Source organism: Cryptomeria japonica, chromosome 10 (genome assembly GCF_030272615.1).
Source record: "Cryptomeria japonica chromosome 10, Sugi_1.0, whole genome shotgun sequence".
NCBI classification, from domain to species: Eukaryota; Viridiplantae; Streptophyta; class Pinopsida; order Cupressales; family Cupressaceae; genus Cryptomeria; species Cryptomeria japonica.
Window position 1 is genome coordinate 359,928,138 of NC_081414.1, and position 72,089 is coordinate 360,000,226.

At 35.9% G+C, this 72,089-nt stretch overlaps 1 long non-coding RNA gene across 1 annotated transcript; it reads left to right on the forward strand.

Moving 5' to 3' along the window:
- Window positions 1-26,376: 26,376 nt before the first annotated feature.
- On the forward strand, window positions 26,377-42,648 carry LOC131042812 (uncharacterized). The gene is made up of 2 exons (XR_009105317.2): window positions 26,377-28,385; window positions 42,149-42,648. It is a non-coding gene; the product is annotated as an uncharacterized LOC131042812 (long non-coding RNA).
- The last annotated feature ends 29,441 nt before the right edge of the window (window positions 42,649-72,089 follow it).

Genomic DNA, 72,089 nt, shown 5'->3' on the forward strand with positions numbered 1-72,089 from the left:
ATGCATTTTTCTCACATTTGGGATTATAAATTTGTGGCAATTATGATGTAGCATGCAAGGAAATAGAAATAAAATTTGAATCCAATATGCAATAGGTAGAATATTAATGTATAATGTATAAGCTATCATGGAAGTATTCACCTATGCACTCATTTTTTGTAAGTTAAATGACAACATATAAAGATACATCACTAGATCCATCAAATTTTTCAATCATAATTCTTTGAGTTAAGTGCACAAATATAATCATGTAGTGTAGAACAAAGTAATGATTTATCACGCATATTGAGGTAAGAAATATGAGATACCCATTTGAATTAACTTTTCTTCATCTTGGATTTGGAGATTTTCAAATTACTCAAATCCAGGATCGACATATGATGCTCCCATAGAAATTCTATGTGTATGAAAGCTAGAAACAAGCATTGAATACTTAGACCAAGATTGAATAACACTTTAAGAATAATTTATAAATCCACATTAATAATATTTCAATATTGTAGTTGTGTTCTTAGTTACTTAATCTTGGAGATGTAGTCTTGGATGTGGTTAAAATCTTTTGAATCAAGACTCGTCAAATCATTGTTAAAATGATATCCCCTAATTTTATCATAAATTTATCATATAATTTTTCAAAAGTCTCCCAATCATCCTTAGGTGTTTTATATAATTTGATATGATATTGTAAATCAAAAGAGACTAATGAACATATATATCCAAGTTTTTTCTCACAGTTAATCTCGCATCTTGGCTTTTAATTAGGATCAATAAGTTGAGAAATGGTTTCCTTTACATATCCTAGATAACCCTTTACCATAAGATAATCATGTTTTGATTTTCTCCATGAAGCATAATATAAGTTAGGAGTTCAATTTGAAATTTCCCTTTTGCATGAACACACAACAAGAAAAAGAATGCAATCAACCACCGCAAGATTACCCTTCCCTAAATTACTGAACCAAGAAACCCCCTAGTAATGTATGATTTGGCACTTTATCCTTAGTGTGATTATAGGTGCAACTTGTTGAAAACAACAAAGCGGGTATGATCTTGGTACTTATAGATTCCAAATTAGACCATTAAATAAGAGTAAAATTTTAACATATAATGAGAACAATATGATCACCACCACTATAAATTATAAAAATAATTATGTACTTTAACAAAAAAATATAGCACCAAAAACTGTTATCATAGGAGCGAGAACAAATTCGTAGAAGTTTCCAAAACAAGAAACTACTTAGTAACACCTATGTGAATCAGTATTTTTTGGAAAAAAAAGGTATCAAAATAAAAAACCGATTGCACCACTTAGAAAAGGATGAAATTTTAGCTCACGTGAAAAAATAATTTCTTGAGAAATGGAGATTTGGGGCCTCAATTCTGAGCCTTTGAAGGTCAAGTGCAAAAATAAAACTACTATTGGAGAAGGGGAAATTACAAGGACCTACTAATATCACCAATAAAACAATGCTAATGTTGAAAGTTGACCTAGTAGAATATTTTCTTATTACCAAAATATTATGTACGGTGTCAATATATTCCTTTTGTAAGCCAAATCTTTTGAGACGCCTCATAATATTCTTGTCACCAGTTGTTAGTGGTACCTTGGAGGAACATTCATAATGGTGATTAATATGCATTTGTATATTCATTGAAAATATTAGTGGGAGTGATAGTGGTGGGCCCTTAGTCCAAGCCTATGGTGATGCACCACATGTCATTGCCAAATTGCAAGGTATCTAACTTGTTGTACCCTCTACTGTCACATGGGTCTTTAGTACCCTACATTAGTAGGTTACACAAACTTATTTATTATTATTTTAAAATCTAAAAATAATATTTAAGAATATATTTATTTATTTTTATTTTTTAATTAGTTTTATTGTGCCCGATTGCTTATGCAAGCACAATTGTGATGATGTAGAGGCTATATAATCATATAGATGATGGTATAGTGAGGGGGGCCAAAAATATTTTGAGGGTTTGGGCTACAGTGCTCTAAATTTGATGAATTTATGGTTGATCATAAGGTTCTTAAACATTTGAGATGTGATGGAAGGGTAAAATTTGACCTAAAATGCTCCAAACTTGCAACTACCTTTTAGATCTAGCAACCACCTCCGAGCTTCAAGCCCTTATAGATCTGGAACTATATGTTCAAATTGGATGAAACAAAAATAAAAAAATAACTTTCTTGGACCTTTGAACTTAATGATAAGATCAAATCTACACCAATTAGCTTTAAAGTGAGCTTGCAATACAAACCCACAAAGAGGAAACCCCCCATAATTGTATTTATATCAAGTGAATTTGATTCTTCAAGATCATCATTATATGCAAGAGAATAATTTACTCAAATTTCAAGATCCACCAAGATTTTTAACCTATATCTCTCAATAAAGGCTAACAAGAAGCAATCCCACAAGATTTGATACCATGTAAGGGTATAGAATGCTCTATACCATGCAAGATTCTACTAAATATTATAGCCACCCAAGGAATCTAATAACTTCTATGAAAGCATAAGAGAGATGAACTATGAAAGTTTTATGAAATTCTATCAAAAGAAGCAAACAAATAATGATACATAACTTGAGATTACAAAGGTAACCCCTTGCTTATATAGGCCAAGATGAACATATGATTGCATTATGTCTTGACATGTGTCTTAACCTTATGACTTAGACATAAAGTGATAACAATATTATGTTTAACCTAATTAAACTTAAGTAACAAGTATGAATAGGACCTAGGTGATAAACTAGCTAGGAAAACACCCTTTCACACCAACATGTTGTTGGCAAGAGATACTGTACCGGTAGAGATAGGTGCTTAAAATGTTTTGGGGTTGTCATTGATGGCAACTCAGATCAGAAATCACATCTGATATATGAATAATTGTTCTATCAGAAGTTTGATATCCATTTTGCTTAAGTCTAGAAGGTGGAATACAGTATGCAGCAGAGTATGAGTACATTGAGTAGAAATCAATTTTGGTTGTATAGTTTTGGTTGTGGTGGAAGAGGTAGGTGATTGGATGTTTGAGACAAATTAATTTACAATCCTAGCCTCCAATATTGATTCTCGGGCAAGATTGAAGATTCGGTATCTGGTATTTCAAGAACACGGTTATTTTGGTGATTAGTGATGAAGCATGTTATGCGGAATATTTTGGATGATTTCGGTGATTGTTTTGAGTTCAAGGTGGTTGAGTCGACATGTGTGAAGCATTTAATCAATTTGTTTAGGTTTGCATATGGATTTGTAATCGGATTGAGCCGACTTATTGTTACAAGTTTCATGTTTTGCAAATATTTCGAAGTCGACATATTGGTGACCTGATCAAGTGGTGCGGATACATAAGACTGATTTGTATGAGCATTTTGTAGATAAATATGTTTTTGCGAAGATTGTATGAGCGTTGGTGCGCAATTTCACGTGCACTATCCTTGGATTGGTGCTTCGGTATTTGACAGAGCCGTAGAATAGAGCAGGTTGTCAAAACATTGAAGACAATCACTTTGCGCTTAACCGGAACTACATTTTGGAATTTTTAGATGCTACTCATCAGTTCAAACATTCTTGTTATCATTTGTAATCAATTGTAGGATAGTGAGTCCTTCGGGGTTGTAGCCCTCTTTTGTAATTGAGCAGTGAGCTCTAGGCAGTGTGCCTGAATGCATGTGCATTCCCCTCTAGTAATATTATTATACTCATGATCACGGTATTATAATATTGTGGGTCTCAATCCCACCACGGTTTTTACCTTTCCGGGTTTCCTCGTAAAAATTATGGTGTTATGGTTTTGTGCTTGTTTGCATTTAGTTTATGCACTTTGCTTTTATACATTTGCATCCAGTGGTTTAAGAATCAGTTTAAGAAAGTTGTTAATTGCATAACACTAATTCACCCCCCCCCCCCCCTCAATGTTCATTGATTCCAACACATGTGTGACAATCATAGCATCATATGTCTATAAAAGAACTAAACCCTTCATATGAGGATAAAAAATATTGATGTCTAGTACCATTTTATTCATAACATTATAGACAATGGGAGGGTTATGTTGAAGAAGTTTGACACTTTATAGAATGATGTAGATATATTGATAAAGCTAGTGAGAACATAATAGTTCAAATAGTGCCTTCAGTCTATGGATGTCGTGGCCCATAGCAACTATTTGATAGTTCAATAGTGTTGACAATGATTTATCTGCAAAATTTTCAAAAACATTAATCCTAGCTCCTAGTAACGAACAAAGTGACTCATCATTAGAGCATAGTCCTTGTTTGGAACTTGTGATAGCTCCATCTACTGTGCTCGATGTGGCTCCTCTTGCATGTTTTCCTCCTTCCTAAAATAATGATCAACAAGATTGGGGGGAAGATGACGTGCTTGATTAGCTTCGTTAGCATCGTAGATTCTCTCTCTCTCATCTCTTGCTTATTTGTGACATTCTTCTATTTGTTTCCTAATCTTCTATTTTTTATCTCTAAATGTGTTCAAAAAGTGGGATAATGGTAAGAAATTTGTCTCAACCTTTCTCCTAATATTTATAATGTAAAACATGTAATATTTTAGTTTACGAGGTTAAAAAACTCAATTTCTAGGATATAGATGTTGTTTCAAGCCCCAAAAATAATTCTAGGTTGTTCAATATCACTTCCAAGGATGCCTAGTATATAGATATATTTTATCTCTATAATTTAGAAAAAGTAGGTCCAAATTACTTCCAAGTTCAAATTTATGGCTTTCAAAAGATGGGCCTTCCACATTGGAAATTTACAAGCATATATGAAATAGAGAAAAGTTGTAAGAGGGAGTTACACTTGTTGAATAGATTATGACATGTTATGACACACCATAAGCCAGATTTGATGGAGATAATAGAGAAAAAATAGAGTGCCCAAGTTCGTGACTAGATTATGATAAGATTATACTAGGCGAAAGAAATATTCTATTTTTAGCTTGTGGACTCATTTTTGGATTTGGGTATTGGACTTATAACTAATAATTTTACCACCATATTTTTGGTAGTTTTAGGTTATGGTTTCCCAATTATCATTTGATAGTTTCATATATTGCATCACCTATTTGTTGGGTGCTTGAGATGGTGGTTTTCATAGTGTATTTTGCAGGTATTGTTATTTTGCCAAGATTACTCCAAATATCTAGTTAGTGATACTCTTGTAAAGGATTAGAATTTCCAAGTGTTCTATAATATTTGATTACTAAATACCACATTTAGTTTCTTTGGAGTGTGGAGATTTCTCTCGATTTTTTTTTCCCATGTGATTCATTGTGTTATGGTATATATCTCTTATGCTTATTTCCTTATAACTATGTGATTAATTTTTTTTTTTGCACATATCTCCTCTCATAGATTAGTGAATGAAGTATATTTTTCACCTACCCCCTTTCAATAGGAAGACAACAACTAAAGTAAAAATAAATAGTAAAATTCATAAAACACACATAAGCTAAAATGGGGATAAAATACAAGAGAATTGCTTTGAAGTTTGCAATTTTGATCTTTCAAACATATTTGATGTTTCCTAGTTTCTTGTACTCTTTTCTTATAAGTTTGATCTAGCTTTGAGTTGAATATTTATGATATGTGTATGATTTATAACTAGTTAGTGCTTTCGAAAGAAAGAAATATCTTTCACACTTGTCTAAAGAATATGAGTAATTTTATTTTATTTTAATATCAAGGATTATAAGGTGTTTTCACACCTTTATTGATTATTACCCTTTGATCCGTGATGATATTACATCCTTCTTGCATATTGATCATTTATTGCAATGATTTGATTTATCTTGTAGATTTTATCATTCATTTATAGTATTTCCACACGATTTTATTGAGTATTTTTCATACCCAAATGTGTTTGAAGATAGTTTGGAATTATTGATGGCTTCTCATTTTCCATCTTCAGATGCTTGTCCATTCACTTCACCTAATGTTTATATGAAAATTTTAGTCCTCCATCTAGACCTTATTTTGTTGTTCATTCCATATTCAATTCACCTTTGCTTAGGTCTAGTATTTTACTTCACGAGACACTTACTTCACAAGCTTATCATGTAATAAGTCATACAAGTATCAACAAATAGTTAGATGACAAAAAAGCTATAATTGATTAGATATTTGTGTCTAGTATACTAATTTAATCCTTATTTCTCCACCTTAGATAAATAATAATATTAATTATAAAATCTAGATTACATAGGCTAGGATATCTCTTTAGGATTTATTACATACATCGATTTCATACACATTGGTTAGAAACCCTCCTTTTGTGCATCATGACCATTTTATAAGATATTGAAAGAAAGAAAGAAATAAATAAAAGGTGTAAACTATTATTCTTACACTAATATACAAGAGTAGGTATGCATGCAAGTTAAATTGGTCATATAGTTTCAAGGAAATAAACACAAAAAATATACCATAACACAATGGCTTATGTGGGGAAAACCATTTTAAGGATAAAAGGCCCCACATTCCAAAGAAACTTAATGTATTACTAAGTAATTGATTGTTACATTACACTTGCAAAGTCAAATCCTTTATAGGAGTATCACTCATAACATATTTGTATAGGCACATCAAATAGTGTAGGTTTTTATTACCTAGTTGGTTATTTATTTTCCTATTCATAGGTTTTTCTTATACTTTTAATTAAGCTTGCATAGGATTGATTAAGTGAGTATTAGTTTGATTGGTGCAAGGTCTCAACACCTTCCATGGGAGTTACAATTGCCTTTTTTTGGCTATTGTGGTGGTCTCTTCCCATTGGTCATATTTGCCACCTCTCCCCTCTCTCATTTCTTATATATACTCACTCCTAGCTAGTCTCGGTATTCCATTCTATTCCATTACATCAATTGCATTGTAATTTCATTCTACAATTTTTTGCTCTTGCATTCTCCTGATTCTATTTTTCTTTTGCAACATTTGCATTTCTCTCTTGGAGACTAACATTGTGTTGTTATTTTGATTTTGTATCATTTACATTCACAATTTTATTTTTATTCATTTTCACTAGGTATTCCGGGTTATTCATCTTTTCATATTCTAACATAGTATCAGAGCCATTCTAGTGTAATAAAAAAAAATAGTTTTCTTATTTGAGAGATTTTTATTTTTATTTTTGGCGGGGGGGGGGGGGTTGGGGGGGGGTTAACAAGTTTTTTCCAAATTTCCTAAAAACCTAGTATGCACTTTTCTTGCATTTCCATATGAACTTGAGAATCAGAAAATTTTGATGGAAAATTTTAATCTCTTAGTTTTTTTGTAAAATATAGGTATTTGCAACATTTTGGTAATCTTGGTAGCCTTTTCAATTGTTCCATACCATCCAAAAGGCTCAAGAAAGTCAAATTTGGCTTTTGTTTCACCAAAATCAGAGAAATATTGGAGGTATTTTTATTTTTTCATAAGATTTGTGTCTTCTGCTTGTCAAATTGAAAAAGGGTTTCTAGGCTTTATTCTTAGCCATAATAAACCATCTAGGTATATGTTATATTTTGTAGATATTGAGTAGATCTTGCAAAAGTTGCTCTCCAAAGAGCATTATGTGACTATTATTTTGGTTGGTTGAAGATTGAGTTTAATTCATTTTTTTATTTTTTTCAAATATTGCTGGTTGATTTTGGTGCTGAGTGTAGACACTAAAAATCTGTATCACCCGTGTTCTCCATTTTTAACCTAATCGCGCATATGATCTTCATTATTCACACGATCTTTCCATGTTTCCCTTGCTCCATTTTTGACCCACATCTTTCCTTGTTCTTTCCATTTTAGGTGTTGAGGTTGCATTTTGACCTCTCCTTCAAGCCCCTTGTGTTGGATTGTTCCCCTCTCACTTCGGTGATGTCCACTTTTAACCAAGATCCTTGTCTTGATTTTTAGGGTTTTTTGCCTTCTTTTAGGGTCCTACCACTTCCTGCTTTCCAATCTTAGGTTCCATTGGCTCCCCTTTCCTTCTCACTCCTATGCTAAGGTTGCATTTTGACCTCTCCCTTAGCCCCATGGCATCGCATTCATCCCTTATCTGTCCATTGATCTAATTTGATCCGATTTACTCACAGTTGCTCATTTTTACCCGGTTTGCCCTAATTTCTCAATTTTTGCTTGAATCTTCCCATTTTCTATCTGAACCTTCCCAATTATTTCCAATTCCACCTATTTTGATCGAAATTGACTTAATTTTATTGAATTGGTTGAATGGATCGGGATACTGAGAGGGGGGGTGAATCAGTATTCCCACAATCTCTAAAACACTTATTGATATATTAATTTCATCAATTAAGCTCATCAACATGAAATAGAAAATGCAGAGTAAACAAATAACACAACCACAAAATGAACACCAAATTTTATATGTGGAAAACCCAAATGGGGAAAACCACGGTGAATTTTAGCTCTCAAGATAATATAATTAGTTATATGGTGTTTGCAAAAGGGGTGGCTCACTGCCATAATGCTCATTGCAATAGAAAATAATTGAACTAGGAAAATTGCATCTCCTATTGCATAAATTCAATTCCAAGTTAAGATTAGATAACAACTCATAGAACACAAAATTAATCTAGTAAGGGATAATTGTACCACTATCTAAAATAACCTACATCAAGTCCGGTAAGGGATTACTGCATTGCTTTTCCAAACCAACTACTTGCAGTAGATCCGGTAAAGGATTACTGCAACACTGTCTACACTCCGACTCTTCTTCACATACCTTCGCTCATACACTGTATACTTCTTCTCAAACTGCAACTACTCTATTTTCCACAACTCTACTCTTCTTCAATTGTCACACACTTGTTTTATTCATTTCACACACCTTCTCTCTCTCTCTCTCTCTCTCTCTCTCTCTCTCTCTCTCTCTCTCTCTCTCCTCTCTCTCTCTCTCTCTCTCTCTCTCTCTCTCTCTCTCTCTCTCTCTCTCTCTCTCTCTCTCTCTCTCTCTCTCTCTCTCTATATATATATATATATATATATATATATATATATATATATATATATATATATATATATCGATAAGCACATATGTCAAGACACTACGTCGGCCAAGCACAAATGATTTACACAATAATATATTGCTTAGATCAACAAGTTATCCAAGACAAATCTTGACAAAAAAAGGATAAACAAGTCAGCCTAAACCAACCTATTACACACTTCCTTCATAAACTTCATTTAACGAAACACACACTTTAATAATCGAGACAAAACAGGGTTCTACCACACCCATAGACTCGGACCCATAAGAACAATTTCCAAGCATAACAACTTTCAAACTCCAAGATACAGATGTCACGGATTCCATAACATAAAATCATGCAATATAATCATTCAAATAGAAATACAATAGATACAACTGATATAACTACTATGACTAATACCACTGAATTGGATACAAACCAAGATAAGCACAAAACAAGATTCCAGAGAAGAGGATCTTCCGAAAATGACTCCAGTAGATCATATATGCTTTACTGCTTCATATCACATACATACCTATCTTCTATTGATGCTTGAATTGCAATACCAAAATTTCTTCCAACAACATACCACAACCAGTCCTAATCGGATTACCGGGTTTGACATCAATGACAACTTTTACACAAATCCAACAATCTCCCCCTTTGTCTTTGATGGCAAAACATCTCAAAAGGAATAAACTCAAAAACATTTATGTGTATAACTCCCCCTTACTAAAGTATCTCAATTATTCTACCTTTCTCCTACTCTAGTACCTTTTCTTTCTCCCCCTTTGACATCAAGGACAAAGGATGCCTTTGGTGAAAAAGAAAAATAAGGAAGAAAAGAAATGACTGCAAAAAGAATGTCAAAATTGCATACCAACTCAAAAAGGATTCTCAACTGCTTTTCTTTTGAAATATCTATTTATACTTCTCCTTAAGCTCTACAAGGAGAACCTTCTAGGAGTGAACAACCAACTTAATGCTAACAGATAAACTCCTACATTCCACCAACATATCAACAACATGAGAAAAATTGTCTGGAGCAGATGGATTATGCTCATACTCAATCGCATGACCAAGCAATACTGAATCATGCTCTAGTTTAGCTTCAACAATCACCTTGACCTTCTTGAAAAAACTCACAAAGTCTTCTCTTTGCCCTTGCAACAATAACAACTCATCCCGAGGAGAAATTACCCTTTTCCTTTGCTCTCCATCCTTGTCACTCAGAAAATCAAATGACTTACCTAAAAAACACATTTCTTCTTCAACAACTTTAATCTTTTCTTTATGCTTCATCACAATAGCTGACCATAAAAGACAATACTTGTAAATTTTGCTAACACTGTCGATACAATTCTCATTTCATTTATGCATTCAGATAGATCCCTCTATGCATCATTGCATTTCTCCAACATACTTTGCATGTTATCAACTTCTTGTTCTGAATCTTCTACACTAACAGGTTGCACAACTAATTTCTCTTTAACTAACTTAGACAAAGATCCTGATAGCACATCACCAACATCTTCAATTTTAATATTGTTTCGAAGCAAATGATCTATTAGGATATTCTCAATTCTATTCGCCTCAATAGAAGTAAGCCATATCTCACCAATCTTCTTTATTCCATCTCCCCTGCCAATAATTTTTAGCAAATTAGACTCATCATCATTAGATTTAGATAATTTTGCTTTTTGTTTTGCAAAAACCACTTCTCCCTTAGCCACGAGGATTCCGGATCTTCAATCACAACAATTTCTTTAGACTCTTTTTGATCCTTCTTTTTCTTCTTCTATCCCAAAGAGCTAGTAGGCACAATCTCTTTTCTTGTTCTCTTTCCAGAGGAAGAACCCACCTTAGTTGAATCGGTGGCAAGGGATACTAGGACAATACTCCACATATCCATAAATAATTTGAAATAAACATTACATGCATCTTCTCTCTTATCCAATCTATTAAGATATCGAAAGATTTGTTTAGAAATAGGGACTCCAGATTCCCATATCATATTCTTCTTATCCGAAAGGGATCCTAGACTATACATAACTAAACATACAAGAAATGATCTAGATCGGAAGGGATAATCTTGATCTTTTGTCATTTTGATATTTTCTAATAGTTGATCCTTTAACAATTCACACAAATCGAACACAACATCTTCCATGGAAATCTTATGTGCAACATACACTGCAATAACCAAAGTTGAACCTTCTCTATTTTTGAATTAAATTTTATAGGATATTCTATATGTTGCATACCTCACAACAGGATTAGTGATTTTATCGATCAAAAACACTCTCTGATCACCTATCACACTAGTTAGGGTTTCAACCTCCCCATTCTTTATTGTCTTCTTAACCGGTACACTCCCATTGTCACACGCCAATAACAACCAAAATAATGTCCTTCGTGATTAGATAGGGTTTATCCAACATGATACATTCATTTTGCAGGCAACTCAAAATTAACCTGATCACATATTCATTATCGAATGATGAAAACTCACTGCATAAATCCATTCCTTTGTGACTTAATTCTTTGACCTTCTACAAATTTGTTTCACTAAGACTCCTTTCCATTTTTCCAATCTTCTATGTGTCAAATTCATCTACTCATACCTTTTCCATGAACAAAAAACTTCTACTGCTTGATTATCTAACAACCATATTCGATTCCATGTTTTCTTTGCTTCTCTATTATGTGCTCTTCTGCTACTCCTCAAACAATCCTTTTTCGCATAATGGCAGAAATAATCTCTAATTCCCAAATTTAACTTACCAAATCCTTCTAGGTTTCTGCCTCCAAAAGATGTCTTGTCGATGACGTCAACACAAACCTTGAATTACCGGATAATATCTCTAACACAGTCATACTGGATTGACAACATGTACCAACTTAGAAGAGGGGACCAAAAGATTTTCTTTGAAAACTCCCCCTAAGTCGAAGCAATATGCTCATTTATCGGAGGAAGAGGTGCAAACACCAGATTTCGATACACCAAGATTGCTTTCATTATTCACCTCCTTCTTTCTCCAAACCATGAATTCCTTTTTCTTTGATTCATTAGTCTTCACCATATTCCTCTTAGTAGACTTTTCCATACATTCATTTTCGCATTGATTGACATAATTTTTGGATTGCTTGCACTTGTAACAACTGATGTTCTTCTACACTGAATTTGTCGAATGCGTTCTAGATTTGCATTGATTAGCTTTGTGACCATAACCATTGCATATATGACAATATCCATGAAAGTTACTATTCACCTTATTTTCTCCAATCAGATTATGATTCTAACTCATAGCATGATTTCTACAGTAATTTGCTTTATGACCAAACCTCTTGCAATTGCAACACTGAATGCTTCTACAGTTTACAACTTTATGACCAAATTTATTGCATTGAAAATAATAACCATTAAATGATGGGTACCTTTGTGCATTCTATTGATGAATTGATAGTCTCCTTGCAGTAGATCTCTAATTCCGGGTGTTTCTTACTTCTTCAGGTTTCTCCTCTGCTTGCACCTTAACCTCTTTGCCTTTATCTTTGTCATTCTGATTTGAACTTTCACCAGGCTGAAATCTAAGTCCAGTCTTGTCTAAATGAGCTTTGTGCATGTTAATCAAATCTTCCAAAAGTTTGATGCTATCAAGAACCTTATTTCCTTTCTTCACTTGTTGTTCCATCTTCTCACATTCTTCAATCTTCAGCTTAATTGATTCTTTCAGGGTTTCCTCTATCTTGTTCTTCTCCTCAATCTTCTGCATCAAATCTTTAACAGTGTCATTCTCCCGCTTCAACAAATTGTTAACTTCCTTATGTCCCAATTTGAACTTCTAGATTTGTTCTCTCAGCTTCTCCATACATTCATTCACTACCTTCACATTCTCTTTCAATTCTTCATTCTCAGATTCCACACTTTCCAAATCTTCAAGAGCCATCTTCAATTCCTCATCTAAATGATATTCTTCAGTCATACACATCGATTCCATGATTCAAACAATAAGGATCTCCCTCAATTGGTTAAGATTTCAAGCAAGGGACCAAGTTGTGATACCAATCGTTGAATTGGTTGAATGGACTAGAATACTAAGAGGGGGGGAGGGGGGGGGGGGGGGGGGGGTGAATCAATATTCCCACAATCTCTAAAACATTTACTGATATATCAATTTCATCAATCAAGCTCCTCAAAATGAAATAGCAAATGCAAAGTAAACAACTAACACAACCACAAATTCAACACCGAATTTTATAGGTGGAAAACCCAAATGGGAAAAACCACGAAGAGTGTTAGCTATCAAGATAATATAACTAGTTATATGGTGTTTACAAAAGGGGTGTCTCACTATCGGATGGCTCACTGTCAGATATAAAAGCGGTTCACTATTGTAATGCTCATTGCAATAGAAAATAATTGAACTGGGAAAATTGAATCTCCTAATGCATGAATTCAGTTTCAAGTTAATCTCGTATAACAACTCACAGAACACACAAATGATCCAGTAAGGGATCACTGTACCACTATCTACAATCACCAGAAACAAGTTTGGTAAGGGATTACTGCAATGCTCTACCAAACCAACTACTTTCAGTAGATTTGGTAAATGATTACTGCAACACTATCCATACTCAGACTCTTCTTCACATACCTTCGTTCACACACTGTATACTTCTTCTCTCACTGCAACTGCTCTGCTATCCACAACTATGCTCTTCTTCAATTATCGCACACTTGTTTTCTTCATTTCACACACACACACACACACACACACACACACACACACACACACACACACACACATCGATAAGCACATGTGCCAAGATACTATGTCGACCAAGCATAAATGATTTACACAATAATATGTTGCTCAGATCAACACGTTTTCCAAGACATGCCTCAACCAAAAATAGGATAAACAGGTCAGCCTAAATCAACCTATTACACACTTCCTTCATAGACTTCATTTACCAAAACATACACTTTAATAACTGATACAAAATAGGGGTCTACCAAACCCATAGACTCAGACCCATAAGCACAACTTCCAAGCACAATACCTCTCAAACTCCAAGATACAAATTATATGGATTTTGGAACATAAAATCATGCAATATAATCATTCAGGTAGTAGTACAATAGATACAACTGATATAGTTGCTATGACTGAGACCACTGAATTGGATACAAACTAAGATAAGCACAACACATGATTTCAGAGAAGAGGATCTTTCAAAAATGACTCCAGTAGATCATATATACTTTCCTGCTTCATATCACATACATACCTATCTTCCATCGATGCTTGACTGGCAATACCAAAACTGCTTCCAATAGCATACCACATCCAATCCTAACTGGATTACCGGGTTTGACATCAATGACAACATTCACTCAAATCTAACAAATTTGACCTAATTAAGGTTTTCGGACATTGGTTTGACTAACTTGCCCTTTTAGGTTTAATTAATTCTTTAATTAATTAAGCCCCTTTTTACTAACTTTTCTACTTCTAATCTCTTTAATCTTTCATCAAACCCCTTCCCTTTAATATTAATTAAATAATACTGTATTATTTAATTAATTAAAGGTTCATTTCTATTAACCTATAGTTGAATAATTTATTTAAATTATTCAATTATCTAATTATATCTTCAAAATTAAATAAATATCTTTATTTATTTAATTTTCCTAATTAGCTTCTCATATAAGGATCTAATATCTACTTTTTCAAAAACTTAATTGAAAATACCCTCCTAATTTTCAAAATGACAATTATATCTTGGATTTTATCTTTGATTTTCGAAAGTCCTCGTTTTTGGAAATATCTCATTATTTTTCAAATTTTAATTAAAAAACGAGGTATGCATCCTAGAAAAATATGCTTTTAAAATTTTTTCTCCACTTAATCCTCCATCTCCTTCATCCTTCCTCGAATGTAGCTTTGTCATGCGTTCAATCCGATCCATCCACCTAATCAAAAATCTTTTCGATCTTGCCCATCCATCAAATCTTCAATTTTGTATAAATTGGGACCTCTCCTTCAATCAATTCATCTAATTTTTATGCATTGTTATTTTGTCTAATTTTTTGAGCATTCATATCCATTTGTCCAGTAAATCATCTAGCTCAAATAAGGTCATTATGTCAAATTTAATCACTAGCATTTAGTAATTAGCAATCATTTTAACCACACATTCCCTTTAAATCTTGAACATCATTCCTTTTCTTTCATCTATTTTGTGCACCTAGCATAATGAGAGCGACATATCATCATTAGAGATGAAAGGAAGAGAAACAAAATTTAACTAAAGAAGCACAAGCAGATGGTTTGTATTTGTTTTCATGTTTTGTTTTCAGTTATTTCGTTAGTAAGATTAGGAAAGTTAGCATGCAATTCAAGTTTTGTGGTAGCTTAGATTCAATTGCATGTGTTTTGGTTTTCAAACTGATCAACCCCTTTTCCTCAATCTACACTGAGCACAACTATAGAGCTATTTTTTTCTATATTTTGTGTTGTATTTTTGGCCACTGTGGGCCTTGACACAATTGTAATTTGGTAAAATCTTTGTAATCATACAATAACATAAAGTGCCAACATTGTAATATTTAGAGGGTGTGGTGGGGGGGGGGGTGACTTTTGAGACAAGTGGAAAGAAGGGTATCTCTTGATGTGTTTTATGTCATCAGGAATTAAGATAAAGTTCCATTAATGGGGGGGGGGAGGATTTAATCATGTCTCTTGATAATTATTTTCATCCTACTATTGTTAACTTCAAATAACTATTTTCCTTGGAAACAAGGGATAAAGAATCACTGCTTTGAGCAGGATCTATTGCCTTATCTAATCGACTCGTTCCTAAGCCAAGTGACTATGAACAAAAGAATGCATGGTTTAACAATAATAACATGGTTTATGGAGTAGTTCATCATATTATTCCAAGGATACTCTACATCACATAGAGCACACTAAGTGCCCTTTCACTGCATGGACAATCATCCAACAAATGTATGGAGATATTGGATCTTCATTTGAGGTGATGTTTCCTTGGATGGCCAAATTCTTGTGGATGATATTGAGAATTATATTTCCCCATCTTGTGCGGCCATGTCTTTTTGGGATGATCAATTTATTGCTACCATATCTACACCTATTGCTTCTTTAGAGTTTAGCGTTGCTTCTTTGAAAGCTTCTAGTGACTCCTTGCAACCAGACATACACAACTTCTTTCAGATAGAGCTTTGTTGATGACTTCTTGATAGGTATTTCATACTTGTTTATGGAATCTCATATTGCATATTTGGGAGACACTATTGATTGTATACATCTTCTCTTTTATAGAGTGGATTCTTTTTCAGGTGTTGTGAGGGAGCACTCTGACCCTCTTCTTCATTCTATAAATGTTCATTTCTCACAGTTTGATGTGTATGGAGAATTTGGCACAACATTTGGAGGTATTTTTTCCTTCAGAGGAGATACTTGAGTCTTTGGATTTTATTGTACATCAGTTTCTATAAGATTCTGGATTTTCTACTTTAGTAGTGCGGCCTAAAACACCTAATTTCGTTGTGACAACTTTTAGCATTGACATGGAGAACATTGAGTTGAATTTAGAGATATCCTCCTACATATTCCTTTCAAGAATGGGAAGATGTATTGCATACACCTTTGGTTTTGTTTCTTCCTAAGAGGAGAAATCTTGTTTAACAATTGTGGACCATCTTATACATCTAGTTTCGAGTAACTACCATTGGCTACACATTGTGGGGGCAATACTTGGTTATGCCCTACTTACCTAGCCCCATTAGTTTCCTTGTCTTGAAATTATGGGTCCCCTCTCTTTTGTTTTTATAGTTTTGTTAGTTTAGTTTTTGCCTTTTTGCATCCCAAGACCTCGAAACCCCAGCGTCCTGAGGTGTTCTTTTCCTAGTTTTGAAGTCCTACCCTAGAACCCCAGAGTTCCAAGGTAGGTTTTTGTTTCTTGTTTTGGTCAAGACCCCAGAAACCCGAAGTCCTGAAGTCTTGCTTTGTTCCTTTTTGTTGAAGCCTCAAAACCTCGGAGTCCCAAATTCTTCATGTTTTGTCTTTTGTTTGTGACCTTCGGAACCCCGGACCCCTAAAGTCTTGAAGCTTTTTGGTTTGCCACCTCGGAACCTCGGAGTCCCAAGGTGCCCTGCTTGTTTTTTTTGCTTTTTCACCTCGGAAGTTCGGAATCCCAGAGTTTCAAGGTGTGTTTGTGGTTTCTTTATTTTTCACCTCGGAAGTCTGGAACCCCGACGTTCCAAGGTCATTTTGTGGTTTTCTTGTTTTTCACCTCAAAAGTCCCGAACCCTGGACTCCCGAGGTTGTGTTTAAGGAAAATGTATAGATGAAATATCGAGGGGTATAAATAGAGGAAATGAACCTTTTTGATCTCATTTGTGCATTCAAGTTTTCTAGCCTCCTAGCTCTACCTCTCAACTTTGTGCCTCCCTGTTTCCGAGCCTTTGTGAGTTTTCTTCCGCCAGGTTGGTGGATTTTTCTTCCCCTTTGTATTTTATTGTTTAGATTCTTTTATCTTTTTAGCATAGATTTTTCTTTGTTTGTTCCTTTCTTTTTCATTTCTCATTTTTCGAGTCGGTGTTCGAGTGCCCTAGCTTCGGGATTCCGAAACCCCGAAACCCCAAAGTCGTGTGTTTTATTTGTTCAGAACCCGAAACCTCGGAACCCCAGAGTTCTAGGGTCTGTGGTAGTTTCCCACCTCCAAACCCAGAGTCCTGAGGTTGATTCTCCTTTGTAGCCATGCTTGTAACCCTAGAACCCCGGAACCTCGGAGTCTCGAGGTTGATCCTTTATAGCCATGCTTTTAACCCCAGAACCTAGGAGTTCTGAACCATCTTTTGGGTCTTCACTTAAACTATCTCGAGACTTCAGAACCTGAAGTCCCGAATGAGCCATGCTAACTAGTCCACCTCAGAACCCTGGAGTTCTGAGCTTTATTATTTTAAGCTTGTCTTGACCCCGGAACCCCGGGTTCTGGGCTTTATTGTTTTAAGCTTGTCCTTAACCTAGAGTTCCATACTATATCATTTTTTCCACCCCGGAACCTCGAAGTTATAGGCCATGTTGTTTCAGCTTATCTTGACCTCGGAACCCCGGAGTTCCGAAGTTAATTGTTTTAAAGGAGTTACTCACCTCAGAACCCCAAAACCTCGAAATCCTGAAGTGGGTGATATAATTGATATTTTGAGTATGTGATAAGTTAATTTTTGGAGCTTTCTTGCAGATCAAAGCAATTAGATGGACCCAACCTCCAACAAGAGAGTCAAGGAATTGGACAAACTGCTCGCAACCATGAAATACCATTACCAAGGACAAACTTATGTTTCCAAATTGGAGGATCAGATAAAGTGGGTGACAGACACTAAAGTGGGACACATTGAGATAGAAGACATTAGAACACAGTTGAATAGGCCAAGGTTGGAGGCTCCTTTAAAGAGAATTAAGAGATTAGAGCTAGTAGAGGCTACTATTTTTCTGCAATCTGTTCAAGCCCCAAAATTCATCATGACCATTGCTCAATTCTATAATGTAGACACAAGGAGGTGCATAGATGACCAAGGCATGATAGTAATAGACTTGTCAATAGATATGCTAGGGTTTGTTTTTGGTATCCCTTCAAGGGAAGATATGCTCTTGACAACTAAGGAGGAAGCTGAAGAGGTATGGAATAAAGACATCCCCTCCTATAAAAGACACATGAATCATAATTGACTTGAGGAGGAGAGGAAGACTAGATTGAAGGCCAATGACATTCTAAGGGTCGATTTCATGGAGCCACAATGAGATTTAATTATTATGTTAAACAAGGACTTCGACAAGACAAATTGTTGACATTTCCACCCTTGGATGTTTCATTACATGACAACAATTTTGATTGGGAAACAATATTTTGATTGGACTCAAATCCTATCAAATAACATACAAAAGCAACTGGTTTATGTGCACAAGACAAAGAAGTTCTTCTTCACTTCTTATGTTATCGGGGTAGCTGCCCGAGAAGGCAAATTTTTAGGGTTGCAAACGGAAGGCCAACTCAGAGATGAAGAGGGATGAAAGAAGGTGTGGGAGTATTATACTCAACTCCCTCTAAGCAATGCAAAGACACATTTTAAGATAATAAATGATGCCTTCCTCTTCCCCGTTATAATAAAACTCACAGGTGATACATGATACATAATAAGCCCTGAGGTCATGGCAATAATAAGGGAATGTGCATGTTGGTTCATTCAGAACCAACATTCTACATACATTAGGGTTAATGGATTTACGAGGAACCCCATGCTACTCCCCAGATACTATAATGACCTAATAATACTCCTAGAATGTGTTAGGCAGATTCTTAGGCTACAATCATTGTTATCTTCAAAACATAAGATAGGTGTTTTCTCTGTTTCGATTGGTTATTTTTCTTGTTCTAAAATTAAAGTAGCTAAGTTGGCTGAGCAGGAGCTGCAAGACTTACATTTAAAGGAGTTTTATTATGCTCTAGAGTATTATGACCCATACAACAAATTAAAGCAAATAATGCCAAAAGCTTATGATGGACATAAGCCAAGGTTGGAGGATTTTTGGGCTAACCTCCAAGACAATTTTGAAGTTAGGGAGAATAACTATTCTAAGCTCTCAGTTCCACAAATAAGGAATTTTTAAATAGAGACAAATCTCCTTAAAGAATTGAGTGATGATGGTTAATTGTTAGATCCAACATATAAGGAACATGAAATTGATAAGAAGCCCCTCTTTCCAATCAGATGGTCAGGGTAGGAAGAGGTAAATATAGATATAGTGACTCAAATGGTTATAGAGAGAACTAAAAAATGGTTGGGTTTAAGGATTAGGCCAAGTGCTTCAAAGGGAAAGCAAAAGGAATCAGCCTCCGGGAATCCTCAGTCAAGGGCTCATAAAGAGTATGCCCGTAGGATAAGGTCTGGTTCTAGAAAGAACACATCCACAGACCTAGATGAAGCTGCCCGACTTGAGAAAACTACTAAGGAACTTCTTGGAAAAGTCAAGGAGCAGATGAGAAAGGCTGAATTATTGAAAAAGGTTGTCGATTTTGGAATAAGAGAAGGGCTAGGAGTTGTGCCATTAGCAGAAGTACATCCTGTCAAGGTGGCAATTGGAAAAACACCAGGAGAAGGCACTAGGGAGGAAGATGTGCAAGGAAAAGTTGATGAAAGTACACAACCTCATCTTCATACCACAACCACATCTACTTAGCCTCCACCTACCGCAACTGCACATGCTCCAATTTTGACATCAACAACCACCACAATCCCTGCGACAACACATTTGTCCGCACCAATGGATATTTTTGCCACAACATCCACAACATTACCTCCATTAACACAAGTACTGCCTCCTACTACAAAAAAGGTTATCATTCATAATATTGAGTCAGATTCAGATCAAGAAGATGAGCAACCTGTGGTGCAACCAATGCAAAGAAAGACTTAGAAGAAAGAAAAAAAAGTCTATTAGGCTCAGGAAACAGGCGTCGATGGATCCCATGGACATTGTTAAACAAGATTTGCCAGGGAAGTCGCCGGTTGAGGAAGAAAAGAAACTAAATGACTTCGAAGATGAACAAGATGAAAGATTGGTCTTAACTCACAAAGACCAAGAGGATTTATTAAAAGAAATAGCTGTTGGAGAAGGGATGGGAGAAACAAATAAAGGTGATAAAGAGTTTGAAGAAGAAATAAGTGACAGGTTAGGAGATCTGCACAGACAACAACAATTAAATATTAATATCGCTCTTCAAACCAACCAGGTTCAACCGGGAACATCAACCCAAGATATTTGAATCCCGAAGCAAGAAGAAGAGGAGAAGGATGAAGCAAAAGAGAAGTCAAAGGTACACATGGTGACTACAAACATCGTACCACATGAAGGTGACAAGGACAAGGATACACCACAATGGCTAAACTTCACCTTCGAGAAGAAAAAGAAAGTGGTGCTGCCAAAGGTCACACTACAACAAGCAATCACCAAAGAATCGAGAAAAACAAAGAAGGCTAAAACCATACATCATTTATCTAGAACTGGTTCTGGTGAGGTGATTCCCGATGTTGCAGTTCCTATATAAGTTGAAGGCCAGATCTCCCCCAAATGCCAAGTTTCACAGGTAAAATTGGGTAAACAAACCAAATGGGGAGAGTTGGATACATTGGATCTTGCAACTAGCGTAATGAGGAGATGAATAGAAAAGGAAGACATCTCCCACTCGGAGGTCAAGGTGTAGCTAGAACAATATAAGCAGTTGCTAGTGGAGATGAGCAAGCCCCTTGATGTACGGTTCGATGATAGCCTGCCCTCAACCTCATCACTTTTAGAGGGAGACGTGAAGGCACTTGTTGAGGTGAGAAAGGTGGAAGCCACTACAAAAGCATGGGTGTAGACAAATGCTTCTAAAATTAGATTTTTTTTGCAAAATACTATGGAGGTGTATAAGAAATCTACGTAGGTTGGAGGAGCTTTAGCTTCATGTTCTTAGCAGTGAGAGCAAAAGCTTAACAATTTTGGTAAGCAGTATCAAATTTTGAATCTCAAAGTGGATGTCATACTAGGTGAGGATCTTTTAGGAGGGGATAGTGTTGAGAACTTGCAATCCTATATATACATTTTGGAGTTGAAGATTGAGATGCTTCAACAGTATAGAAAAGACATAACAAATGTCCGTTCTTCTCTCCTTGGTGTAATAAAGAAGTATGAAAAGTTTGTAGGGCAGTTATTGGGTATTTTTGGGCTTGATATTACCAGTGTCGGACACATGGAGGAAGACAATGTACTTTGTCAATGGGACACATATGAGGCACATTATTTGACACCCCCTGTTGAATTTAGTTAATGAACATATATACATACTTAATAACTCAGTGTCAACAGGCTTCAGAAATAATAGAAAAATTAGAAGATGGAAGTAAGAATGTAGAGGAGATTTTGAAGAAGTATAAGTTTAGAATCAAGCATGTTGTAGATCCTCCTGCTGAAGTGGTTGCATGTAGCATTAACAATTATAAGAGCTATAAAAAGAAGTGAAAGATAAATGGGTAGTTGATAATGATAGCATGATATTTTTGAGGAATTTTGCATGACATTAGAACTGGGACTTCAACTGCTACTTCAACATGTACCTTGATTGTTGAATAAGTTTTGCATGATTACGAAATATTGGCTCATGCAACACCATTTTAATAATGTTCACCCAGTCCCAGTTTCGTAGTAGTTAACTGGAGTTCAAGGTAGAGACTTGCATGTCAACTGCGTCTCCTTGCTTTTTTAGAGCTTGATTTAGATAGGTTTATTTCCTAGAAACTAGGACAAGAAACTCTACAAATTGGAGATTTGGGTTCATTTGTAAAGGTTCACAAATTGATGATTTGAGGCCCACTTAGAGATTTTAGATTACTTTTATGCAGATTGTTACGAATTTGAGTAGTTTCTATTATACATTCTTTGGAGTTAATACAAGAAGCAACTTATAGATTGCCTGATCTATGCGTATATGCTATGAATTTGTTCTTTGCAATCTGGTAATGTCTATTGTTTGAAATCAACAACTTATTTTGGTCTTATGTTTTATTTCTTTATGAATCATATTGCGCACGTAAGTGGTGTATGTGAATTAATGTGATAGGACAATATTGTGGTGATATTCTTTCCATGAATTTGTGAGGTTGCATGACTTTGCATGTTTATTGGAGGTTTGTTATTGAATGCTGGTTTGAATGATATTGACGATTCTTGGATTGCAGGGTGCTAAGTGAGTAGTTCATTAAGCTGTTATTGTATTGGTTTCATTGTTACCTTCTTGTTTCCCTGATCTATCTTTTGCAGTTTATTTTGAAAGAATTTAAATCATAAAATACAAAAAAAGTTAAGTTATTGAAGGATTGTTTCAACCATTAGGCCCCTTGATAGGTACAACCGCATCAACCACCGAGTTACCTAACACCGTTGAGACTTGACTATAGAGACCTTGGAGTAGTTAGTTTCCCAAAACTTATTGCTTTTCAGGAGAGGTGGTGAGTGTTCACATAAACGACCTGACTATTGGTGAGTGTGTCAAAACACCCATCAACACTTCCACTTCATTTGTTTCTCTACTTTTGGGGGAAGTCTTGTATCTCTCTATCATGGGGGGAGGCATCTCTCTATTTGTGGGGAGCTTCTTATCTTTGGGGGGAAATTCTTTTTATGTGGGTACCTAACATGACCTCATTTGTCATGATCCATTATCTTTTCACCCACCTAAGTTGTGTTTAAGGGGGGTGTTAGTGTAGGTTTTTATTTCCTATTTATTTTTTTATTTTCCTATTCCTGGGTTTGTCCTACACTTTTAATTAAGTTTTCTTGGGATTAATTAAGTGAATATTAGTATGAGTGGGTGAAAGGTGTCAACATATTCCATGGGAGTTACACTTGCCCTTTTTAGGCTATTTTGGTGGTATCTTCCCATTGGTCATATTTTCCACCTCTCCCCTCTCTCATTTCCTATATACACTCACTCCTAACTAGTCTTGGTGTTATATTCCATTGCATTCTATTGCATTGTAATTTCATTTTGTAGCTTTTTTCTCTTGCATTCTCCTAATGCTATTTTTGTTTTGCAACATTTATTTTTCTCTCTTGGAGACTAAATCTATGTTTTTATTTTGATCTTGCATCATTTACATTCATACTTTTATTTATATTTATTCAAACTAGGTATTCTAGGTTATTCATCTTTTTAGATTCTAACAATGTCGAAAAGGTATATTTACAAAACCCCAAGGTAAGAAAACAAAATAAAAAAAAAACCCAAAAATGTCTTTTTGGAGGGAGTGATGCTTGTGAAACCTCATGTAGGGGGAGTCTTCTACTCCAAATGGGGAGGGGGACATTCAAGTCCACTTGTCATTCATAATATTTATTACACACAAGATTACAAGGTCGAGAAACCTTTCCTCACATTGAACAATTGGACAATAGCTTGCCAATAAAAATATCCCAAAAGGGTAGTCTTACTTTAGGTGTACTTAGATTAAAAAACCTAATATTAGTTCTTTCCATGGAGGAAAAGGTGCATACACAAATTTTCTATATTCGTACATTTATATAACTATAATATATTATATCATTTAAGTATGCTCCATCCATTACATCTCTTTATTAGCTATCTCCTCTTTGAAACATTCTATGCATGTTCCTCAGTTGTGTGCTTCTATACTTCATATCCTTCCCTTATGTTATTCTTCTTATTCTCATGCCTCATGATTGATATCACTTTTAATTATCCCATTACACATCATGCTTGGGTATTAATCTTTTTGGCCCATGCTTTTATCTTACATAATTATCCTCCTTATATATCTTGATATTGTCTCTTCATAATTACGTTATATGACTTATTTAATAAGTGATTAAGAAAATTCAGTCACTTTATGATGCTTCCCTGATTCCCTAGTGTCAAAATGTACCACAACACATAATCTTTTATGTATCATAATCTAATTTTTTCTCTATTTATAGTACTAGTAATATTTTCAAGAAACTTGAATATGAGTGAATATATCTACCAACATTACCTCTAGGCTCAAAACTTTGTCCCATCCTCAAGACAACTTGGTGAAATATCTTGTTATTTTATTTTTGTCCAAGGGTTTCTATAACATCTATCTCACTCATCTCTTTCCTATATATATATATATATATTTTCTTTTGTGATCATGTTAGTCTTCTCTCTTTATTTTACCCTTCCTCTATCATTCTTGTATGTCTACCAATTGACACATGGGATGACAATTAGTGTGGGGGTTCATTCCATCATGGGGTCTTTTGGTGCTTAGAGTCACATCCTTTGGGATCTCATTAGTGATCTTTAATCCTACTTTGTCTCCTATATTACTAATTTCTTTTCCCTTGTTACTATTTTCCCTTTTTTTTCTACTTCTAAAATTTCCCTAAAAATCTATCTTCTAAATTCTTATATCCCTAAGTAATTTTCTCTTTTCTCCTTCCAAATTTATCCCTCTCTTTGTGCCCCCACCTATCAAGGATTTCATCAGACTACCATCCATCTTTCACTACTGGGATGCAAACATTATGAATTTTAGAAATTCATCTATTAAATAAACTATTTTTTCTTTTTTCTTTTCCTCTTGAATCGCCGCTGTGAAGAATCTTTCTTTTTCTTCAATCTTTTCCTCTTCTACTAACATTTCCTCTTGGTATTAGCTACCTTCATGGTTCCTCTATCAAACTACCTCATCTATCTCTATTTTCTCTTACACCTCTAGCTCTTCGTTATTCAATCCCTCTCCAAGCAACCTCAATAAATCTACCACTTCAAGACATATCTTTTAATATCCCTAATGAGGCTTCTATTTTTTTACTTTGGTCCCATCTCTAAACTACATAGGTCCATGGCTACCACTAAGCTTATTGTCTTAGTTTTGTGTTTGAGATCTATTTAACTTAATTTTGCATTTTTGGTACATCCTCTTATTTGCCTTGCTTTTACTAATGTAATTGTAAAAAAGAAGGATTTTCTATCTTTCCTCTAGGCTGTTTAATGTTCCACCTTTTTCATGGCACATCTCTCTTGATTCACATGCTTATCATCTCTCTCCTTCATTTCTCTTCCTTCGATGGCCTTGTTGCTACCCCCTTGGTTTCTCTATTCTCTTTTCTATTTTAAAACTCAAACTTTATATCTATGTTTAATATTTCCTAAATTATTTATCCTTCCATCCTTCCATCTCATTCCTTCCCAAACACATCTAATTTGTCTTAGTAGTCACACCTTTTTAGGATTACCCCTTTTCTTATGCCATTCCTTGTTAATAATGTCTTCTGCATTATCTTCTCCTCCATAATAAAGACATTTGATTAGGTCCCAACATTTTAATTAAATATTGACTAGAATCCTCCTTTTGTGCATTGTGATCAATCATTAAGCACTTGTACACTAGCTTGTGAATGCCAACAACCTCAAAAAATAATCTTACCTTAGATTTACTTGAATTTAGAAACCCAATATTAACTCTTATCATGAAAGCAAACATATATACACCCATTTTCTATATTTATTCATTCATATAACTATACATGATATTATTCAAATACATTCCATCGATAATGTCTCCTCCTTTTATCTTCTTTCTCACATATATTATGCTCATCTTCCTCATTGTATATTAGTATACTTTTTAAACATGTTCCACTATATTATTTATTTTTCCTAAAACTTCATATTCTTCTATAAATTTGTATAGAATTCTTAAATTACTTGATTATTGATGCCAGTTTAAATGACTAATATGACCTAAATCTAAGATCCTAATTTATGAGAACAGTTGAGGTTTTGCTAATTATTTTGACAAGCTGATAAATATGGGATTTTGTGGTTATGGCATTTCTAATTATTGATTGGAATAAATAACTCGGGGACTTTGCAAATTGGAGAAGTGTCAAAAATATGCATGGTTTTCACAGGAGATCAGAGTGCTTGCGTGGTAGCTTATACGAAAATTCTCGCTCTGTTATTTGCTTGAATACATCAGTTTTCAAAATTTTAATGAGTGTTCCAGGCAGTCCTGTCAATTCAAAGGCCATATTCGTTGTTTATTTTTGTGTTCTTTATCTTAGAATTAAGAATGCTACAATTCTGTAAGTGGCTCGATTTATAAGAAAAACAGGACCCTCAGTTTTGCTCGTCACAAAAGAACATTAAAAAGTAACACCAAGAAACAATTCAAAACAAACACAGAGCTTTAATGAACACAATCCACATTCCGCAACATTAATGATTAGCATAAACGCATGGTATGCTACCACCGATATTGTGTTGCATTCCGAAGAAATCCTTTTTATTGGAAAAAATTGTCCATGCGCATTTCAGACTACACCAGTTTCGTGTCTGACAGAGTTTTTAAAAACAGAGTCATTGGCAGTATATCTATTGCGGAAATCTGCGTTGTGCACGCAAGCTGTTTGACAAAATGCCTGATTGAGATGAGTGCTCATGGACTATCTTGCTTGCAGGTTGTGCAAGGCAAGGGCTACCTCATGAGTTATTGGAATTGTTTCAGCAAATGCAGAGAGTGGGAGTCCAAGCCAATCAATTCATGTTGTCTGGCGTTCTTCCAGCCTGTGCAAGTCTGGTGTATCTGCAGCAGGAGTGGAAATTCATCAAGAGATGATAAGTAGTGGGTTAAAATCAGATATGTTTGTATCCCAGTGCTCTGGAGAATATGTATGCAAAATATTGGATATAGAGGTTACACGCCATGTGTTTGACAAAATGCCTAAGCTAGATATACTGTCCCGAGCGAATATAATCACTGGGTGTGTGCAAGCAAGCTATCTTGATGAGCTCCCTGCCTATTTCCAACAGATGCCTCGGAGAGATTTGTGAGATTTAACTACAATAAAGTCGGGATTCACCCAGAGTGGATATGAGGAAGGCATGAGTTTCCAATACACCATATCAACAATAGGAGTTTCATCCATGTTCCCTCTGCCATGCGTTCGTACCTAATCCAAAACACCAAGAAACAGTCCAAAATACAGGACTTTAACGAACATAATCCATATGCCGCAGCAATGGTTAGCATAAACATGTGGTATGCCACCACTGATATTGTGATGCATTGAGAAGAAATCCTTGTCATTGGAAAAAAACGGTCCTTGCCCATTTCAGACTACGTAGTTTCGTGTCTGATAGGGTTTTAGAAGACAGTGTTCTTGCCATGTATATCTAGTGCGGAAATCTGCGTCATGCACGCAAACTGTTTGACAAAATGCCTGATCGAGATGAGTACTCATGGACTGTCTTGCTTGCAGACTGTGCAAAGTAATGGTAACCTCATGAGGTATTGGAATTGTTTCAGCAAATCAGAGAGGGGGAATCCAAGCCAATCAATTCATGTTGTCTGGCATTCTTCCAGCCTGTGCAAGACCGGTATATCTGCAGCAGGGATGGAAATCCATCAAAGATGGTACGAAGTGGGTTAAAATCAGATACGTTTGTATTCAATGTTCTGGAGAACATGTATATGGGATATAGGGGTTACCCGCCATGTGTTTGAAAATGCCTAAACGAGATAAGGTCCTGAACGAACATGATCACTGGGTATGTGCAAGCAGGTCAGCTTGATGAGCTCTGGGCCTATTTCCAACAGATGCGTCGGAGAGATGTGTGAGCTTAACGAAAATAATGTTGGAATTTGCTCAGAGTGGGTATGAGCAAGGCATGAGCTTCCCATCCAGGTTTTGGCTCTGAGCATTTTACATTCTTGGAGACACCATGTCGACAACAGGAGCTTCATCGATATTCCCTCTGCCATTTGTTCGGTACGTAGTTGCTCTTCAAGCTAGATATGCACTGTAGTTATTAAATTTTTAAAGTGAGCTAATTGCTTTCACTGTATCCATTCACTGGGATGTAATTGGTGAATATTTAATATTATTAAGATTGCTTCTGGATTTGCTGTGCATATATTTTCAATCTGTCGATTGAATAAATATACACATTAAATCCAGAAGTAATATTAATAACACTACATAGACTGTGGAAAACTCACGCCGAATATTTAATAAATAAGTTTTTAAAAAGTTTTATTTCATCTGAAAGCCATTTCAGAAGTAGCACCATTATGTTTGGAATGGGAATTACGTTAGAGCAAGGAGTGAACTATTATACATAATGTTCAGCAAATTAGTTTTCTAGGCGACAAATGTTTGCTGTTGTTGTAATTTTGGGTTTTATGTAGTACCATTTAGAACACCCCATTAGGGTTTGTGTTAATATGTCATATCAGTCCAAAGAATACATGAAGATCAGTAAATCAGAACAGTAGGATTTTCCATTTACAGTGGAGTTCATCAGCAATTTAGCAACATCAGAGACCATTATTAGTTGGAATTCATAGTTAAGAAATGGTTTTAAGCTGACTTTAGAACTCCCACTGACTAAGTCCATTTCAGGCTCTGGCTCGACAAACTTGCATTTTAAACTATTTTGGATTTTAATGGATTCCGATTTAACACAACTGTCATGTCCCCGTCATGACATTAAAATGCCATTGGGTGATCTCTGGAAATTATCTTACGAAAAGTAAGACTTCACAATTTCCTTTTCTTTATTGTTAACCATAGCACTATGTCTACAGATCGAGAGCTAACTGTATGGGTGGAAATCGTCCTTCATAACAAATCAGTGTTTGTTAATTTGTATAGCCCTCAATCCCTCATGGCAGCGACCATTATGGAGAGGCACTGGTTAACAAGACAGCGAACCATAAACATTAACATAAATATTAACTTAGTTCACTGTGCTCATAACAAATCATACACAGAAGCGATCTCATTAATTATTTAAGTGATACAAATAGTCTTTACTAATGATATTAACAAGTGTTGTTTTTAATCCCTGAAAGGGTGCAGTTGCCCCAGTTCTTATTAGAGTCAAAGGGCATATAATCAACAGTCATCCCTTTGGGAGAAAACATAACCTTCCAAGCTGATGACGGGGTATAAGAGAACAACACCCATGCATTCAAGTACTATGGATGTAATGTCCCCCTTTTGTAAAATGCCCGAGTTAGTCCTAGATTACAATTCTCAGCCAATAAGGGAGGGTTAGAGGGGGAGTGCCTGTCATATCCCCATATAGACAGCGGAATCATTAGAAACATAACTATATGCAATTTGTACATAAATATATATTTTCCAAATATTCAAATTAATTAATTATATTGACCGATTAAATGCGTTTATACCTTAACTAATATTAGTAATGAAAGGATGCATCCATTCCCAAGTCATCTCCGGAAAAGACGCCATGCTTCCAAAGGGGTCGCGTGGTTTTAGGAGGTATAAACCCCGCACACCAAGGGAAGCACAGGAGAAGGAGGTGACAAGGAGAAAAGCGCAAGGAGAAGCTGCAAACAGGTAACATTACTCAGCCATAATATAAATCTAGTTTCATTACATTGCTTAAACCACCCATGGGATACCTTGTGAAGGTATCAGGCTGGCACGATGTGGAGGGAGAGTCGCTGGTTCTTCCCAGCGATGAAGAACCAACGTCTAGTCGTATAGAGCACCCCCTCCCCATCGCTGGCAGTTTGGTGCATTCCCAGGCCAATCTGCCTGGGTATCGTAGAGCATCCATGGTTTATCGTTTATTAAAAGTATGCAAATTGTATTCAATCGGTTTTTTGTAACTCACCTTAAAAATCAATGGGAATGAATATAATCAGAGTAATTGTATAAATTAATTGTAAATCAATCACAAATTTGGTCCTATAAATAAATATTCTTGCTGCATAAATATATCAAACCTAAAACGTGCCAGAAGATATCCTCCTTGTCATATATACAGAAAAGATAAACATAATTCACAGACAATAATATGAATTTAAGGAAAGAATAATAATCAATGGTAGTCATGTTTCTGAAATCAAGCCAGAGGTAAATAACCAACTCTCCAATTAACAGGATGAATGAATAATTACCAAGTAACATATATTCTGAATTCATTTAATCTTTGTTCCTTGTAGACATCTGTTATCTTCCTGCTATTTTTCTGTTTGTTAACCCATTTGGAATAAGGGGTCCAAGCCAGGGGTATGCTGGTCCCATCCTCAGGTAACCCTATGAGCCCTAAGAGACAGGATGGGTTTGGATGGGTAGCCCAGCCAACTTGGAGCGTTCCCCAATGTCCTGAATGGGCCCATTTGCATGTAACGGATTGCGTAACTAATTTATTATTATTATTATTTTATTTTTGCAAAAGTGGCAAGCCATTGATATATATATATATATATATATATATATACATATATATATTAATAAGATAACTGATTCAAGAGCTCAATAGGGAAAGAATCAGGAAGAAAACCCTATGTCCTTGCTCAGATACAATGAAAAGAGAAGTCAGGGCTATAAGAAGGGACCCCCCAAAGATCCAAAGGGAAAGGACCTGCCCATAGTACAAACCTCATAGAGGCCAAAGTTGAGAGTAGCGGGACAAGACAAATCTAGAAGAAACCTTAAAAAACTACCCCCACAACCAGATATCATGAAAACTTGGGGAGCAGGATTCTGGTTACCGGAACACAGTAAAGCTACCACAACCGGTTGCCTGTTGTATTATATTGGAACTTTCATACCGGTATTCCTTTCGTATTAACCGATTCAAAGGGCCTCCATTACCGGTACTACCCAGCTGGTTAACAAAATGTCTCTACTACCGGTTTCGTTGTACCGGTGGAAATAAAAGAAGAGACCAAGTAAAGCTGCCACAACCGGTTGCCGGATGTATCATACCAGAACTTTAATATTGGAATGCTTGTCGTATTAACCGGTTCAAAAAGAGCCTCCATTACCAGTTAAACCCAGCTGGTTAACAAAATGTCTCTACTAGTGGTTCTGTTCAACCGGGGGAAATAAACGAAGAGACCAACACCTGTTACCTGGGATAGTTAATATTGCACGTAGGCTTATAATTTCGCAACCTGGCCATCCTCAACAATTTTTGAAAATGGAGAGCCATCTGACGTCCATAGTTATGCTCATAAAAACAGGTACGGAATTTATCCTCTACTTTACTCATGCATCGGCTGGACGTTTTCATCTTGATGTTCTTGCACCATGCCCCTGTTGATTATGGGTGGAATTTGAGCTAACCCTGTAGCTTCATTGGAGCCTTGCGATAGCACTTGCCCTAAGGCAACATTTAAATCCGGCACTACCGGTTGCAGGGGTGGATTCACCTCGGGAGGTTCGGCATTCAACAGAATTAACAGGGCGTTTGACTTTTTCTTAACCAAAGTAACCAATTCCTGCCCTAATTCCCTACGGTGTCTATCCGGAGCACTTTGGATATAAGAAAATTTCTGCATCTCAAGCGTTTGTTTAATGTTATCATAAATTGACACAAAGACATGTTTGGATAGGAGGAAGTGCCGCGGGAAAATGCCTCCAATGTGTGCGTTACCCTCCCACAAATCATATCTTTGGGTTGCAAGGAGAAGTTTATTACCAGGCAGAAATTCTTGCTTGACAACTTTGGCAGGAATTAACTCAAGCATTGAAAGGGATTGGAGCAAGTCAAAAGCATTTAACAAGAAAATAGAGATAAGCTGTGAAGGGAAGATGGCTCGTCTTGCCTGAGGAAACCCGATTTCTTCATCAATCACCCGCTTGATGCTCCTCCTGATCTGGTATGATTGAATTTGGAATACTTGTCCCAGAAAAACGTCTATAATGTGCTTCGTGAAGGGTCTCTCCCACTCTTCCACTGCTAAGAAGACTCTGTAGTTGTACGGCAAGTATTCCATGTGCTCTTTGCGACATGTTGCGCAAGTAGAGTCCATTTGCAATCTTCCTTCCGTTGAAGTCGGCAAGCCCTAATCTGGAGTTCTGTTTGTTTTCCCTCTTCAGAACCTGTGTTATGCAAAAACCAGTTTAGCTTGCGAGGGAAGAATGCCTTATAGGTGGAGGAAGTGATGTTTAGTAGTCGGCCCGTCCATCTATGTTATAATTATGAACTCTTCCTGCTTGCAAGAATTCGCATGTGACAACTTTACTAAACCATGAACGAGGTTTTATCGGATTACATCTCACACACGTCAAGGATGTAGTCATGTACGCAAAGATGGTGAGGGACTCATTTAATACATTTTGCACATGCGACCGTGCTAAGCGATTAATTCACCTTGATTCGAAATCATTCCTGCAAGTGAAGTTAAATGGCATTTAAGTGATTAACCATGATGGTTACCATGTCTCATCACACACGAAATCTCATCCCATAGAATGTTTTTTAATTGCGGAAAATCCTTTAACTCATGATCGTCCTTGATTGATTCAACTTGAAGACCATCGCAACCCATGTTTGCAAGTATATCCGCCATCTTATTACCTTCCCTGTAAGTGTGTGACATATGAAATGCTTTGAATGAATCTAGCAGAGACCAAACTTGTTCGAGAATATAGTTGATCCTCCAATTTAATGTTTTCCTCTGTATGCAGGCATTAATAATTAGAGAGGAGTCCCCTTCAACATGAACTTTTAGGTAACCCAATTTCTTTGTGAGGATCAATCCTTCCAATAACGCTTGCACCTCTGCCATATTATTAGTTCCTGGAGGCAATACAAAAGATTTGAATGCTTTTATATTGCCCATATGATCCCTAATACAAACTCCAGCCCCTGAGTCACTTGGGTTCCCTCTTGATGAACCATCAAAGTTAATTTTGACAAAATCTCGATGAGGGGGTTGCCATGAAATGTTAGATCTATCAACCTTAATCAATTTATTAGAAGATGACAAGTTGGAGTTAGATGGTGATAAAATGTGCTTCCAATTCTTGATAATGGAAGAATCCCAAGACGAAAATAGTGAAGAAATGTTAAAATGGGATTGAACATGAACATTAACTAGGTCTGAAACTGATTTCTCAATGACTTTCAAAACTTTATCAACAGACAAAGACACTTTCCTAAAAACTCTTTTATTTCTTTCCCACCAGATGGACCAAATGACTGATGTTGGAATGATGTGCCAAATACAAGAAAAGGTGGAGGAGGTAAAGAGAGTAGGCCAAGACTGAAACAAATCCCAAATTGTGTTTGGCAGAGGCAAAGAAATTTGCAATCTATTCAAAATGAATAACCAACACTGTTGAGCAAATGGACACTGAACAAACAAATGGTCAACTATTTCACTTTCCTTATTACACAGAACACAGAGAAATGGTTGCGAAATTTGCAGCTTGACTAGTCTATCACTAGTTAAGATTTTGTTTTGAATTGCCAACCAAGAGAAACAACCTGCTTTAGGCAAAACCTTGTTATTCCAATAGAATTTAAAAGCTCTTTGGTTCTGCTATTGCTTCATCATATGTTGTAAAGCTGCATATCCATTTTTAACTGAAACTACACCTTGTTTGGAAGGAGCCCAAAAAACTTTATCCGATTTATCTGAGAGGAATAAAATCCTCTGATTTAAAAGGTTTTGTAACATCTGCTTTTGATTAATATCAGTGATAATATGCGAAAAATCTTTCCAGATGGCTTTTCTTGAATTTAATTCAATTCCATTGATATAGTCAATGAGTTTCTCACCCCATACATGAGTGAGAATAGGAATTTTTTCTTGCAGATGTTGACATTGTGCTAGTGGAGGGTGTCCATTCCATGAGTCATTCCAGAAATGAATTGACTCCCCATTATTAACTTGCCAAGAAATATACGTGGCTACCAATTCTCTGGAGGACATCATAAAGTTCCACATTGCAGATCCATTTGGAGGATTAGCAATGGTGAGGATTCTCAGTGGGTTTGAAGAGTCTAGATACTTCGCTTGCATGATTTGACACCATTTTGCGTTAGGCTTAGAGTACATTTTCCATACCAATTTACCTCCAAATGCTTTATACCGTTTGGTGAGATCATGCAGTCCTACTCCTCCCACTGCCTTTCCATGTGACATATTGGTGTGTGAAATTAATGGAATTTTCTTTTCTTGTGAAAGATTACCCTTCCATAAAAAGCTTCTGATAATTTTTTGGATCTTCATGACAACTGATTTTGGAGCCTTAAGGACAGAGATGTAGTAATTAGGCATGGAGGCCAAAACAGTTTCGATAAGGAGGATGCGGCCTGACAGAGACAACCATCTGACTCGCCAAGCTGAAATTCTTGATTTAATCTTTTCAAGCACATTTCCTGCCAAGATGATTTATTAGCTCCCACTAATTTATTATTATTGCTGATATATATATATATATATATATATATATATATATATATATATATATATATATATATATATATATATATATATATATATATATATATATATATATATATATATTGCAATGTCTATAATGTTGCAGGGAATCCTAGATCTGATTTATTGCCCTAGACAAACCTTTGGGGTAACGAAGTTCAGGAAGGCAAGGTAGGTACATCAGGGTACATTACAGTGGTATCAGAGCCTCCTTCCTGCCACCTTGTGGAAATAGTTGATGCAACATAGCCAAAGAACCCTTAGGGCCTTAGAAAGAGAAAGGGAAAAAGGAGCCAACAACATGAGTGAACAGGCTAGTAATGAACTTAGGGCCTTCATGGAGCAAACCGCTCAAGCACTAAGGGAACAAACTGAAAGAACCATGCAGGCCTTCATTGAACAGAATGAGAGGAACAACCAACTTGTCCTTCAGGCCCTCCAAAACATAAGTAACCATAATGCCAAAGAAGCCCAATCCAATCATTTTGAAAACCACCACCCCACCACATCAAAGGACACCAGCTCAAGGCCCACTTGACCTTCATTCCTACCTGAGGAAGTGGCAATAAGTGATGATAACCATGACAGACCCATGGAAAATGTAGACCAGATCCTTGCAGACTACCATAGGTTGGATCCCGAACTATGAGATCTTGTAACCTTCAAAGACTATTGTGATGCCAAACTAAAGATACTTGGCCGTAATGAAAGATATCCTCCAGCCCACAAAGAACTTCAAAACAAACTCAGTAAGGTGACCATCCCCAACTATGATTGGGAAGGAAAGGTATCGGCTAGGTCATGGGTCAAAAAATTGGATACCTACCTATCCCTCAACCCCATGACTCAATCCAATGCCATTAAATTTGCTATACTTAATCTATCCGGAGTTGCCCATGAGTGGTGGCACCATGGCCTCATCACCCAAGGACATCAGCTTATAAACACATATGATGAGTTCACCCAAAAGCTCATAAAAAGATTTGACCAAAAGCATCCCGAGTGGTACTTTCGAGAGCTCACCCAACTAAGGCAGCAGGGGACTATTGAAAACTATGCCACAGAATTCCAGAAATTAGTAGTGATGGTAGTGGGTCTAACACAAGAAAGACTTACTTACCTATTCATAGAAGGGCTGAGGGGATCAATCAAAAGCACAGTAAGTGCACATGAACCCCAAACATTAGATGAGGCTATACAAAAAGCTATGAAATTTGAAGAAAGCTCACCCAAGGATAAAACCAAATTCCTTGGTAACTCCTCCAAACCTCCACCCAAGGACAATAAACACAACCAAGAAGGGATTGTAAAGTCTTGTACCTAATGCAAGGGAAAGAGAGAGGAGGGGCATATGTGCTCAGCCTTGGAGGACCTTAAGAAAAAGGGACTGTGTTTTACATGCCTAAAACCATATGAAGGAAGAAGTCATAAATGCCAAAGCCGGGCTCACAGGATAGAAGCCCCACCATATGGGGATGAGGAGGAGCCACCCAACAAAAAAATAAGATTGGGGAAGAAGATCAGGCCATAATTGCCACTATCACCCATGCTGCTAAACACAACCTGTTCAAAATCAAGAGCTCGCTTAAAGGAAAAAAAGTAGTCACACTTGTGGATGGTGGAGCCTCCCATAACTTCATCGATGAAAGAATAGTCAAGCAGCATAAATTACCCACACAAATCTTCAAGGGGTTCGAAGCAGCAACAACCATGGGGGCAAGGGTACAATGCACTAAGTTGGTACCTAAGTTGGAGTTCACAATAGGTAACCATCCGGTAAAGGAAGATCTCTACGTGGTACCATTGGACACGGATATCATATTGGGGACTCCATGGATTTATTCACTGGGATGTTTTATGTTCGATCTCCCAAACCAAATAATCCGATTTCAGCATGAAGGGAAGGAAGTTACTCTCAAGGGCTTACTTGATGGCAGTCCAAAGGTGGTTTCATGTAAAAGAATGGAGCAGATTTTCAGAAAAAATCGAGGGGAATGGGTGGCCCAATGCATGATACTAGATAAGAGCAATACTCCTGAGAAATCCATTCATGTGGACATTCAGCCCATCATGGAGAAGTATAAAAGGGTTTTTGGAGAAATTCCCCAAGGTTTGCCTCCCAAACGGGGATTTGAGCACACTATAGAGTTGGAGGATGGGGAAAAACCAGTCATCACCACCCCCTATCGCCACCCTCACAAATATAAGGAAGAAGTTGAGAAAACCATTAAAGAACTACTGGCTATGGGACACATCTAACCTAGCTCTATCCCTTTCACATCATCGGTGGTACTTGTTAAAAAGAAAGATGGCACTCTAAGGATGTGCATTGACTACAGAGCACTGAATTTGAAAACCATCAAAAATAGGTATCCAATCCCAAGAATAGATGAGTTGATAGATGAACTACACGGAGCCAGATATTTCTCCAAGATCGACCTTCGATCAGGATATCATCAAATCAGGACGAGGGAGGAGGACATCCCCAAAACAGTTTTGCGGTGTCACTATGGACATTTTGAATTCTTGGTTCTACCTTTCGGTCTAACCAATGCACCAGCAACATTTCAGTCATGTATGAATCATACTTTCCGCAAGCAACTAAGGCAATTTTTACTAGTTTTTTTTGACGACATTTTGATCAACAACTAGACTTGGGAGGAGCACCTCAAACATATTGAGGAAACATTGAGGATCCTAGAGCAAGAATCACTTTATGCAAAAGCATCCAAATGTGAGTTTGGAATGGAGGAAATTCTATATGTAGGGCATAAGATTAATGCGGAGGGAGTTAGCGTGGACGAGGAGAAGATAGCCACTATCTGAGAATGGCCTAGACCTAAGTCCCTCACACAATTAAGGGGGTTCTTGGGGTTGTGCAGTTACTACAGAAGGTTTGTACAGGGGTTCTCCAAAGTGGCAGCCCCTCTCACCGATCTAACTAAGAAAGGGGCCTTTGTTTGGAGTGAAGCAGCCCAAAGAGCTTTCGAAAGTCTGAAGGAAGCTATAAGCTCATGCCCCGTCCTAGTTATCCCTGATTTTTCCCTTCCTTTTGAACTACAATGTGATACCTCCGAAGAAGGGATTGGAGCTGTCCTCACGCAAAACAAACACCCCATAGGCTTCGAAACCCGTAAGCTGACAGAAACAAAAAAGCATTACCTCGTCTATGATAAAGAGATGTTAGCCATCATGCATGCACTAGCCAAATTCTGCCAATACCTAGTTTGCACCAAATTCCATGTAAAAACAGATCTTAACAGCCTGAGATTCTTTTTAAATCAAAGGGATCTAAATGATAGGCAACAAAAATGGGTCAGCAGGATACAAGCTTATGACTTTGATATTGAATACGTTAAAGGAACAACCAATGTGGTAGCAGAGGCCTTATCAAGAAAGCCACAAATAAACACCATAACTTCTATAAATGCTGATTGGAAATATGATCTTTTGGTAAAATATGCCAAAGACCCTTTTGCTAGTGAGATCTTGAGGGATCCATCAAACCATGCAAAATACAAAGTTGTGGAGGACCTTATCCTATATAAGGACAGGGTGTACTTGGTGCCCAACTCTAAACTCAGGAAAGTAATAGTTGAAGAATACCACGATAATCCATTGGTAGGACACCCAGGGTTCTACAAGACATATAAACAAATCAGAGAACAATATTCTTGGAAAGGACTTAAGAAGGAAGTCCAAAAGTACGTACAAGAATGTACACAGTGCCAGAAGAACAAAGTGGAACTCCACCACCCAGCCAGGTTGCTACAACCATTGCCCATTCCCGACTAGAAGTGGGAAAGCATTTCGATGGATTTCATCACCGACCTTCCCAAGTCCGAAGGAAAAGATTGTATATATGTGGTAGTGGACCGTCTCACTAAATATGCATACTTCTTTGCTATATCAAATAAATTCCAAGCATCTCAAGTAGCAGAAGTGTTTTTTAGGGGAGTCTTCAGACTTCATGGGCTCCCCCAGAATATCATAAGCGATTGAGAGAACCGGTTTATGGGGCAATTTTGGCAAGAAATCTTCAGGATGGCAGGAACTAGTCTCACGCCAAGCACTAGCTATCATCCCCAAACCGATGGACAAATTGAAATCGTCAACAAATGGATTGAAGGATATCTAAGAAATTATGTCACTGGGCAGCTGAAAGCTTGGACCAAATGGTTACATTTAGGGGAATATTGTTATAATGCTACGCATCATATGTCAATCCAAATGAGCCTATTCAAGGCACTTTATGGTTATGAACTCACCTCTTTTGGATCACTAATTACTCTAGAAAGTCAAGTGCCACGAGCAAGAGATTTTATTCAGGAAAGCATGGACATCCTAAGGACTCTAAAAGATCACATACATCAAGCCCAAAATCAGCAAAAGATATATGCTGATCATAATCGCACTGAAAGATCATTTGAGGTAGGAGACTTCCTACGGTTGCAGCCTTACAAGCAGTTTTCGTTGAAATCTAGTGGGGCAGAGAAGCTGAAGCCACGGTTCTATGGACCCTACCCAATCTCAAGGAAGGTAGGGGAGGTAGCATATGAACTTGAGCTTCCCCCAGGCAGCCGCATCCACAATGTATTCCATGTGTCTAGGTTAAAAAAAGCATTAGGACAACAGATATCCCCATGCAAGGAGTTACCTCCGTTAGATGATGAGGGAAAATTAACACTGGAGCCAGAAGCCCTTTTAGACGTAAGAGAAAGGAGAATAAAGAATAAAAGCATTGTAGAATACTTGATCTTATGGAAAGGGTTGCCAGAGGAGGATGCAACCTGGGAGGGTGAAGAGATCTTCAACCACCCAAATCTCCACATCGCTTGAGGACAAGCAATGTAAGGGGGGAGGACTGTCATATCCTCGCATAGACAACGAAATCATTAGAAACATAACTATATGCAATTTGTACATAAATATATATTTTCCAAATATTCAAATTAATTAATTATATTGACCGATTAAATGCATTTATACCTTAACTAATATTAATAATGAAAGGATGCATCCATTCCCAAGTCATCTCTGGAAAAGACGCCATGCTTCCAAGGGGGTCGCGTGGTTTTAGGAGGTATAAACCCTGCACACCAAGGGAAGCACAAGAGAAGGAGGTGACAAGGAGAAAAGCGCAAGGAGAAGCTGCAAATAGGTAACATTACTCAACCATAATATAAATCTAGTTTCATTACATTACTTAAACCACCTATGGGATAGCCTGTGAAGGTATCAGGCTGGCACGATGTGGATGGAGAGTCGCTGGTTCTTCCCAGTGATGAAGAACCAACACCTAGTCGTATAGAGCACCCCCTCCCCATCGCTGGTAGTTTGGTGCATTCCCAGGCCAATCCGTCTGGGTATCGCAGAGCATCCATGGTTTATCGTTTATTAAAAGTATGCAAATTTTATTCAATGGGATTTTTGTAACTCACCTTAAAAATCAATGGGAATGAATATAGTCAGAGTAATTGTATAAATTAATTGTAAATCAATCACAAATTTGGTCCTATGAATAAATATTCTTGTTGCGTAAATTTATGAAACCTAAAACGTGCCAGAAGATATCCTCCCTGTCAAATATACAGAAAAGATAAACCTAATTCATAAACAATAATATGAATTTGAGGAAAGAATAATAATCAATGGTAGTCGTGTTTCTGAAATCAAGCCAGAGGTAATTAACCAACTCTCCAATTAACAGGATGTATAAATAATTACCAAGTAACATATATTCTGAATTCATTTAATCTTTGTTCCCTGTGGACATTTGTTATCTTCCTGCTATTTTTCTGTTTGTTAACCCATTCGGAATAAGGGGTCCAAGCCAGGGGTATGCTGGTCCCATCCTCAGGTAACCCTATGAACCCTAAGAGACGGGATGGGTTTGGATGGGTAGCCCAGCCAACCTGGGGCGTTCCCCAACGTTCTGAATGGGCCCATTTGCATGTAATGGATTGTGTAACTAATTTATTATTATTGCTGATATATATATATATATATATATATATTGCAATGTCTATAATGTTGCAGGGAATCCTAGATCTGATTTATTGCCCTAGACAGACCTTTGGGGTAACGAAGTTCAAGAAGGCAAGGCAGGTACAACAGGGTACATTACAGTGCCTTTATCTCCTTTAAAGGGAAACCAAAATTACAGTATATGATCAATCTGCTGTATGCATTAATTTATTACTAGTATCAAATCTGATCTCCTTATATCAGATTCAGGCCTTCGTTGATCTGCTTTTTTTCCTCCTTGGAATGTTTGAAGTGTTGCACATATATATCCTTCGACCTAGGTGGAGGGTTATGTTCCTTCCCAACAGGCCCCCCCTTTTCAAGAGTAGCGACCTTCACCAAATCTTCTGCCTTAACTAATCACTTGTTGGTTATCGAATCAGATTATGGTTGACAACCTTTCTTGATTATCGTCATTAAGTTATTGTTTTGTATTATAAGTGTAATATCAGGGTTGCAGCCTTTAATCTAACATTTGCTGACTATTATTATCATGTATTTATTATTATTATTGCTGCATATGATAAATTATGTCTTGCTATTCTCTGCTCTGATAATCGCTGCCTGTAACTTAATAACAGTTCTGGTCTGATCTGATCGATGGTGATGAACCTAGATGCTTTTGATTCCTTTCCTTTATATCTCTCAATGTGAGGCAGGGGTCACACCTCTTCATCATGTATGCCTTTTGGCAAGAGACACACCCTTTCCAACATTAGCACCTTTGAAAGAGTGCCACTCTTCATTATATCTGCCCTTTGAAAGGGACACAACCTTTCATGATTAGACCTGTACTTCTTATTTAAATCATATCTGCACTTCTAATTCCCCAAATTATTCTCCTCAAATGAGGTTCTTTTCTCCCTTTTATATCTCATGTTTGATGGAGTCACAACTTTTCATTTCATGTCTTTGACAATTCATTAACTTAATGAAAATTTAATTATATTCTTTTATATTTTAATTTTAATTTTATTATTATTATTGTTTACCATTAAATTGTATTTCAAAGTGGCGACATTACAATGGAAGGATTCAGACTGATATTTGATAAGATATTAATATTCAGCAAGTTCGATTGGCTGTGACAGTTTGGTATGAATTCTCTAAGTATAATATGAAAGTGCTGGGTCAATATAATTATATTTCTGCATACTTACTATTCATAATATATTGCTGTTATGATTACTCATACATGCCACAGTAAATATTAAACCGATCAATGATTATCTGCAGTAAATTGATTGTGTGTATAATGTATCCTTTCATTGTTCTGAATGCTTCCAGCCATGATGGAGGAAGCGAGGATTGCAAGAGGGGTACGGTGATGGGTTACTTCTCTATGATACACCGCCTATATAAGGGGACTTGATGGTTCCATGAGGCTAGGGGGGTACAGAGGGTACTGCCCTTGGGCCTAGAGGAGATGGTTTCCAGGGAACCTTGTTGCAACCTCTTTCTCCTATCATGAGACCAATCATAGAGAGAAGGAGAAGGTTGGGTAAATGAGGGGATAGTGGAAAGTGGACACCTCACTTGGTAGACCACCTCATATGGATGGCATGGGCCACATGAGGCCAAGAGGGATGGTATTTTCGCTCTTGGGCCTAGAGTGGAGGATCTGAGACACCCCATCAAAGTCACTCTCTCCCATGCTCTCCTATAATTGAGCCTTCCAAATATGTTTAAATGCTTTATGATTGAATTGATAATTCTGCCATGGATTTACTAATGTTCAATTATTGTAATCTGCTTATTGGAATTGTTATTGTAAATGATTTCTCATCTGTTTGCAGGGTTTTAATAAGATAAAAGGTACTCTCTAACCCCGCTTGTTTACTTAGAAATTAAGATTTGGGGTAAATTTAGGACATTCCCGATTACGGGAATAACAACATCAATAACATAAGAATCGAAACTACAAATCCTTTCAAAATGCTGGAACAAGCTGCAAACTTTTAAATATCAATGCACTGGTCACTATGTTACACCCAGCAGATACCTAAATAGAAAAATAACTATTGACTCAATGAGTTTTTGGTTTTTGATAGATTAAACAAATTGCTCAGGGGTTTAAACAAGCTGCTGCTAAAAAGTGATTGTGAAAACGAAGATGAAGGTTTTAATTTGTAACCTTGAAGATTTTGAATAATGTATTAACAAGGTTGGCTTGAGATTGCTTGAGCCTTATACAAGTTCTACGGATAAATATAGAAAGGTACAAGGCTCTTCAGGTTTCTGTAAAACCCATTCAAGTTGACCAAGTCAAGGCAACAAAACATGCTGTTGCACAAAGTCGCAAAATTATTTTCAAATCTTAAGGTGAATGGATTTGCTTCCTGTTCAAATCTCTAGTCATCCCACTGTGGATGATGCTTCCATTTTGATTAGAGTATCCTTATACCCATACGTGTAATATTTAATTGGAATAGATTATTTAAAACGGGGTGAAACGATACAAATATGTTAGAATTTTAGAGCATCCAATTTCTTTGACAATGATAGATCACATTGAAGTGCAAACCATAACACAATGTTTAAGTGGAGAAATTCTTTTGGATAAAAATTGTCTTCATGTAATTGATTCAAAGATGCTCCACGACAAGTGTTCAACCTATTGAAAAATATGGGTTGTTCATCTTGCATAATGTTATAATGTAAAATTAACATTATTTGTGGTATACCTAAGATATATAAGGATGCGTGCATCACACGTGTTGACTTTTTTGGAGCCACTTTATGTGTTCTATGAAACATTGATATTACTATTTAATGTGGGTTTGCACATTAGAAAAATATTTTAGTATTGGAAAGCCTTAGTACCAAAAAGTAAATGAGTGGGCAAATAGTTCTGTAAGTTTATAATATTAGTCACATGGTTTATGTAATACCACTTGGTGGTTTTGTGCAAGCTAATTTCAATAAAAGCAAACACAATAGTGATTGTTGGCTAGTTTGAGCATCTCTTGTAGGTTGCAAATGTGGGGAGAGGAAACATAGGTTGGGATGTGTGGTTATGTGATCTTCGTTTTCTTCTTCACATGTAGTGCTTTATAGATATATTGCAATATTTGTCTATGAGATAATACATTAAGTGTGCATGTTTTTGGAGGTTGGCTTTTTCCTCTTTGATAGTTTTTTTAGGGTATATCTCATGTCATTTTGATGGTATGTTTATTTATTCTTTTGCATATGGATTTTGAATACTTGTTTGCATGATTTTCTCTCTTGGGATTATGTGGAAATAGTCCTATATTGTTGTAGATTTTCTTTAACAAAAATATCATGATATTGGTCAAGACCACAATGTAACCTTTCTTATGCTCTTATATGTCATAAGAATCTATTGTAACTCCCATAATGACAAGTCAAGTTGCTTCCCATAATGATGAGTCAAGATGCTTTTATACACCTTTCAAGACGTGGACACATGGCCAAATATGCCACTTCAATGTAGGACACCAACTTCACGTGAGAGCAAAATCACTAATGATGAAAGTAGTGCCACTTCGAAAATTGGAAGTCATAAAAGCACTAAAGATAAGAGTAAATACAAACAAACTATTAATTATAAACATTAGGAATGCAAGGTTAAGACATCCCAACATAAATAGTTTTCAAATTTAAAAGATTGGGACAAGCATCAAGCTTTTACTTTTGAGATGGCAAAGGTGTTGGTTATTTATTTTCCTTCGATGTTAGTGTCCCTGTTTTGCGTGCCATATGTAACACAATTTTACTAGGTTTATTATGGGTAAACAAGTGATAATTATTAGGAAGCTAAAAACAACAACATGCTTTTATGAATCATAGTAGTTTTCATTATTGGTTTGTGTGATGGTGGGAAAATGACGAGTGATAGATCAAGTGGAAAACTAACCCTTTCCCTCAAAGAGAGATGAGAGTTTCACTATTGATTATCCTTCAAGCACTTTTCACCATTACATTAGGGAGATAAGGGGTAATTCACTAGATCCAATCTCCACACAAAGATGATAGATTGAATTCTGAATGAATTAAGGATGTTATGATGATCCCCTTATTCCCTTTGTTTGATTTGAAATTGAAATTGATTGAACTATGTAGTGCAAAAGTGACAAAGAATCGATTATAACTTGAGATCTAAATATGGGATGAAGCTGTGTACCTAGATTTGACAGTAAAATGTCGAGACGAAGTCGTCCTGCAAATTTGACAAAAAGTTGTCCGAACCATGGTGAGAATGTACACGGTCCTCCGAAAAATCTGCGAAACGAAAAGGGTTTTTCCGCCCCTGTAAATGAAGTCTGAATCCGAAAGTACAACTGTGCACTTGCAACCTACACATAAAAGATAGGAAAATGGGTTGGGATTGGGGGTTTGCCTTTAGGTCAAACCCCAGTTTTGGAATTAACCAAATAATGAAAGAAAATACTTGCAAGTAGATGTAAATGAAATATTGAATTGTAAATCACCTCAAGGGAGGTTGTAGTAGCAATGTTGATAGAAATGTTTGTGTGGAATTGAATGTTGAAAGCAATCTCCTCTTCAATAGTTGAATCTTTGACTTGAATGCAACACCTAGCCTTGAAGGGAGACTTTAGAATGCTCAATGCTGGAAAAAAATGCTTGAATGCTTGATCGCTTGAACATATCCAACTTCGACCTCTCCAACCTCTGCAAATGAGAGAGCACATGCCCCCTTAAATACATTTTTGAAGGATTTAAATTCTGTCATGGGCTGACATCGGAGAGATTTAGACCTCTCCAACCTCTGCAAATGAGAGAGCACATGCCCCCTTAAATACATTTTTGAAGGATTTGAATTTCGTCACGAGCTGACATCAAAGAGATTTCCCGCTCACTGCACAACCCACAATGCTTGTACTAGAAAGGTCCTGCCCCAAAACAGGGCAGGGACAGGGGCGCCACGCCCCTGTCGTGGGAGGACAAGGGTACCATGCCCCTGTCCAAGGGGGGACATGGGTGCCACGCCCCTGTCGTGGGAGGACAAGGGCACCACGCCCCTATCCAAGGGGGGACATGGGCGCCACGCCTATGTCGTGGGAGGACAAGGGCACCACGCCCCTGTCCAAGGGGAGACATGGGGGACATGGGCGCCACACCCCTGTCCTACCCCTTTCTCCAGGGCAGAGTGTGGACAAAGTGATGCAGAGGCCAAGGAAGAAGTAGTTTTCACAAGCCAAGCACTCTCCGGTCTCCGATCAGGCTAGAGGATTCGAGTTCGCATGCGTGAGGACCCTAATGCAGTCGTAAATTGCTAGGGTCACAATTTTATGACACTACAGTTTGAAATCATGTTGGCTCTATTAATTGCAAGTCTTACAAGATTTGTTATTGTTTGCAAGTAAAATTGATGAATGATTCTCTAAGAAAAGTTGTGTTTCATGGACCACAAATGTCCCAAGGACTACGTAGGTGTGGTAATCTAGCTATTAAAGGTTTTTATCATTAATGATATGCAAAATTATATATTTCTAGCATATAATTTTTCTTACTAATATGTATTGTTTTTCCTATACAATTTGTTGTTTATCTCTTGGAAACTTGGAAGTCATGAATTACATGTTGAATTAATCAATATGCTTATTTAGGCTTTGGGCCCAATCACAAGTGCATATTGAGACATGTTTTTGCTTTTCATATTAATATTTAATCTTCATGGGAGGTGTTTTATGAAGAGTCTTTTGGAAGCATTGATCTTTTAGAAGTTTCTTGTTCAAATTTCATACACCTTGAGCATTTATAGGAATCATCACCTTAATATTTGTTGTAACTTGAAAAATATAATTATATTGAAACATATAAGGTGTAGATTCGTTCCATAGACCTCGGAGTGCATGTACACTATCTCATACAATGCTTGAGAGGAAATATGTGCAACTATAGGAATTTTCTTTCTTAAAAGAACACCTTTAAAGTAGATAGTATGTGGAAAGGTCTCAATCACATGATTATGAGTGGGAGATTTGTTAATCTATTTAGTAATAGGTAAATCAAGAGAGAATATGATATTTTCAAATCTCATTTTTTCTTTGTAACAATGAGATAAAGATAGAGCACTTGTTTGTTTGTTCAACAAAGCAAATGAAAGCTATTAGTAAATTTGGCTATATCTAGAAGGTATGCTTGCAAAGTAAACCATAAATAGTTTTGATGTTATGATTTACTAATGAACTATTTATGCTATCATATTGCACTATATTTATCTCTACATTTATTAAGTTGTGAATTGAATTATTTTAAGTCATCTAATTTGAGCTTTATTCAATTGTCTTTCATGACATTTGATGTGAATGATGTTAGGAGAAGTTTTAAGATGCTCATGGCTACATTGCAATTAGTCTTGAAAACTGGTTTCAAATTCATTTTTTGAGTTTATAATGATAATTAAACATTCAATTTAGTGCTAATGAAATTTGCACTTGATTCTATCTCTTATAGGGTCATTTTACGACTAGAGGCTACACTCTTTTTCACTCGTCACTCAAGGAAAATAGCTAATAACTATATATTATTAGTTATTCAAATTTTTCTAAGTTGTGGATTTGATTGCAAGTGTTTCTCCTTATTGTATTGCATCCACATTGTACTTAATGGTATAAGTAAGCATTATACTTTAATTTGCTTGCATATTTATGTATTCATCTAAGTATTTTGTGGTGGGATGCATTTTTGAATTTGAAATTTGGTTTTGTAGGCAAATTATGGTTGTTTCCAACAAACATATATTATTTGTTTGAGCTTATAGTTTGTAGTGGAAAACATAATGTTTGCACACTTAATTTTCACAAACAACCTATAAACATGGATTAGAAGTTGATCATAAATGTTTTGCACAAAAAACGTAAACTAGACGGTAAAGTTTATAAATAGGTAGTGTAGACACCTAAAAATGTTGCTTTCACCTAATCACTTGTTTTATTTCATAATATCATCTATTTCATCTAATTATCAACTAGGTCTTGGTTTCATTTAATCATAATCTAATTTATTCATTCACCACCTTATCACTTAGGACCTCTAATACTTAATAGTTTAATTAAATAATTATTGATTTATTTAATTAATATTATTTGTCCATTTGAAAAATTAATTATTCATAATTATCCACATATTTATCCACTTAAGTAATAAATTATCCACATATTAAGATCCATTAATAGTTTAATTTAATATTAATTGCTATCTCATTCGCACAAATAATCTAATTAATTAATTTATCCTCATCCAATTAACTTCTCAGTCTAATCAATTCACTCAAAGTCACTCTTAGTTCCACTCATCAATTAAATCCACTTCAGTTACCCATGCAATCAATTATTCATATATACAAGAATCAACTACCATTCAATCTCTCATGCATTAGTTGACTCCTACATGTAGATAACTGACTCATCAATTAGATTTGGTTATAAGTTTGCATTTTATTTGTATTATTATGCTTTTGTTTTTAAGTATTGGAACTTGTTTTTCAACTAGTTTTTGGCGGTCTTGTGATGTAGGAGCATCCCTGGTTCATGGCAATCTTGCATTGACCAAAAAAAATAAAAAAATTCCTTTTCAATTTGTTCTTATTTTGCAGTTTCAGTATTTGTTTATGCGTTTTTTTGCATTTGATCAACGGACCTTGCGGAGCTAGATTTTGATTATCCTAAGTCCGCTGGACATTTGGATATTTTCTTGGCAAGTTATCACTTCTGGAATTTGAGACAGTTCTCTGGCTTATAACACTGGAATCGCTTTGGAACTATTTGGCTATTGGTAGATGACTTCCATAACTTGCAGAGCTTCAGTTTGTTGTTTCCAACATTCCTTGGCGTGTGGCTGACCTTCCCTTGGGTCTGTACTTCATTCTATGGATTTTTCGGATGGATCTCTTTGGCAGAGGCCGACCTTGTTGTTTTACACGTTTTATTTTGTTCATTGACATTTGTTTCATCTTGGGCTGACGCGGATCACCCTTGATCATATAAATCAATGTAATTAAGCATTTAGAATCAAGTTCTTAGAACAGAGAAGATAGATCTTAAGGTTAAGAGGTTTGAAGTTGACTAATACTATATTCGAGCATGTTGTAACTAGGCCTGTGAGATGGATTCTATAAGCCCGCATATTGCCAACAGATTGTAATTGTCTTTTTATGATATAATCTACTTTGTTCTGCATAGCCTCCATCAAATTGTCTTGTTTCCGTTGTGTTAACTCTTGCTGCACAATCCAGACTGATCTCTTTGAGGTCCCTCCTAACCGTGACTGCACCAAGTGGTATTAGAGAGAGATTTCATTTCAGAGATTGTGTTGTCCTGCAAGATTTTGTTGTAGGGTGGCGGATTGTGGATACAAACAACAACTGCAGAGGACTTACGTGAAGATGGTGCGAAGAGGAAATAGAAATGGTGGAGCGCGTGGAAATGCAGACCCCATTGTGATGGAAATGTTGAGAGGAATTGTAGCCCGATTAGAAGCTGTTGAAACGACCCGGAGAAGAGGTTGACATGTTGAAGATGTGAGCATAGATGATGAAGAAGAAAATGTAGCTGAAGAATAAGGAGCAAATGCACCGGTTAATGATTCAAATGAAGAAAGGTTTATAAGAGCATTGTTTAGAGCGAATACCAGACCACATTTTACCCCACCAGATTGTGATGGCAAGTTGGATTTAGATGAATTGTTGGATTGGATCACGAAGATGGAAAAATATTTTGATTTCGAGGGCACCGCAGAAGATAGAAAAGTGAGATATGCTTGCACTAAGTTGAAAGGTCATGCATCTCTTTGGTGGGAACATTTGTAGGTAAATAGACAAAGAAGAGGTAAAGAGAAGATCAAATCTTGGGAGCAGATGGTTAGTAAGTTGAAATCAAAGTTTATGCCTGCTGATTATCAAGTGAATCTGTTCAGGAAGTTGTAGAACTTGAAGTAGAAGGAATCTAGTGTGAAGGAGTATACCAAAGCATTCTACAAGTTGAATATTAGATCCAAACATACTGATGATGAGATTGAACAAGTTGTTAGATATTTGAATGGGTTGCAGATGTCTATACAAGATGAACTCAGTTTAATCAAGCTGCAGAGTGTTGAGGAATCTTATCAATATGCCTTGAAAGAAAAGGAGAAGTTGAACAAAAGACATGAGTAGAAGCAAAGACGTAGAGGTGGAAGGTTTTCCAGAGGAAAATTTCGAGGAAGAAGCTATTCCAGAGGAAGAGGACCCTGTATAGTTTAGAATAAAGACAAGGAAGTTAGCAGATATGGAAGTTCATACCATAAGGATGATAGAAATTTTTACTGGAGAAGAGAACCTGATGGATATCAGAATGAGAGTTATGGCAAGGAAGATAAAAGACAAGATAAAATAGTGTTTAGAGGAACTTGCTTTAAGTGCAAAGGAGAAGGACATTGTGCTTTTGAATGTAGGAAGATAGAAAACACTCAGAGATTAGCCTTGGTAGAAGAAGACCAAACTAGATAAGCTAATAAATCGGAAGATGGAGAATTGTTGGTGATAAGGAGAGCTTTGTGTCATACCAGAGAGGATGAAGAGCCCTTGTAGAGTAGGAATTTGTTCAAGACCAAATGTAAGGTATTCGATAAGTGTTGTAAAGTTATAATTGATAGTGGTAGTTCAGATAATATTGTTTCAGAGGAGATGGAGAATACGTTGAATTTGGAGAGGCTGAAGCACCCTAAGCCTTATCAAATAGCATGGATTCAAGATTATCATAAGATACTAGTAAGTGAACAATGTTTGGTGAAATTGAAGATTCGATCTTATCATGATGAAGTTTTGTGTGATATTATGCCTATAGATATTTATCACATTTTGTTGGGAAGACCTTGGTAGTTTGATAGACATACAATACATGATGGAAGGAAGAACATATACAATATTGTTTCAAATAAGATGAAGCAGACCTTGTTACCCTTGGAGGATCCTTTGAAGAGTGAAGTTTGTACAAGTGCTAGAATCTGTTTGGTGGATGGAAGAAAATTATTGGATGGGATGAGACAAGAGAATGCATGTTTTGCTATAGTTCCTAAGAAGACTGAAGATCTAGAGCATGAAGAAGAACAATCGAAGGATATAAAGGAGTTGTTGACAGAATATGGAGACATCATTTCAGACAATGTACTTGATGGATTACCGCGTGTGAGGAGTATCAGTTATTGCATGGACTTGATTCCTAGAGCTAGTTTGCCTAATAAAGAAGCACACCGAATGACACCAACAAAGAATGAGTTCAATAGGAAAGTGCAGGAGTTGTTGAAGAAAGGTTTGATCAGAGCAAGTTTGAGTCCTTGTGTAGTTCCAACAGTGTTAGCACCTAAAAGGAATGAAGAATGGAGGATGTGTACTGATTCCGGAGCAATAAACAAGGTCACAGTGAAGTACATATTTCCTTTGCCTAGTATGGATGACATAATGGATTGTTTGAGTGGAGCCAGATACTACACAAAAATAGACTTGATAGATGGATACAATTAGATCAGAATCAGGGAAGGAGATGAGTGGAAGACAACATTCAAGACAAATGAAGGATTGCATGTATAGTTGGTGATGCCTTTTGGATTGACTAATGCGCCAAACACTTTCATGAGATTGATGAATGAGGTATTGAAGAAATTTTTGGCTAAGTTTGTTATTGTGTATTTGGATAACATTTTGATATTCAGTAAGACAAAGGAAGAACATATGTTGCATTTGAGACAAGTTTTGCAGAGATTGAGAGAAGAGAAGTTGTTAATAAACATTAAGAAGTGCAGTTTCATGAAGGAAGAGTTAGTCTATTTGAGATTTGTGATATCTGTGGATGGATTGAAGATGGATCTTCAGAAGGTAAGAGAAATTGTTTAATGACCTACATCGAAAAGCATTGGAGAGGTAAGATCATTTCACGAATTGGCTAGTTTCTACCGGAAGTTTATTAGAAATTTCAGTTCAATTTATAGCCCTATGACAGAAGCAATGAGAGGGGATAGAAAGGATTTCAAGTGGAGAACCAGAGCAAATAGGAGCTTTGAATTGTTGAAGCAAAAGGTGACAAAGCAGCCTGTGTTAGCTTTACTGGATTTTAGCAAAGTATTTCAAGTGGATTGTGATGCAAGTGGAAATGCAATTGAAGCAGTGTTGAGTCGGGAAGGAAGACTGGTAGCCTATTTCAGTGAGAAGTTGAATGATGTGAGGAAGGTATATTCTGTGTATGACTAGGAGTTTTATGCCATACTTCAAGCATTGAAGAAGTGGAGACATTATTTGTTGCCTAAGGAGTTTGTGTTGTATATTGATCCTCAAGCTTTGCAATATTTGAACAGTCAATAAGTTGAATCAGAGACATATGAGATGGGTAGAGTTCTTGCAGAGTTATACCTTTGTGTTGAAGCATAGAAGTGGAAAGTCAATTAAAGTTGCTGATGCATTGAGCAGAAGGAGGAACTTGCTAATAGAGATGAGAGTGGAGGTAATAGGTTTTGAGGAATTGAAGAACTTGTATAAGGATGACCTAGATTTTGCAGAACCTTGGAAAGCTTGTAAGGAACTGGTTATGGTAGACAGGAGTAAGGGGTTGGACTATTTCATTCAAAATGAGATGTTGTTTAGAGGAGTTCAGTTGTGTATACCTAGAAGTTCTATGAGAGAGATTCTGATAACGAAGAAGCATAGTGGAGGATTAGCTAGGCACTTTGGAGTTGATAAGATGGTGGCATTGATAAGTGAGAATTACTTTTGGCCTTAGATTCAAAGCTGTAGGATTTGTCAACTTGCAAAAGGTAGTAGTCAGAATGGGGGATTGTATAAGCCTTTGACAATTCTGGAGAGACCTTGGGAGGACATAAGCATGAATTTCATACTTGGATTACCCAAGACACAGAGAGGAAATGATTCCATATTTGTGGTAGTGGATAGATTCTCAAAAATGGCACATTTCATACCTTGTAGGAAGACAACAAATGTAGTACATGTTGCAGACCTATTTTTCAAGGAGGTGGTGAGATTGCATGGATTACCAAAGAGCATAGTTTCAGATAGAGACACAAAGTTTTTTGGATACTTTTGGAGGACACTTTGGAAGAAGATGAAGACAGATTTGAAGTTCAGTTCTACTTTTCACCCATGGACTGATGGATAGACAGGGGTAGTAAATAGAAGTTTGGGAAACTTGTTGAGATGCTTAGTTGGAGAGAAAATCATAAGTTGGGATTTGATTCTTGCACAAGAAGAATTCGCCTACAAAAATTTAGTGAACAAAAGTACTGGAAGAACCCCTTTTGAGATTGCTATAGGAGTACACCCTAGAGGCATATCAAAATTGAGAGACATCAATGTTGAATATAAAAGGAGTGCGGAACCAGAAGAATTTGCTGAGCATATGAAGGAATTGCATACTGAGGTTAAGCAACATTTGAAAGACATGAACAATAAGTACAAGGAGAAAGCTGATGAGAAGAGAAGACATAAGGAATTTGAAGTTGGGGATGAAGTGATGGTGTATCTGAGAAAAGAAAGATTCCCAGTTGGTACCTATAATAAGTTGAAGATGAGGAAGTTTGGGCCTTGTAAGATCTTGCAGAAATTCAGTTCCAGAAATGCATATGAAGTGGAGTTACCTAATACTTTGGAAATTTCACCTATATTCAACATTGCAGATCTACATCAATATCATGAGACAGAATTAAGTGAGGATAGTGTATTAGACTTGGAGAAGCATATACCTCGGCGGATACCAGATCATATTGAAGAGATTTTGGGTAGCAGAATTGGGCTTAGTATTTGAAGAAACCAGTACAAAGAGTGTCTTGTGAAGTGGAAAGACAAACCAGTTGAAGATTCATCATGGATTTCCCAGGAAAAGGTAGACTAGCTTGGCTTTCCTTTGACCCCAGCAAAGTGAGGGACTCACTTTTATTTTCAACAACCCTAGATGTCTGATGTAGGAGCATCCCTGGTTCATGGCAATCTTGCATCGACAAAAAAAATAAAAATTTCCTTTTCAATTTGTTCCTATTTTGTAGTTTCAACATTTCTTTGCATTTGATTACCGAACCTTGCAGAGCTAGATTTTTATTGTGAACATGTTCATTTGCCTTATCCTAAGTTTGTGAGACGTTTGGATCTTTTCCCAACAATTTATCGCTTCCGGAATTTGAGACAGTTTTCTGGCTTAGAACACCAAAACCACTTGGACCTATTTGGCTATTGGGGGATCTTGTGGATCACTTCCGTAGTTTGCAAAGCTTCAGTTCATTGTTTCCAATGTTCCTTGGCGTGTGGCCAACCTTCCTTTGGGTCTGCACTTCATTCCATGGATTTTTTGGATGGATCTCTTTGGTGGAGGCTGACCTTGTTGTTTTACACGTTTGATTTTGTTCATTGGCATTTGTTTCATCTTGGGCCGATGTGGATCACCCTTGAGCATATAAATCAATGTAATTAAGCATTTAGAATCAAGTTCTTAGAACAAAGAAGATAGATCTTGAGGTTAAGAGGTCCGAAGTTGACCAATACTGTCTATTCTGTAAGCCCACATATTGCCGACAGATTGTAATTGCCTTTTTATGATATATTCTAGTCTATTCTACATTGCGTCCATCAAATTGTCTTGTTTCTCAAATCTGTAGGAGCTATAATGAAAATTCTAGATTTTAGAAGATTTAATAAATTTTTCACAGTCAAATTTTAGTAATCAACAGGCTCCTATCATCATTTTATCACTCTCTTTATCTTCCTTGAGTTCTAGATCCATCTCCCTCCATATTACTCTTCCTCTATCCCTTTTCTACCTCTCTATCTCACTCTCTCCTCTCTCCCAAAATTTAGACCCATCTCTCTCTCACATCTTTAACTCTACTCTTTGTCTCCTCTTGCTAGACACGTCCCCTCACTCCCTGCCTACCTCTATTTCTCTACATTTTCCTCTCTATCTCTCTATACATATGTTTCTCACCCTCCCTACCAACTTTCTTTTCTCTACATACAACTCTCTCTCTCTCTCTCTCTCTCTCTCTCTCTCTCTCTCTCTCTCTCTGTAACTCTCTACTCTCTCTCTCCTCTCTCTCTACACACATACCCTCCCTACCTACCTCTATTTCTCTACATATACCTGTCTATCTCTCTCTACACATCTCTCTCTCTCTCTCTCTCTCTCTCTCTCTCTCTCTCTCTCTCCCAAAATATATACCTCTCTACATCTCTCACATCCTTGAATTTCTACTCTCCGTCTCCTCTCTCTCTACACATCTCCCCTCACTCCCTATCTACCTATATTTTTCTACATATACCTCTATCTCTCTCTACATACCTTCTCTTCCTCCCTAACAACTTGTCTTTCTCTACATACATATCTCTTCCACCCTCTCTTTCTTTCTCCCTCTCACCCCCCCTCTCTCACACACACCACCCCTCCTTCCTTCCCTCTCTACTTTTATCTCCCCTCTATCCCCTCTCTACCTCTCTATCTCACTCTCTCATCTCTCTCCCAAAATATAGACCTATCTCTCTACCTCTCTCTTTCTCTCTCACATCCCTAACTCTCTACTCTCTGTCTACACACCTCCCACCATTCCCTACCTACTTCTATTTGTCTACATATACCTCTCTATGTCTCTCTACATAACTTTATCTCCCTCCCTACCAACTTATCTTTCTCTACATACATCTCTTCCACCCGAGATCTCTTTCTCTCTCTTCGTGTCTATCTCTCCAACCCTCCCTCCTCCCCTCTCTACTTTTATCTCCCCTCTGTCCCCTCTCTACCTATCTATTTAACTCTCTCCTCTCTCCCCCAAAATATAGACCTATCTCTCTACCTCTTTTTCACATCCATAACTCTCTCTCTCTCTCTCTCTCTCTCTCTCTCTCTCTCTCTCTCTCTCTCTCTCTACTTTTATCTCCTTTCTATTTCCTCTTTACCTCTCTATCTCATTCTCTTCTCTCTCCAAGAATCTAGACCTATCTCTCTACCTCTCTCTCACATCCTTAACTCTCTACTCTCTATCTCCTCTCTCTCTACACACTTTGCCTCACTCCCTACCTACCTATATTTCTCTACACATACCTCTCTATTTCTCTCTACATGCTTTCTCTCCATCCCTACCAACTTATCTTTCTCTACATACATCTCTCTCTCTCTCTCTCTCACACACACACACACACACACACACACACACGCACACACACACACACACACACCACTCCTTCCTTCTCTCTCCACTTTTATCTCCCCTCTATCCCCTTTCTACTTCTCAATCTCACTCTCTCCTCTCTCTCCCAAAATCTAGACATCTCTCTCTCTCTCTCTCTCTCTCTCTCACACACACACACACACACACACACACACACACACACACACACACACACACACACACACACATCCTTAACTCTCTATTCTTCATCTCCTCTTTGTCTACACATCTCCCTTCACTCCCTACTTACCTCTATTTCTCTACATATACCTCTCTATTTCTCTCTACATACCTTTCTCTCCCTCCCTACCGACTTATCTTTCTCTAAATACATCTCTCTCTCCCTCTCTCTCTCTCTCTCTCTCTCTCTACCTATCCATCTCTCTCTACTTCTTTCTATATCCCTTCTCCCTCTCTTTCTATCCATCTATCTCCCAATCACTCTCTTTATCTCCCCTCTCACTCTCTCTACCTACCTATCCCTCCCCTCATCTTTACTTTTATCTCATCTCTATCCCCTCTTTACCTCTCTATCTTACTCTCCTCTCTCGCCCAAAATATAGACCTATCTCTCTACACCTCTCTCTCTACACACCTCCCCTTACTTCCTACCTACCCGTAGTTCTCTACATATACCTCTCTATCTCTTTTACATACCTTTCTCTCCCTACCTACCAACTTATCCCCCCCTCTCTCTCCATCTCTACCTCTCCACCCCTCCCTCCTTCCCTCTTCCCCTCTCTACCTATCAATCTCTCTCTACTTATTTCTATCTCCTTCTTCCCCTCTTTCTGTCCATCTATCTCCCTATTCACTCTCTTTATATTCCATCTCACTCTCTCTACCTACCCTCCCTCCTTCCCTCTTTAATTTTATCTCCCCCCCCTCTCTCTCTCTCCCAAAATCTAGACCTATCTTTCTACCTCTCCCTCACATCCTTTACTCTTTGTCTCCTCTCTACGCACCTCCCTTCGCTCCCTCCCTACCTCTATTTCTCTGCATTTACCTCTCTATCTCTCTCTCTATATAACTTTCTCTCTTTCCCTGGTAATTTATCTTTCTGTACATACATCTCTCTTCCCTCCTCTCTCTTTCTCCCTCTCACACCCTCCCTCTCTACCTCTCCACCCCTCCCAATCCCCCCCTCTCTAGCTATGCATCTTTTTCTACTTATTTCTATCTCCCCTCTCCCTCTCTTTCTATCCATCTATGTCCCCAATCACTCTCTTTATCTCTCCTCTCACTCACTCTACCTACCTCTTCCTCTGTCCCTCTTTTCTTTTATAAAGAGAGTGGGGATATATATATATATATATATATAGAGAGAGAGAGAGAGAGAGAGAGAGAGAGAGAGAGAGAGAGAGAGAGAGAGAGAGAGGTTAAAGAGGGTTAAAGAGAGATGTATGTAGAGAAATATAGGTAACTATGGAGAGAGAGATAGAGAGAGGTATATGTAGAGAAATAGAGGTAGGGAGGGAGTGAGGGGAGGTGTATAGAGACATAGGGGACAAAGAGTAAAGGATGTGAGAGAGAGGTAGGCTATATTTTGGGAGAGAGGAGAAAGTGAGATAGAGAGAGGTAGAGAGGGGATATAGGAAGATTGATATGGAGAGAGATAGGTTTAGAACTCGAGGGAGATAAAGAGAGTGATTAAATGTTGATATGAGCCTGTTGATTACTAAAATTTGATTGTCTGAAAATGTATAAGTTCTTATAAATTCTAGAATCTACATTATAACTCATAGAGATTTGAAACCACTCTTAAACATCTTGTTAATATATTCATGAAATAGAAAGGAAAAGGACAAATTGAAATGCGACTTATATTAAATGTTATATTTCATGTATATATCATGTACATGTAAGTCATTTTCAATATAAAAAATAAACAATATAAAGAGAAATAGGATCCCATTTTTTATTAAACTGGATCCCATTTTGTTTTTGAAATGAGATGCCATTTCAAAAAAAATAAAATTCTAGTATTGATTTTTGCTTTGGATTTCTCTTTAAAAAAAGACTTGTGGAGTCAACCCTTAGTCTTGGACTTGGTTTGACCTGCAACTTGAAGGCCATGCCAGTGTCTATACAAAAACTAACCTTGGACATATATCTGAAGGCCTTTTTTGCAGATTTTTTTAAATAAATTAAAACCCATTAGAAAAGAGTCTGTCTAGATTCTAAATATGTATTTTTAAATTTTTTTTTTTTTTAATGAAAAAGGTCTATAAACTTGAAATAACAAGGTTTCTTATTTTTTTAATAACAAATTATATGTCATCAAACTAGAGACAATTCTATACTCTTTCAATTTTTTATTTATTTATTCTCTAAAAATGATAAGTTTAGGTCAAGTCATGCTTGTCATACACAAGGGTTCTTCAAAACGACAATTATGCACAATAAAAATTAACAAAAAAATTCCTCATCAAAGGTGAGTGTGTTACAAATATTTTCCCAAAAGAATTAAGAAAAATACTCTCATTTAGGTCAACTTATGTTTGTTGTACATGGGCATGACATGGTCCAAAAAAAGTGACTTTTAAACTATAGGTTTTAGAAATGCCTATTGAAGCTTAGTTTTTATCATCAAGGTATTAAAATAAATTACATATTTGGAAACTAGACTTCGAGCACTAAAATTTCTAATAGTGATTTTTTTCAAGATTCATTCTTTTAAGTGCTTCAAATTTTTAGGTCAATTGGGACGAATTCTGAAAAACAAAGAAAACACTTCCATTTTTTGGCTAAAAAGTGGACTCAACTTCTTGCACACACCCGACACTAACATCAATCTTTTCATATTTTTGGTATGGTTGGGGATTTTCTTATTCTAAAAAGTGACCTCAACTATGTTTTATGGTGAGGTATACAAAGGGGGGAGAGCAAAATTTGTACCTCAAATTTTGGCCATTGTTGTTTTTGGCAGAACCCCAAGACCTTTGGTCTATTGAGAGGAAGTGAAGAGCTGAGAAGAGACCTTCCTAATATCTTGCATGTAGATAGGTCCACAATTCATAGATTCCCCTAGTGGTCTTGTATTTAGAGGTCTAAGAAATTTGGCTGTCTTTCTAGTGTGGTGCAAGGTTCAATATCAAGCTTGAAGTTTACTCAACATATGCCTCGCTAAGTAGAGACAAAAAATATTTGGGCAAGCTATTAAAGGCCTCCAAAGAAAGGGAAAAGGTGAGCCCTTGTGCCACTAGATACCAATCTATTCACTCTTGCAATATAGTTGCTTTGTATCCCATATCATCCTTTATCAATCAAACTATTAAAACAATACAATCCATCATATCCTCATCCAACTCTACTAATATTTTGAGAAGTATGAAAGCCCCACATCCATATCAATAAATAATCCAACTTCACTTCACACCTTATCCTCGATGGCCTTGAAACTAATCCATCGACCATTGATGATAATCAATATGTGTTTGGAATGCCTTCCCTTCCAAGTGAATATGAAACATCCCAACCACCTTCTTCAAAGGCTATGCTCACCTTCGAAGACAACTCTCAAGATTCTCATAAATACAAGTTGTGCAACAAAATCCTAGAACGATAAAAATCATAGACAATCTTCTTAATTTAGATCTCAATTGCTATTTTCTTTTGATATCTCCAAGTGTTGGAGAAAAGCTCCATTGCTATAATTCACAACCTGCAATGTAACTTTCATGGAGAGAGAAAGATATTTCACCAAGAAGATGAATTGTATTGAGATGAGAAATAGTGTATAATATGCCTTCTTATAAAGAAAAAGGTGGTAGGTAGGAGATAATATGATATGGACATGTATCTTAATCGTATGCAATAGTAGGTAGGGTAGGAAGAAGCCAACTATCCAGGTAAAAAATACAAGGTAAATGGTATTCACCTAAATGTAAAATATTAAATAATGACGCCTAAGTAAACTTAAGCATGAGTAAAATAGGACAAATCACTACTTACTCCAACATCCCCCCTTTGTGCAACTCAGGGAGAAGATTATTATGCAATATGTGTCTCGACTACAAAACCATTTTAGGTACCCATGTACAATGCAAATACAATGAAAAGAAATCTCACAAACCAAAGAAAAGGAGAAAACCACATGGGAGAAAAATATTCTCTAGAAGAGAGAAAAGAAACAAGATGATGCATGGAGGACTCAATCACACTCTCGAAGGACAACATACATCATGTATATACAATTAAAGATTCCCCCATAGGAAGGAAATAAGGAGATTATATAAACCCCCCATGAGGGATAATATCTTGTAGAAATGGTGAGTGCTTGAAGACAAAACATAGTCCAATGACTACAAACTACATTTCTCCCCTTGGAAAGAAGATAAACCAAGTACAAATGCAAGAATGCTTCCCATTATGGATAGGAATCAGGAAGTGCAATCTAAATGTATGATGATGATGTCTCTGTAATATACTCATATATTGCCAAGTCCTTAGATAATGAAGATACCACAAACCAAAAGATGGATTAGTGGATTACAAAATGATAAGCCTAAGCCCAAAAAAAAAATGAAATTGCCTCCTATGAACACATATAGGTGGACTAAGTTGGAATACAGGCAGCCAAATTGGGTTGATCAACAAATCCTCGCCACAAACAAGAAGTCAAACAATAAAGGTGTCAACCTCGCTAATAAACAAATCTGGTAGATCAAAGAGTAGACAATACTATCTGATATGCAACAACAGAAAACCAGTCCGTAGGTCGACCAATGGAGATAAATGTGACCAAGATCAAATTGCACTTGCCAAAAGATGAAGGCTTCTTTTTGGCCACTGTAAATGTGCAACATAGAAAACTTGAACCACCTCGAAATGAATAAACCAATTGTGAACTTGACACAACTTGAATGTGGCAATCTAAGCAATGCAAAAAGAACACATACTTGAATAATAAGGATGCAGATCTAGCTAAGATTTCAACATCAAAAACACCTTCTTCAACTAAATACAAGCCCTATAAATATCTCAAAAGATATGAATTGGGCAATTAAGTCAAGACTTCCAATAAACAAATTAAGGGATGAAGCTCATGTTCTGACAAATAACTTGTAGAAGATATGGACTTCAACCAAGTAGACATCACATATGTAGCAAAGCCCGTCATAAAATAAACTCAATAACAAATGTAAATTCCCCTTTAACAAACAGGGATGGAAAATTATAGAAAGGGCCAATCTACAAATGATTTTGACCATTTAATGGCAAAAACACTAGATTAATATAAAATCGAGAATATAATTTTGGAACTGATGATGCACCAAATGAAATGATGCTAATATATTGCCAATATAGAACTTGGGATCGCAAAACAAACTTAGGAGAAGGAGACACACAAAAAAAGCTCTAATACCATGTTGGAGAAAAGATCCATTTCCAGAATCTGCAACCTGCAATATAACTTTCACAAAGAGAAAGATATTTCACCAAGAAGATAAATTGTATTGAGATGAGAAATAATGTATAATATGCCTACTTATAAAGCAACATGCAGTAGGTAGGAGATCACATGATATGCATATGTGTCTCAATCATATGTGAGTGTAGGTAGGGTATGAAGAAGCCAACTACCTAGCTACAAAATACATGGTAAATGATACTCACATAAATAAAAAATATTAAATAGTGATGCCTAAGTAAACTTAAACATGAGTGAAAATAGGATAAATCACTATTTTCTTCAACACCAAGTTACCCTCTAATTTTAATAGTTCCCTTTTTAAGGAACAAGATCCTAAATTGTCACTCAATAAATAACTTAGGGGAAACAAGGTCAACACATATACCAATAAAAAAGGTTTCATTAGCATAATCATTGAACACTCCCATACCATAGTTAGTTAATGCTTCTATACGAAAAGTATCCATCCCAACCATCTCAAGACAAGTCTCTATACTTAACACCCATTCATCAATAAATACTTTACAATACATGAATGCACTCTACTAATATTCTACTCCATCTAGCCATGTCACCATATCTATTCCCATAACTAATCCTCAAATTAGTTCATCCATATCATATATCTCCCAATACTCTACATCCTCTACACTTGTGAAAACATCCTTTTGTCAAAACAAGACTTCTCAAGCTAACATACCACAAAACCAATCATCCATCCATTCAAAAAGTTTCCACTACATTTGCTATATTTGTGTATGCATACATACCACAAAAATATAATCCTCTAAGAAACATATCACATAACTAATAATATATCCCCTTTTAAAGGAAGTAAAGGTAGTCTAGAACAAATTCCTACACTGACCTTGAGAGGAGGGTTATGCAAAACTTTTCAAATATTTACAATGGTTACAAAAAAATAACAAAATTAAACATAAACATTATGCATACTACAACACAATGATTTAGATGGGGAAAACAATTTTAGGAGAAAAATCCAATACTACAAAATTCACACAATATATTATTCCAAAATCAATAACAAATTACAATATACTTTCAGAGAAAGCTTCTTATAGGAATATCAGGAATTTAAGAGATTTAGGGAACTCAACAACTATTAGACTCTCACAAGACATGATAATACACAATCGTAATACAAGGTCCTCATAAAATAGGGTTTCTTTTTAGGGAAATCAAATCACATATAATATCCACCATTAATCTATGAATTAATGATAAACATTAAGATTTACACTGATAATTTATACATAAAATGTGGGTTTCAAGCACATCGCCCTTGAACCCCTACTGGGGTGCACAATCCTTGGACCCTCCGCCAGGGGGGCTTTTCCCCTTAGACCCCATGAGGGATTACTCCCCTTGCAACCACCACACTCATTTATCAACAATAGCCTTTTTTTATTGTAAGGTTGAGACACCATTTTCCTAAGGAATCTCCCACTTTTTTAATATCTTACAAGAGTAATGAGAGGGGCACCAACATCACGTTTTATTTTATAGGGATAAGAGGCTCGTGCACTCTAAACACCATCTAAAATTCTATATGTTGATAGTATTAGTTAAATAATATGAAACATTCATCAAATTATCTATCTTAACCAACTTCACCCTACCATATTTAATCATATCTATGAAAAATTGATACTGAACATCAATGTGCCTAGTCCTAACATGAAACATTAGGTTCTTAGCTAAGAAAATGACATTCTGATTGTCACATTAAACCATCATTACACCTTGTTTTATTTCAATTTCTGAACACAATATATTAAACAAATAACTCCTTTACAAGCATGTGTAGCTTTCATGTGCTCAATTTCAGTATTGGACAATTAACCACAACTTGCCCCTTACTCATCCAACTGATTGAACCACCAAATAAAATAAAAATGTAAGAACTAGTGGATATCTTACTATCAAAATCACCTACCTCATAACCATGAATATCAAGGGAATCTTGTCTCCCATAAAATTATCATTACAACACAAAGAATACTCTGAGGCACCCTTCAAATATATGAAGACCCTTTTAATTGCATCATAATGAACTCTACTAGGATTAGACATATCTAGAAATAAATCCCATTGCTTGTAGAATTTCTAGTCTAATGCAAACCATATCATACATCAAACTTCCAACTACACTCTTGTATGCCATTCTGCTCATGTCTTCCATCTCCGATGAGAATGCAAGACAATTTGAAGAAAATAAATTGATTACAACTGTAAATGAAGACATAATGGTCTACAATCCTACCTGTTAAACCTCTATAAAACTAAATTCACATACTTACTTTGGCCTAGCCCGACATTTGGTGCAATCTTCTAATTTCCATCCCAAGAATGTGTTTAACTACACCAAGGTCTTTCATTTCAAATTTAGCCACAAACTAAGACTTTATTTCTAAAATCATACCTTTCCCTTTACTATTGAATAATGTATCAATAACATTTTATGCGATGTATATGAAACAATCAACATCATATTTATAATAAATAAAATGATCTAATTTAGAATGCTCAAATCCCAAACTCAACTGGGTGAACTCACAATAATGGTTCCCACTTTTTTGCCACTTTTGACACTGAGATGAACATTTTTAAAATAATCTTCAACTTCCGAGAACTATAACTTTTAAACTATTAAAAATTTGAAGATGATGTAAATTAGTGATTTGTAGCATTTTGTCTGTAGATTCTATATATATTTTTTTCAAATTTTCTTGAAGTTTTTTAAAATTTTTTTCCATCTCCCTCAAAAAGTAGTTTTTTACAACAAACTACATTTTTTAAGAGTGACGTGCCTCCCGAAACGCATAACTTTTTTTTTCTATAAATGATAAAAACTCAATTCTTTCGAATTTTGGTTTGTAACATCAATATCCAGGGCTTGCAGTTGGTTTGATAGTGATATGTTGAATATTTTTCATTTTAAAATTTTTTTAAGTCCGACTAGTCATAATTCAGACATAGGTTTAAGTTTGAACACATAATTTATTCTATATATATCGAAATTCAATTTTTTTTTTGTTAGAAAGAAGACATCAATACTTGGGGCATAGATATTTTTCAGAATTTTTTTGAATTAGTTTCCTATTTTTCCTAATGCATTGAACAAAGAAGTTCATGTTCGATGAAAAACCAATATTTCATAAAATTAAAAAAACAACATAATAAATTCACAATGTAATAAAATTATACTCGTTGGAAAGCTTGCTCCAAGTACTACCATCTAATATTTTTGGGTTATCAAGATTATTTCATTTGTGCCTTGAACCAGAGGTCCGAAGTCAAAACTTCCTTAGATCTCTGAATATTTTTGGGAGAAACCTCTAACAAGAGGGTTCAAATTAACACGGGTTCGAGCGAAGAGGGGTCCGCTCGAGGACCCCCCTTTGCTCGAACCCACATACTAAATTATGACACACTTTTTCATAACGAACGGGTTCGAACGAACCCGACCTTTTTCTAATTGTCGGCATTCATTCGAACCCTGGTCGACTCAATTTTTTTTTCTTTGTACATTTAAGGAGAGTCATATAAATATACATAATTTTTTTCATTTTTGAACACAAATGATTAAAACAATTCGCATTTTTGGATGAAAGAAGACATTTGAAAATTATTTTGAGGGCAATAATTTGAAGATATTTGAAGGTTTCTTTAAAAGCATGGGGAACAAGAAAAGAAGGCAAAATAAAACTTCAAGGAATTATTCTCCCGAAAAAGAACAAAGATATCGAGAACAAAGAAGACAAAGATATCATGATGCAAGTATGTATTTTTATTTTAATTATTATTTAATTTTATATGTATTATGTACCACAAATAGTTTTTATTTGTTAGTATTAATTAGTTCAATATTTTTTATCTAATATTTTTAATGAAAATTAATTTAAAAAATATTAATTAAATTAATTTAATTTATATAATAATTATATCTTAATTAATTCTAAATGATGTTATTTTTATTAAATTAATTGGAAATAGTAGAATTAAAAATAATCTCGTTTTAATTGGAAAGCATAATTAATTTGAAATAATATGTGTATTTGCAAATTTCAAATTCCATTAACTTGCTTGTTGTGTAATTGACTTTTTCTCCTATATAATTAAGTCCATTTATAATAGATAAGACCTATTAAGTCATAAAATTAATAAGACCTATTATGTCATAATTTAGGTTTTAACATATATCATATTTAAGACATGTCCTTAATTTCATGTGATAGGTCCTTTAATATCACATAATATATCTTTCTTAAGGGGAGTCAAGTATATTAATGTGAAATGTTTTTGCACACGTGGTCATATTAATTAATAATAAGGCCTATTATGTGATATTAGGACTTATTAAATTGATTATAGGTCTTAAATGTGACATAAATTTAGAACCTATTGCATAATAGGTTCTATTTATATGACTTCACATATGCAAAAATATTTCACATTATACTCAAGAGTCCCCTTAAGACAGGTATTACATGTGATATTAGGAGGTCTATCATGCAATAATACCTGTCTTAAATTCACATGGCATTATAGTCCACACGTTATGACATAATTTTTAAACATCTTACTAAATATCTTGAAAATTTGGTTTCAAATTAAACTTGGAATTTCGTTGCATTAAAAATATTCTCTGTCATCTTAAATTATGTGCAAAACAAGCTCGAGAAGAAGGGAGTTCTGAAGTGGTAGTCGAGGCAAACAAACCTATTGAAGAACACAATATAGTTGATGAACATAGGGAGGAGATTTTCCAAGTTGAACAAATGGAGGTTGAAGGAGAGGGGTCAGGCTCCTTACCTCCTACCACTGGTATGGATGAACATATTGTGGATATAGCTAAACAGGTGAAGAGAAATATTTCTTATAAAAATTTAGATCATTTACTTGAAATGGATGTGGATGAGTTGAAACGTCTCAATGAAGAACTAAAAGGAGGTCAATGAATAAAAGTGCAAAAGAAATAATGTCTCATTTCAACAATCTTGATACTACACTAGAAAAAGCTCAATTGTTATCAATTGTACTTACTCGTAAAGACTTAATAGATCCACTGAAATTTTTGGGTATAGATACAACAAGTCAAAAGAGAAAAACTTCTCAGCTACAAAAATCTATTGTTGATAATGTTAAGAAAGTTTTGGTGAACGTTGGTAAAAAATCTTGAATAGTAGATAAGACCATTTCAAGAAGAGTGATGTTGACATCTTTAGTAAATGAAAAATTTCCTCAAAAAAGACAAATCTCTTCACTGTCATCTGAGTTTGGCTTTAGTAGAAGGACAATATCAAAATATGTTAAAAGGAGAAAGAGTTTGGATGATACTACCTCAGAAGGGAATTGGGCAATTATGTGTAGAGCTCCTCGTTCTGATAGAATTGAAGATGTTGTTAGGAACTTTGTGACAAGTTTTTGGAATGATAATACTCGTCCTTCATCAAACAGTAGAGATGTTATCAAGCAAAGGATTGGTCCTGATTGTTATGATCTCCATGTAAAACATGGTATAGACACAACAAAACATGAATTGTATGTGTTGTTTACAAAAACAAACCCTCATATAAAGATTGGACAAACCATGTTAGAATGGTTAAGGCCATATTATGTGAAGGTAAACAAAGTTTTTCAAAATTTGTTGTTATCGTTATCACATCGAATTTGATCTGTACTATTAGGTATTTCAAAAGATTAGAGAAGATAGTGATGGTTATAAAAATGCTCCTCCTAAACGAACAAGTCAATTCATAGCATCCATCTTATGTGATAAATCAAATGATAATGCAACCGGTCAAATAAACTGCATAAAAGGAATTTGTGGAACATGCGGGGACTTGGCTAGATTGCCTTTAAGAGATGAAGATACTGACATGAGGAAGATGGTAAATTGCAAAAGTTACAAGTACAAAAAATTTGAAACAAAATTTGGAATGGAATTTACAAGGTTAGATTATGTAGAAGAGGAAATACCTTTTGGAACATTTATGGAAAATTTTCGTAAGTTGATAAAACCATACATATGCCATGGTTTTTTTGCCAAGTGGCAAGCAGAACAATTTAAAAGATTAAGAGACACTTTCCCACTTGGAACTATTCTATTCGTAGTGGACTTCACAAAAAATTACTCTTTTGCACATCAAAAAGAGATTCAATTAGAGTATTACTTTTCAAAGCAAATCGCTATTTTGGTGCATATGTGTTATCGACATGCACATATGGATTTGGATGGTGTTGATAGTAAATTTGAAAATCATGTCATTAAGAAAGAGTACCACTTCTATATCAGTGATGATAAGGAGCGTGACACACTATTTGTACAACATTGCTTTAAGAAGTTTTTTGAATATTTGAAAGAGAGAGGCATAACAATAGTTAAACATTTTGTTTGCTCTAATGGATGTGCGACACAATTCAAATCTTCGAGGCCATTTTATGCACTATGTAGATATCATCGAAATGACAAAATACCACATGTTTGGAGTTTTTTTGAGAGTGGTCATGAAAAGGGTGAACATGATGGTGCAGGAGCTTGTATCAAATGTGCTCTAAGAAAGCATCAAATAAATTACACAAGAGATCATATAGACGATGCACATGATGTTGTTGAATGGTGTAAGAAACACTTTGAGCAACCTAATTATCTTGGTGAATCATTATCGAGAACATACAAACCCATTCCATATATAGTGTTTTGGGAGATAACCAGTACGTGTCCTCTTTTAGTGTTTTATTTAAATTTTTTAATTTTTAAAAAAATGATACTAGTTCAAATGTTTCAATTTAACAACTTGATCTACATGTATGTTCATGTACACATGTACATTTTGCAGATGTGGATAGAAGATCAATACATGGATGCAAGAGCGTGGAGATGACAAGATATTTGCATTGTGTCATGAGTACAGATAATCGCCCATGGACATTATACACTAGGGATTATTCATGTTTTTGTTCTGATTGCATTTTGGAAAACTATGTTGATTACAAGAACCAAGAGCTTGGATATGTTAGTGAATGGAAATTGGTGCCACTAGATGTTTCTAACACATAGGAGGATTCAAATGAGGACGAAATCTTTGAAGACATTCCTTTGATTTCTGGTGATTATGATCATATTTCAGGATTGATAAAAAAAGGTACATATGACGTACACACACACACACACACACACACACACACACACACACACACACACACACACACACACACACATATTTCCTTAAAAAATGTTGCGTACATGTAAATATTTCTTTAAAATGACATGTTTAGAATTTATTTAACTTGTTTCAAATTGTAGGAGATATTTTTGCAGTCATAGCAGAAGATGGAAATATAGAAGGTGTTAGTTATTATTTATTGCGTTGCACAGAAGAGAGAAAGAAGTTAACAAAATCTGAAATGAGCGATGAAATGTCATTTCCCACAGTTTTGAACTGATTTGAATATTTATGTACAAATCGCTTACGTGCAAATTTTTAATTTCTCACGTTTCTTATATACATGTACATGCAGGCTGAGTTGTAGTGCAAGGGGCATATTTCAAACAAGTTAAAATTGTTCAACATGGGATTCATTTCACTGAATAGCAAATTGACAACAAGGTATATCAGTATAGCCACCTGGTCATTGTCGTTGCCCTAATTTTTCAAACAGTTCCACGTCGCAGGCGGTCTCAAAAGTGGAGACTAGATAGTGAAGATCATGACAAAATTTTAAGTGTTATTGAAGAGCGTTCTGAACCTCTTGATGTGGTATGAACTATATATTTAGCAATCCAAAGTTCATGTGGTTCAACCCATGAATTGAATTAATACTTGATAAATTAGAACTTAACTTGTTTTGAAACTTGGATATATATATATGGCTTGTGTGGACCATATATTTTTTAAGTTTAAATACATGAAATTTTCAATTATATCAAATTAGGATGTATGAAGTTAATTTGTATGTATGTTAAATAATAGTTACGTGCATGTATGTAAAGTAAATTGGGACATGTGGATGAGTCGAAAATGTGTTAAAAGGCGAGTGATGTATACAATTGATTATGATGTATATAGTAGATATCTAATTCTAAATGCATGTATATAGTACATATTTAATTCTAAATGCATGTAATTTGTAAGTTGTTAAAATAATTTTAAAGCATACATACATGTAAAGTAATTTAAAGGACATGTGTATTTATTTAATTAAAGATGCACATGCACATAAATTTAATTAAAAATGCATATTTAAATTAGAATGTATGTGTAAAATTGATATATTAAATTAGGACATACATGTGTAATAATTGAAGAGCGGTCTGAACCACTAAGTGATATGTTGTGAACTATTTAACATGTATACATACCTAGAGGTACATACCATGTGAACTATTTAGTACATGGTATTAAGTTTAGTTAGTTCATTTGATATTAATTAACAAGTGTGATTTTTATATTGTTCATGGCTTCCACAGTGGAGTGGATATACTCTTTTGTTTGAACATATTCTTTTAAATTAATGCATATCTACTGTATACATGTTACATACATCTAGAGTAAAATTTAAAATTTAAAATTTAAATTATAAACATATCAATCTTTTTTTAATCTATCTACATGTACACATGTAAATTCAGTCACAGATATATATAAATTTGAAAGTTTTAGAGAACATGTGCATTCTTGATCATAGATATTTAAAGTGTGTAAGTAATCTAACATGCACGTGCATTAAATCATATGTATAATTATCTGAATACAAATGATGCGATATATTTAATCCAGGATCAAATGCACAAACTACACATGTATATATAAAGTATAATCTAACCATACACGCACATGATATATATAATCCAGTCCATCGAACATAAACTATATAAAGTCAAGATCATCTAACATGTACATGTGCATGAAATATATAATCTAATCAAACACAAATTGTATAAAGTATAATCTAGTCTAAACTTCATACATGCATGAAATATATAATATGATCAAACACAAACCAGGTATAAAGTATAATCTAGTCTAAAATTCATACATGCATGAATATATATAATATGAAAGTCTATAAAAAGATAAACAAATGAGCTATAAAGTCCAGTAAATCAATAGGGATCATGTCAGCCACGAACATAGTGACCATCTGAGGGAGAGTCCTGGTGAGAGTCTGGATGTCCAATAGACCCTTGCAAAAGTAGAATTTATTTAAATATTAAATATAGATCTCTCTAGACACATGTACATCAAATCCGACTAGAGTTAAATGTACATATATACAAAAAACCATAACTAACCTGTCCACTAACAGCATCGAAAGAATCTCTCCTACGCACACGCTCAGAGCTCAAGCTAGGAGTGACATGAGCTAACTGTTATACACACACACACAGATATATATATATATATATATATATATATATATATATATATATATATATATCCATGATCAATTTAAATGATACAAATTAACTTAGAACTAGATTATTTATTAAATGATCTATATATAGATTTATCGTACATTACAACATGTATACATATCTTGTAAAATTTTAAACGCACATGTATGTACATACCTGTGTATTAGTAGTAGGCTGTATAGTCTGATCATGTCCTGTGATCATATCAACCACATCACTCGTGCTTGCATATCTCTCTCTGGTTGTACGTATGACTGAGGAGTGTAAGGGGTTAACTAGATGACTAGGCATCGTGGATGAAGTGTTTGACTGTAGTAGCATATCCATAAACCCAGTATGGATCAAACCTTGTAGCTGCTCCTCAAATGAATCTAAACCCTCGTCTATGATATGGACCTGATCAGCTCGTATCTCCTCCTCAAATGAATCCAAGCCTTCATCTGTAATATGAACCTGATCAACTCGTATCTCCTCCTCTGCAACAACAGAGTGATCTGTAGGTAGGTCAGTGCCCGTAGAATGCACAGAGTGATGAGAATGCTGTGATTGCCTTGGGGTATGCGTTGATGCAACGGTAGCCTGCTTGTCTCTGAGAATCTCCTCTGTAACATCAACCAATGGTATCCCAAGTCGAGATGAAATATAATGGTAAGAATGTAGTAGGTCCTCGGCTAAATACTACGACATATGTACATGTCTACTACCTCCTACTATAGCTGCTACCTCATCTGGGGAGGGGATGCCAATAGTAATATACTGATCATCTGAATCTGAAGCCATGTCGTGACTAGTAGATGCATGATCTGTGGATGATCTCGAATGTGGTCGGCTCATCATATATCTGCCTAGCCTGTTAGATGATATGGTGGTTGCTGCTGATGCAATTTGTCCAATCCTATCAATTGCTTCTCTCTGAGAAGCAATCACAACGTGATCCGCTATGGGGGCCAAGGCTAGGACTACTGCAGGTAATCTCTGGCCAATAAGGTCCCTGTGTCTAGGCGGAGCTCTATCATGCCTACGATATGTATCTCTATCAGCGATCCTGCCCCTCACATGTCCATAATATGCTGGAATATCAAGGTATTTTGGTTTCAATGAACCTCAACAAATACCTGTTGTGCAAAGTATAATGGTATCTGGTCGTTATTAGGATAATGACCATGGGCAACTAAGAAGCGTTGGTA